Here is a 72,089-nt window from a genome sequence, read left to right as displayed (position 1 = left end):
TTGGAAGGGTGAACGTTGGTTTGGAGATTTTCCGTCGCGGAAATCTCTCTACACACCAGCATTGCCGGCGCGTGTGGCGGCGCGTGGGCAAGGTGGGTGAAGTTGTTTTTCGTTCTGTTGAGATCCTTAGGCTGTCACGAGTGCGTAGGATTTCGCGGATCTCAATTTGGATATCGTTTGACTATCGAACGGATTTCGCATATTGTGCGTTATCCGGGTTCGATAAGTTCTGACCGTTGGATCGTTTCCAAATTGAAGTATGTTGATCTAGGTACTCTTAGAAACCTGTAGGAATTCGCGGATCGTGAATTGGAGCCCCGGATGTTCCGATTCAATAATGTGAAGTTTAGGGAAATCGCGAGCACCGTGCGATCGGGAAGCGAATTCCAATCTGTAACCGGACCTTAGGATGTTCCTTTGGACGTGAGCGCACCGGGAACTTGGGGATTTAAGTATTTCCTTTCGTGAATTTCCGTTTTGGAAGTACGTGATGTTAATTAAGGAATTGTATCTTGGAATAGGTACTTCGGTTGATCACTCGCAGCAGGCGGGACCCTCACGGGGCGGGCAGCTTAGGATTACTGTGAGTGGACTTTGTTTTAAGCATATGCATGGTTTTTATTTATGAAAGTTTTGTGCATATATTTTAAATGATGGTGACTTTGATTTAATAAGCCTTTGGCTGATGGATTTGAATATGTTTATATATCTTGGCTATATATTTTGAGTATAGACATATATATTTGAGTATGATGAATATGTTGATATGGATTTTGGGATGGCTATCTATATTGTCTATGTATAGAGTATGAGAGGTTGTTGTGGTGAGATTGTGGAAAGATGTGAAATTGAGGGATGGTTGTGAGATGTATGAGTATGGTAGGTGAGTACCATTCCCTAGTTACTAGGCTTCCCACACACGTCGTTGGCAGTGCCGGTGGGGTGGGAAGGCCATGAGATTACGGGTCTCACACATGTCGTTGGCATGCTGTGTGTGAGAACACTTTCCATACGTGTCGTTGGCGATGCGCGTATGGGAAGTATGTATATTGTTTGAGTATCATCACACACGTGCGTTGGCGCAGTGCCGGTGGGGTGATGATACTGTCTGCGCATGCGTAGGACTTGATATGAGATTTGTGAGCTACACGTGTCGTTGGCAGTGCCGGCGTGATGTGAGCTATGGAGTTCCGTCCCCCGGTTGGACTACTCATCCCCCGAGGCGCGGGTTAGTGTTCGGAAATCCTGCGTACCAGCTAACAATCCCCCGGTTGGATTGTCTCCCCGGTACATTAGTATGGAGAGAAGTATATATTATATTAGAGTCCTAGCTTTATATATATATATATTTATATGTGGGTATTTACGGGTTGTTGAGAGTTGCATATATTTTGGAAAATGAGTTGTGGGCTTGAGATGTGGAGATGTTTTGGACTTTGGGATTTTGTGGTTGAGTTTTGGTTTCTGAATTGTGAAACTGCATGCTAGAGCATTATTTTTACATGTGGGGTTACTATGTTGATTTAAAGTGAAACTTTATTTCTGTCCACTCACATCTTTCTGTTTTGCGCCCCCCAGACAGGTAGTTGCTCCTGAAGGCATTCGAGCAAGTCACGAGCTCCAAGCTTGTCGTCGAGTTGATAAGTCTGTATAAATTCTTTCTACTCCCCTGTTTGTGTAAACAAATTCATGTAGACGCTCTGTTACTGCCCATGTTAGGCTATTACTTGAGGCGGAGGCCATTTTGTGTTGGATTGTAGTATGTTAAAAGCATCTGTGCAGTTGGGATTTTTATGATGTAAATATTGCAGGGTTGTTTATTGTTAGGTTTGAGCACTTTGAGGAGACTCTGCCAAAATTTTGTAAGATGTCTTGGACTTTTAGTAAGTGGGCCGGCATCGGAGTGTGATGTCGGCATCAAAACAGAGTCCGCCCGGTTTGAGAAATTCAGGCGGTCTGTCAGAATGAGTTGGATCTGAATTTTTGTTGCAAAATATCTTCTTAAGATTGCCTTGCAATTAAGAAAGATGAACTTTTGGTAACCTATATTATTCGTATAGAATACACCATGTAGCAGATATTTCCTCTATAAACCCACATTCTTGATTGGGTGTGGACTTGGACCCAAGTCGATTAGAATTTACTGTGGAAAGCGATTCAATCTGCAAAAACTAGGTAATCTAATTTTAAACCACGGTTTGAGGTCTCTTCTTTGCGACTTGCAGACGTTTGTATTGACATTCGTGACAAAATTAAACATCATTTAGCGGCGATGTTTTCGCCGCTAACCATCGCATAAAATTACCCTTTAGAAGCGCTATGAAAATGCCGCTAAAGATTCTGAGGATAATTTAAACAGCCTCGCCCATGCCTTCTTGATGGACAGACCGCGGAATTTCCCCGAAAGGCAGGCGGACCATCTTGGTGCCGACATCAAGCGATGCGGGCCACTTACTAAAACCAAGACATCCTACTAAAATTTTGTGAGTCTCACCGTAAAATGCCCAAACCAACAATAAACAACTGCAATAATTTACATCAATAACAAATCCATTTGCCCGATTGCCAGCAAAGATGCTTTTAACATACTACAATCCAACACAAAATGGCCTCGGCCTCAAGTAATAGCCTAACATGGGCGTGTGAGCGTCTACAGAATTTGTTTACAACAAGCGGAGGAGTAGAAAGAATTTATACAGACCCTATCAGCAGACGACAAGTTCGGAGCTCGTGACTTGCTCAAAGCGCCTTCAAAAGCAATTCTTGTGCAAGGGGCGCAAAACAGAAAGATGTGAGTGGACAGAAATAAAGTTTCACTTTAAATCAACATAGTAACCCCACCATGTAAAAATAATGCTCTAGCATGCAGTTTCACAATTCAGAAACCAAAACTCAAACACAAAAATCCCAAAGTCCAAAACATCTCCACATCTCAAGCTCACAACTCATTTCCCAAAATATATGCAACTCTCAACAACCCGTAAATACCCATATATATAAATATATATATATATATAGCTAGGACTCTAATATAAAATATACTCCTCTCCATACTAATGTACCGGGGAGACAATCCAACCGGGGGATTGTTAAGCAGTGCAGCAGATTTCGAACACTAACCCGCGTCCGGGGATGAGTAGTCAACGGGGCGGAACTCCATAGCTCACACGCGCCGCATCGCCCAGCGACACGTGTAGCTCACAAATCTCATATCAAGTCCTATGCCCAGAGCGGTATCATCACCCACCGCATCGCCGCGCGCGTGTGTGATGATACTCAAGCAATATACATACTCTCCCATACGCTGCATCTGCCAACGACACGTATGGAAGTGTCTCACACATGCCGGCCTCGCCAGCGCCATGTGAGACCCGTAATCTCATGGCCTTCCACCCCTTTGCCAATGGCGTGTGTGGGAAGCCTAGTAACTAGGGAATGGTACTCACCTACCATACTCATACATCTCACAACCATCCATCAAACTCCTATCTTTCCACAATCTCACCACAACAACCTCTCATACTCTATACATAGACAATATAGATAGTCATCCCAAAATCCATATCAACATAATCATCATACTCAAATATATATGTCTATACTCAAAATATATAGCCAAGATATATAAACATATTCAAATCCATCAACCAAAGGCTTATTAAATCAAAGTCACCATCATTTAAAGTATATGCACAAAACTTTCATAATTAAAAACCATGTATATGCTTAAACAAAGTCCACTCACAAGTAATCCCAAGTGCCCGCCCGTGAGAGTCCCGCCTTCTTTGTGAGTGATCAACCGAAGTACCTATTCAAAGATACAATTCCTTGATTAACATCCGTACTTCAGCGGAAATTCACGAAGAAATACTTAAATCCCAAGTTCGGTGCGCTCCGTCCCCACGGAACATCCTAAGGTCGATTACAGTTGGAAAGCTTCCCAATCGCGCGGTGATCGCGATTCTCAAACTTCAAATTATTGAATCGGAACATCCGGGCTCCAATTCACGATCCGCGAATTCCTACAGTTTCTAAGAGTACCTAGATCAACATACTTCAATTTGAAGCGATTCAGCGGTCGAACTTATCGAACCGGATAACGCACAATATGCGAAATCCGTTCGATGAGTCAAGCGATATCCAAATTGAGATCCGCGAAATCCTACGCGCTTTTCGTGACAACCCAAGAATCTCAACAGGAACGATTAAAACAACTTCACCCACCTTGCCCACGCTGCCGCCACCCACGCGCGGCGGCGTGGCATGGGTGTGTAAGTAGAAGATTTCGGCGACGCGAAAATCTCAAACCAACGTTCACCCTTCAATCTAGATACTACTCGAAGAATGGAGCAACTTTTTCAACTACTGACAACGCGTCAATTGGGGCGGGCGGCAAGTGGCGAATTTCAAATTGAAATCCGCAAAACTTAGATTTCAATTCGATTCCAAACTTCAAATTCGATCAAAACCTAACTTAAAATCAGCTGAGCACGGAAATGGAGAAGAAACCTCACCGGTTCACCGGGATTGGGCCGGCGGAGACGACGGCGCAACGATCGGAAACTTCCAGATTCGAATCGCGATACGTCGGACGATTCTCCGGCTTTTCCGTGCGAGGAAATTGGGTGGGTCTTGATCGACTTCGAGGAGTTGAGCACGGGACCGTGCGGCCCCTTCGCGTCGTTGAAGGCTGAGATTCAAGAAGAGAGAGAAAGAGAGAATCGGGAGAGAGCGGGAGGAGAGAGAGAGAGTGTACGCGGGAGGGAGAGAGAGAGAGTGAGGTGAAAATAGTAAAAGTCTGATTTTTACTAAACCCTTCGGAAAATTTACCGGTTACGCCACCGAACAAGTTTTGATCGCCAAAACTTCGTTAAATCTCCGATTCAGGCCTACCGCCTTGTCTACGGTTTCGTCTCAGTACCACCTACGCAACCACACCACTCACGGTCCCAAAATCTTCCCGGATAAGAAAGTGACCAAAATCACCCTTAACCCAGGAGTAATTTAATATTTTCCCTTAATTAAATTAAATTAGGAAAATAACGGAGTCGGGGTGTTACATTTACGGTGTTTTTCTTTACCCAAAACACATTAATTTGGGTAGTCTTGAGTGGTTTCTTTCCGTACAGATTTTACTCAAGCTAATTTTTTGGTTTTATGAAAAGATTGTGCATATATAAAATACTTAGCTAGGCTTGATTTCTAATGCTGAATTCCCCCGACACCCCTTCTCATTTGGGTAAGTTTCACTACAATACTTTCAAAACTACACGGAATAAACACGTTGTAAATTAAGTGAGAAACAACTAAATTGCCACCCATCCAAAGCTTTAGGAATTAAGTACTGTTAAACACCATAACATTTGCTTTGGTTCAGTCAGTGTCTTGCATAAGCTGCTGATTCGGAGTAGAAAGCCTGATGAAAAACTTCACCATTGAAAAGCAAATGTAAGTTCTATGACATTTTCTATATGAAAATAACTTCAATCACCTTAACCTTTCTTTCAAAATCCACTGGGTAAACCTAGCAAAAGTCCAGAAACAGCTACAAAGGCATTTAAAAAACCTCCCTTCCCCCTTTTGCCAAGGAAAGCCATTAAAACAGGAAAACATTTCAGGAAGCAGTTATGAATGTACAAAATTGGACTGCATTCTCTTGATGAAGAGCTAATTATGACTTACCATTGCCTATATAGCGGCCTGATTAGTATGGTTCACACATCGAAACTCACACGAAACCATTTCCATAGCTAAGCGATTTTCAAGTTCTACAGTTTAGAAATACTGTAGGGACAGGGAAACGGTATTCCAAAAGTAATTTCATGCTTTAGTGCACATGAACAATCAAGACTGAGATAGCACATGCTTTTAGTTTTAATCATGATGCACATAGAATTGAATTTGTGCAATGTGAACTTAAGAATATAAACATGTTGACTTTGATTTGTCCCCCACAATACACAACTAATATCCCTCCCCCTTCTCAGCCAATGACACTTAATGCCATGTTCTTCCCCTTTCATGCAACCAGTGGCAACTCTATCTTGGCATAAACTTTCAGATATACAGGTGACCAAGACATGATTAATTTCATGTTTTCCTAAATGACAAAGGCATGTAGATCGAATAACAAAATAATTGAAATACCAATCATCAAACTAAAAGAGCCAAGAGGTCATCCAAAAACTATATTAGGGAATAAGCTTCTTCGTTTCATCAAACATTCTTAAACTCCATTAACATGAGAACAAAATTGAAATTGGGTAATCCAATCTTGAACCAGGGAACTTCAAAAAAGGGCAGAGTTAAGGGTCTATCACCAAATCTTAATTGTTCATAGGGAGCAACGTTCCTCTTCACAGTACTTCAGTGCTAAGTCGTAACCCCTAGCTTCTGTTATCTCTATTTCCATTCAACCAAGAAGATGGCTTTCAAGAAGGTCATTTTCGAAACGTCCAACTTAACTGAAATTGAAACTAACTTCATTGAATTAAAATGCTAAAGATCGAACCATAGGATTGAAGTTTCCACAAAACCCAATTAGCAACGACACAACACAAGTGGAGGCTGGAGCCCATAGAATCTCATACCCACAATATTCAAAACCAAGTTTAAAATATATCAAAAACATACTGAAACTCTATTCAAATGTGAACAAAATTGACAATGGTACTCCAATGTTTAAATAGGGAACTTCCAAAAAGGGAAAAATTAAGGGCCTCTAAAACAAAACTAAATTCATGAACGATAGCATAAAGTGCAGCACAAATACTATCACCCAAAAAAAATTCTGTTCAAAGGGATCAACTTTCCTCTTCACAGTAGTATTTCAGGGCTAATTTATAACCCCTACCTTCTTGTATCCTAATATTGGTCCAGACACAGATGAAATTCCTCCGTTAACTTATCATCTAATTAGCTAATTAGATGGTGACTTTAGCAATGGGACATATAAATAATTTCAATTTTAATTGAAATTGATATTCAACTTCACTGAATTAAGATGCTCAATATTCAAAATGATATTTTACCTGAGAGATTAACCGCTGAAACTCGCAAGTAAACCTCGTAACAGGATGCTCGCAAATTTTCCCCATAAAAAGTTGAAAACGGTTCGTTTTGAATAGGAAAAGAATATGTGAGAGAGAAATTGGATTTTCTTTGTTTGGGCCCAAATATCTAGTTGGACTCGGTAACGAGCCCATTATTTGTTTGGTTTTGGACTTTAGGCCCAGCTTTTTGAAATACAGACTCTCTCTCTCTTTGTTTATATTTTGGATCTTTTTAATACATACCCAGCAAATGTCACCAAATAATAATGACTATTGCTACTTTTTTCTGTAGTGTGTGTTGCAATGCCAATGTCACACACGTGTCCCAACAACGTGTCAAGTTGTAACAACATATACAAGGGAGGCAATACTAAAATGGGCTGTTAAGGCTCTTTTGGTTCTTAGATTCTGTGATGTCTAGCTATACTCAATCAAATTAGTTAGTCTTATCCAACGGTTAAAATATAAGACCTCACCTAAGTACCATAGATAAAACCCTCACTATAAAATGACTCTTGTTGGCAAACACACATATATGCCACCGAGGCCACGCCACACATATGGCTCAAATGTTTTGTTTTTAATTATCTTTTTCTTTGTCTTTTTTTTAACTTCAGAGTCGTTGGTAGGGTTTGATTTGAAGTCACCATTCCGACTTAATCAAGTCCACGATTTCTAACTTTCTTGATTATTGCATGGACTTGGTCATTTATTTGTTTAATGACTTGGTCATTACACGGTACTAGCATGCAAATCCAGATGTTAATGCCATTTCCAAGGACCATGCATCGTCCAAAAAATAGACACAATCAATGCGTAAATTTTCCACGGCATGTGGCCATGGACTGCAACATTAAATTGGAACCCGCCATATGACTCTCGATGGGCCAATGCCATGCGCACCAGTCTTTATTGCACAAGAATTTGACATGCACATATCCTTTTCAAAGTTCCACTTGGTAAGAAATTGGAAATTATACAGACGACTTCAACATAGAAAACGGGAACTTGAAATTTTCGTGTTTTTAGACCACTGATATTTTCGATACCATCAATATTTTAGACTTTGGTTGGGATATATATGTTACTTTTCAATTCAAGGTGATTTGTATGTTTTATTATTATTATTTTTTAAACTTTAATTGCAAATGTGTAGAATAAGTCGTTGGATCTAGAATTGTTGTTTGTCAAATCCTCGTTTAAAAGTATTTGTCCCTTATATGTACGGAGTTACGGAGTCATTTGTCCATCCGCATATATTATAATTCTAATAAACTAATAAAGAGATAAAATAGATGTTGTTGCAAGAAGCAATCCATGCCTACAGGCTACAACACACACAACTATATATATTATGCTCTCGGTCAACTTACTAAATTAAATTTATTTATGTCAAGGGGACAAGCAGTTACTTATAAATCTACATATATGGGATTAATCAAAGAAAAATTCTACGCCTTAACCAACTGTTTTTTTACTGCCACTATTTCCAATCTTAAAATTTCATTTCATATTAGGATATTTCTCCAAGAAGGTGGTCCATGCTAGTACTTGTTGGAAATAATAAGATGGACGACTTAGATGTCGGCATACAATACAAGTCTTCATTCGTTCCATATCTATAAAAAGGCCAGGCTTGCTTTTCTTCACTTGCAACGTGAACAATACAACTTGTAGTATACGTAGCTACCATAACCATTCAAAAACCAGGGTTGTTGGCTGTTTTCTTCACACTCAAAAACCATCCCAAAACATAAACACAATTTGTAGCATATTCGAGGATGCTACTTATTCTTCAACTCTCTTTGGTAGTGGCGGATTTGGTTGTGATATTGTTATTAGCAACTCCAATTCCAACAGCAGCTCAAGCCCTCCCTGGCTGCCAAGACCATTGTGGCAATCTCTCAATCCCATATCCCTTTGGCATAGGCCCTGGCTGCTACCTCCAACCCCAATTCAACATCACTTGCAACCAATCCTCCCAGCACCCAAAAGTACAGTTGTTGACAAGCAATATCATAATCACCAACTTTTCCATTGAGGAGGGTGAGCTCCAAATACTTCAGTACGTTGCCGAAGACTGTTACGACGCTCAGGGCAACCCGACTGGCCGCAACGTCCCCAGGCTGTGGGTGCCTCCTCCCTACACCATCTCCCATACCAAGAACAAGTTCTACGCCCTTGGCTGCGACACTTACTCGTTTTTCAGCGGCTTCCGAGACGACCAGGAGTTCACGACGGGGTGCATGTCCATATGTGATAGTCTAGACAACGCTGTTGACGGGCAGAACACTTGCTCTGGCGTTGGTTGCTGCCAAACTTCCATCCCTAGCGGGCTAAAGAATCAGACGGTCACGTTGAAAAGCTTTAGAAATCACACGGGTATTTGGGACTTCAACCCCTGCAGCTACTCGTTTATTGTGCAAGATGGCCAGTTCGAATTCAATGGTACAAGTTTTCAACAGCTCAACAACAGAACCTTGCTTCCCGCGGCTCTTAATTGGGAAATTGGGAATCAGTCATGTGATGCAGCTCAAAAGAGCGAAGGTTTTGCATGCAAGGGAAATAGCAAGTGTACTACTGTTGGGTCTGCAGGTTACATTTGCAAGTGCATGCCAGGTTACCATGGGAATCCATACCACCCAGATGGTTGCCAAGGTATGTGATTCAGTGTTTCCATAACCAGCTAAGGTTTTAGAATATCCCATCTAAGAATACCACTTCTGCCAAAAAAGAAGATAAAATGAATTTTTTTTATACCATTTGATGGTTATTATCATGAACATTGTGTTTGTCTTTATATTTGATCATAGTCATGATCCTAAATACTTTATGATCATTCGGTGATATTTGTATGGATGATCCTAAATGATTTATTTAACAAATGGAGATCGATCGGATTGAGGATTTACCCCAAGCAATCCCTTTTGATTCTCATTAGAAAGCATATCTTTTGTTTATTAAGGACCCTGCATAACATTTCCTTATATATTTGTAAATCATATATATGGCTCTATATATATACCCTATATTGTAAATCTGGACCACACACAGTCTCGTGAACATATGTTTGTGGCGTGTGCTAGTTAATTATTGTTGCTCAGAATTGGGGATTCTTCTTAATTGATACGTGATATATATCTATATATGTGTTTTTCCTATTTCTTTCAGATATTGATGAGTGCGCTTTGAATTCGAACCTTTGTAACAATGGAAAGTGCAAAAATCTACCTGGAAATTACTCTTGCTCATGTAATAGTGGCTACAAAAACCAGGACGCAATTACGTGCATCAAATCAATTTCATTGAAAATTACGTTGGGTATGTATAACCAGCTAGCTATTTTAGATATAAGAATGCATCCTATATATTTTATAGCCAATTAATTCAACACGTTGGCCATACAAAACATACAACACACAAACAGTATATGCTATGCATGGTAAATTATTCATGATTCTGAAACAAAATAGTAGGGAAACAAATTTTATTACGAGGAAAAAAAAAAAAAAAAGAGGGGTACCTATGGAGAGTTCATTACAAAATAGTTAGCATTACTTTCAAAGTTAACAAATAGTTGGCTGGTATATTATTAATCTAGTTTATTAAATATGAGTTGATGAATGAAGAGTTATTAGAAGATTTGTTAATACCCTATATATTTCTGTTTTTAATTAGAAATATAGTTTTGACACTTGACCCAGGATACTATAAAAATAGCATAAATAATTAAAGGTCAAAAGTCACTTTTGGTCCTTGTAGTTTGACACTTCAACCATTTTTGACCATATAGTTTCAATTTCGTCAACTTTTGCCATTGTAGTTTCGTAATTGTAGCAATTTAAGAACAATCCTCAAATTTGGCCATTTTGCCATTTTTTACCCTGAATGGATGACAGAAATTAGAATAATTTGATGGAAATTAGAATTGTCCTCAAATTGCTACAATTATGAAACTACAATGGAAAAATTGATGGAATTTAAACTACATGGTCAACAGTGGTTGAAGTGCAAAATTACGGGGACCCAAAGTGACTTTTGGTTATAATTAAATTATGAATATCAGCTTTGACTATGATTTTTAATTTCTGCAGGTATTCCTTTGAGCATCTTGGTTTTAGTGGTTGCGAGTTTTTGTATATATCAGAAAATGAAGAACAGAAAGTTCAACAAACTCAAACAAAAATACTTTGAAGATAATGGTGGCTTATTTTTAAAGCAAGAACTGGCCAGTTATGCTGGATCTGTTCGGACAGCAGCCAGAATTTTTACTGAAGAAGAACTTAAAAAGGCCACAAACAATTATCATGTAAGCGGAAAAATTGGTGAAGGAGGCTATGGAACTGTTTACAGAGGAATACTGTCAAATGAACAAGTGGTTGCCATAAAGAAGTCCAAAGTTAGTGCCCCAATTACCGAGAGTAGGCAATTTGTTAACGAGGTGATTGTTCTTTCTCAAATCCACCATAAAAATGTTGTGAGACTGCTAGGATGTTGTTTGGAGACCCAAACACCAATATTGGTTTACGAGTTCATCGCCCATGGCACTCTTTATGAGCACATTCATAGGAAAAACAACAAAGAAACATCACCCCTTTCATTGCCATTACGATTGAAGATAGCATCAGATACAGCAGAGGCACTAGCTTACTTGCACTACTCCACTTCTACCCCGATCATACACCGAGATGTGAAAGCAACAAATATACTATTAGACGAAAACTACACGGCAAAAGTATCCGATTTTGGAGCTTCACGATTGGTTCCTGATCAAGATGAAGACAAACTATCAACTTTTGTGCAAGGGACAGTCGGATACTTAGACCCTGAATATCTTCAGTCAAACATACTAACAGAAAAGAGTGACGTCTATAGTTTCGGAGTTGTCCTAGTGGAGCTACTCACAAGCCAAAGGGCTCTTTGTTTTGAAAAGCCTGAGGCAGAGAGAAACCTAGCAAAAGTCTTTGTTTCCTTGTTGGACTCGGATCGCTTGGGTCAAATTCTTGATGATGAAATAGTGGAGGGACACTTTGAGAGAGTCACAAAAGTGGCCGATCTGGCAAAAAGATGCTTAAGGCTAAGAGGGGAAGAAAGGCCGTCCATGAAAGAAGTAGCTGCAGAGCTCGATGGATTAGTGCCAACTATGGAACTGTATCCAAGTGGAGGAAAGCCTAGTTTCCCTCGAACTCAGAAAGATACCGACTACTTGCTTGGGTCACCTGTTTCAAGCTCTTCCTTTGTGGATATCAGAGGTGAGGGTGATGCTGGTAGTTATAGTAGTATTTTAATCAGTGCAGATTATGAGAGGAGCATGCAAAATCAAATCCAGATGGTAACGCCTTATGGAGATGGGCGATAATCAGTTGAATTCTTGTTCCTGGTAATGTTCCTCATAAAATAGAACTTCTTGTTCTTGAGCTTGCTGAAATAAGAGAACAAAAAGAAGAAAATAAAATTCATCAATCTTGAACTTTGTTTGTTCCTGGTGTATTGTTGTTCCTCGTTTGTTTCCCACTAATTTTATCATCAATCTTGAATTTACAATTTGATATATCAAGTGCAAGCTTATCATATTAAGCTTTATGATCTCTCCACCAAAAACAAGAAAATAAAATTCATTCTTCTTTACATTTTTCATAAATCCTAAATGGCATTTTCGCACTAAATTTTAAAGTTGAAACAGAGCAATGTTGTTGGCTGGCATTACCCATATGCTTCTTGAATTTGTTCTTCTTTGCGAGTGTTCTAAATATTGTAGCATATTGGTTTTCTAGAGTAAGAGGGTAAGATGAAAATGGAGACAGGGTATCACTGCCACAAAGACTGGAACATTATTGGATCAGACAAATTTGTAGAGGAAGATCATATATTACCCCTAATCCATGACTTAGAGCCATCCCATACCAGTCTTTACTGCGCAAGAACTTACAAATGCCACAAACAATAGATTGACTTGCTGCTACTGATGTATATGTTTAGGAAATCTAAACCAATATTAGTTTGTTTCAGTTCGAGCCAGTGCCTCAGGAAATAAATCTATGTTAATATCTTGTACCGTGGGTTGTAAAGTTATATGGTCCGTCCTTGTATCCATTGTAGATTTTCGTGCATAATACTACATTTGTCATGTTCCAAGTTTGTTGTGCTTTTAAGTGCGAGTAATTATAGTGTACCTAGTATGAGAGTATGTCCAAGTTTTGTGTGCTTTAAGTGCGAGTAATTATAAGTGAATATTTATTGATATTATATCTTAAAAGTGGGAAATATTAACCATATCGCCCATCCATATTATAACACGTGGACGAATTACAGCAACCTTGCTATGCAGTAAAGCGTACATACATGTGGGTTTTTGGCAAGTCATTAGACACAAACAAGTTTAAACACTTAAATCAATCTCAACCACATGATTTCATGGAAATTGATCCAACGACTAAGCACTTCATTCCTCAAATGATGACACTGAATCTCTCAAACGTCCCCATCATCGACTTGACGCTAGCTCTTCAATCACTCATGTAGATTTTATTTATTTTTTTCAAGCGGCCATAGAGATAAGACTTCCATATATAGGGCTCACCTCAATTAAAAATGTGGTTAGTAAAGTGGTACACGATTGTTTTTATATATGCTCAGATATTTAATTTTGCAAAAATAATGCATCCAACTAAAAAAGTTGCACCCAATTAATGATGTTCTTGGAATATTGATACAAAATAAATTAGGTGTTAAAAAGATATTTAATTTTGCAAAAATAATGCTTCCAACTAACTCAACCAAAAAAGTTGCATCCAATTAATGATGTTCTTGAATTATTTATACAAAATAATTTAGGTGTTAAAAAATATTTAATATCTGAATGTGATCTATTACGACAAAGACTTATCGTCACAATCATTGTGATTATTTAAAAGGTGTAACATATCCCTGATCCAATTTAATCGATTTAATCAAATTTAATTCTATTGTGAAATTTCAATTTTGCCCTTAGGAGTAGGGGTACTTTGGTCACTTAAAAAAAAACATTTATTGTATGAAATTTTGTAATGGTGTAAGTTTGTATTAGCTTATGTGAGACCTAGTTTAAAGTTCACATAGGGCCCTAAGTTGTAACAACATATACAAAGTAGGCGATACTAAAATGGGCTGTTAAAGCTCTCTTGGTTCTTAGATTATGTGATGTCCGGCTATGCTCAATTAAATTAGTTAATCTGATTTAACGATTAAGATATAATACCTACTTAAGTACCATAGACAAGGCCCTCACCATAGAATCACTGATTCACTCTTGTTGGGAAACACACATACATGCCATCAAAGCCACGCCACGTATATGGCTCAAATGTTTTGTTTTTAATTATCTTTTTCTTTGTCATTGTTTTGACTTCAGAGTCGTTGGTAGGGTTTGATTTGAAGAAGGGTTAGAGAAATGACTTTTTTTGTTTATCGAAAAGTCACCATTCCAACTGTTGCTGTTGCTGGATTTGATTATTGCGTGGACTTGGTCATTTATTTGTTTAATGACTTGGTCATTACACGGTACCAGCAATCAAGAAAGAAAAAGACCCATGAAGGAAAAATATTATTTATTTATTAATTCCCTCCCTAAAACATTAAACCAATTCTTAGTACAAGGAAAAATCAAGTGGTGCAAGCCATGGCCTTACTTGGGAGCATGCTTATTATTGTGCAACTCTCTATGGTTGTGCTATTAGGGGCGGCCATATTTACACCAATAGCATCAGCAGCTCAAGCCCTGCTGCCTCAAGCCAAGCCTGGGTGCCCAGAGAAATGCGGTAATCTCACAATCCCCTACCCATTTGGCATAGGTGACGGCTGTTACCTCCGACCCGAATTCAACATCACATGCAACCAAGCCAGCACACACCCAACATACTTGACCAGAAACAACTTGAGCATTACTAACTTCTACTTTGATGAGGCTGAGCTGCAAATAGCACATGATGCAGCCGATAGCTGTCATGACGCCTTTGGTAATCCCAGCAACAGCACCAGCAACAACGTATATTACCTGATGCTGCCTCCTCTTTACACCATCTCCGAAACCAAGAACAAATTGTTTGTCATTGGCTGTGAAGCTTTTGCACTTTTGGATTTGCAGATCGCAGACCCTACCTCAGATAAAACAAAATCCACCCAGGGCTACAGTGTGGCGGCATGCGACAATATTTTAACAAGCGACAACAAAGTTCCCGACACTTGCTCCGGCATTGCTTGCACCGAATCTGGCCTCGTTGGTGGATTGGTAGTCTTTGAGATGACCCTGATTTACTATAGCTTTGGGGAGCAGAACAGGAATGTAACGAAATGGTTCTACGAGGAGTACCCGTGCAACTACGCCTTCCTTGTGGAAGACTCCAAGTTTACTTATGCTCCCAATACAAGTTTTCAACAGCTCAGCAACAACAAGCAGCTTCCGGTGGTCATAAACTGGAAAGTTGGGGATGAGCCGTGTGATGTAGTTGAAAAGAGCAATAATTCTTTATGCAAGGGAAATAGCAAGTGTGTGGACTGGTCCATTGTCCATGGTAAGCCTGGTTATATTTGCAATTGCTCGGAGGGCTACCAAGGGAATCCATACCTCACAGATGGTTGCCAAGGTACTGATGATGCTTTCTTCTCTTCTTTTTTTAAAAAATCAAATATTTCATACATCAACATCGCCACAACATATGAAACATCATATTGTGAATCTTGACTATTGATCATTAACTTGATTCTTACCTAATTTTATTGCTTGACATGGGATTATTTTTCTTTCCGTTCAGATATTGATGAGTGCGAGACTTCAAACCCCTGCGACAATGGAACTTGCCATAATCTAGATGGAAGTTACTATTGTAAATGTAATAGTGGGTACAGAAACCACGACTCCAAGACTTGCATACCCGGAACAAAGAACACTGCCCTCAAAATTTCATTGGGTATGCTAGTTAATTTCATATTGCCAGCTGCTATTTACATAGAATATGTATTGTAATTAACAGGCATACATGCATGTTATACACTTGTTCATAAATAGGTCAACACGTTTGTCTAAGAAAATAACAATAAGCTGCTTTTATTTGACCAGTAATAATATAATTTTAAAAAAAATTGAATAATCAATTTCATTGTGATCATAGTCCCACCATGTCATCTATAAAAGTTTGACTTGGATTTTGCAGGTGTCTGTCTGAGCTTCTTAGTTTTACTGGTTTTAGTCTTTTGGATATATTGCGGAGTCAAGAGAAGAAAGTTCAAGAAACAACAAGAAAAGTTCTTTAAACAAAATGGGGGCTTACTTTTACGACAACAACTGACTCGATACAATGGATCCATAGAGACAGCCTCAATCTTTTCTGAAGAAGAACTGAAGAAGATGACAGACCATTACGATGAAAAGAGAAAGATTGGTGAAGGAGGGTATGGACTAGTTTACAAAGGTATATTGCCTGCAGATAAAAGAGAGGTTGCCATAAAAATGTCCAAAGTCAGTGCCCCAATTACTGACAGCTTGGAGTTTGCTAACGAGGTGATTCTTCTATCTCAAATCAACCATAAAAATGTTGTGAAGCTCCTTGGTTGTTGTTTAGAGACCCAAACACCTATTCTCGTTTACGAGTTCATCTCCAATGGCACTCTTTATGATCACCTTCATGGAAAAGACGGAAAAGAAAAACTTTCGTTGGAATCGCGGTTGAAGATAGCATCAGGTACTGCAGAAGCTCTCTCGTACTTGCATCACTCCATTTCAAATCCAATAATACACCGAGATGTGAAAGCAATGAATATACTACTGGACAAGAATTATGTGGCTAAAGTAGCAGACTTTGGGGCTTCACGGTTGGTTCTGGAAGATCAAAATCAACTAGCAACTTTGGTGCAAGGGACGCTTGGTTACTTGGACCCTGAATATCTTCAGTCACACATTCTAACAGATAAGAGTGATGTTTATAGCTTTGGAGTTGTCCTAGCGGAGCTACTCACAGGCAAAAAGGCACTAATCAAGAAAAAAAATGAGGCAGAAAACCTGGCAAACGTCTTTGTTAGCGCAATGAAAGAGGGCCGGCTAGCTGAAATTCTTGATGCTGACTTAGTTAAGGAGGAACATAATTTCGAGACAATCGTAGAAAAAGTTGCCAATCTGGCAAACAAATGTTTAGCGTTAAGAGGTGAAGAAAGGCCTCCCATGAATGAAGTAGCCGTGGAGCTCCTGGGATTAGTGCAAATTATGGGAAAGAATACGGCTGGGGAAAAGGCTGATGATATCCAACGGTCTTCCAAAGATTCCGACCACTTGCTCGGGTCACCTGCTGCTAATTATTATAATTACGTTTTGGATGTTAGAGGTGAAGTTGGTGATAGTGATTCAATTGCAACCGCTACTGCAAGACGACCAAAGCCAAATGGTGAAGCCTTACGATCATGGTCGTTGATTTGAATTTCAGTTTGTTACATTTTGAGTGAGTGCCTCGTAAAATAAAAATGTGCAATGCAAGCAATACTTCTGTAATTGGCTGGTTTGTAATCAAAATGTCCAAGTTATATATAACGTTGATTTCTAACACTTCCCGTAATCATCGTAATTTCTTTATAATTATTATTCTTTTTCTTCTTCCAAAGTTATCATCAATTTAAAAAGTGATATATATGATTTGGGACATGCATTCATGGTGGCCGTGCTTGATGAAAAGGCGATAGAATTTTTTAATTTTTCAACTATTTTTATTAATTTTTTTGGAATAGTTATACTTAAATGTTTTTCTAAACAATAAAAATCTTGCTTCTTACTTGATGCTAGCCAAAAAGGCCGAGAAAGGTATAGAGGTGATTTTGGCCCTGGAAAATGATCAAGACACCCATTCCACCTGATCAGGAAGAAGCAACGACTCTCTTGAGCCAGCTAGCTAGCACATGATATCATATGGATAGCTACACAATCAATGCGTAAATTTTCCACGGCATGTGGCCATAGACTGATTGATTCAAATATGGGCCCAAATATCTAGTTGGACTCTATAACGAGCCCATTATTTGTTTGGGCCTAAATATCTAGTTGGACTCCTTATCACTACAACATTTTAGGCTTTGTGCGACGAAGTAGTCTTCGTCGTGCAAAGAGGATTTTAGTCGCACATAATTATGCGCGACAGAAGTTTCGTCGCGCATAGTCCGTCGCGCAAAGTTCGTGAAGAAAGGTTTTGCGCGACGCATATATAAGAGTCGTCGCGCAAAACAATGCGACGTATAACAACTTCGCTTAAAAACGCTTTGGGAGACTCCAAATGTCCGTCGCACAAATCTGCGCGACGAAAGGTTGGTCGTCCCAACAACAATGCGTGACGGAGGCTTCGTCGCGCGAGATATATGAACTTTGCGCTACGTATTCGTCGCAAGAATTAGTCTTTGCAAGACTAAAGAGTCGTCGATACAAATTTCGCACGACGAGACAATTCGCACAGATACAATTCAGCGTGACCAAATAATTCGTCGCGATACACATTTCGCGAACGAAACTCTTTGTCGCACATGATTAAAATATATTTGTCAACGGGTTTTGTTTAAATGATTTTGCGCGACGATTTACGTTTCGTCGCGCAAAAGTAATATATATTATATATAAAAAATATTATTATTTGTTTTTTAATTTTGTAAAAAAATAATTTTGGTTTTTTTTAATAATTGTTTATGCCTCTAGCCTCTCTGATTGATTCAAATATGGGCCCCGCTCTAAACTGAAGGCTCATTTATTCTTATTTTTATTTACTAAGAACAGCTGTGACTTCAATCCACGATGGATAGAACTCAAAACTAATTTGTTGAGTTGGGCTGGAAAAAATTACATTAAGAGACACAATCTAACCAAATAAAGATTATTTTCTAAATATCATAGCACACAAGGAGACTATAAATACATATAGCCACACAAGACATTCAAGATCATTTTAAAACCCGACAAAAATCCCCTCTTTCTCTCTCTCTCTCTCTCTCTCTCTCTCTCTCTGTGTATTGTCGTCACCCGCCTCTCTCCTCTCTCCCACACGGCTAAGTACCACCACACATGGCTCCAATCATCCGGCTCTCCCCATGAGATAAATTCCATCCATTTTAATTATTTCCACATCTTTTTTCAAAGATTCCTTCCTGGTCAAAAAGTAAACTTTAAACCTAATAAAATATTCTGGGGGCAAAACGGTCTTTTATCATGTTTCATTTATAATTAAACATTTATTTAGGATCGGGTCATTACATGTCAACTCAGTTATTCGTGATCTTGGGGAAGTATTCGAACTCAAGGATATGGGTCAACTCAAATATTTTCGGGGTCTTGAGATTCACTATTAGGCTAATGGCAATATGTTTGTCAATCAGGCTAAGTATGCTAAGGATTTAATCAAGAAGGCTGCCATGGATACGTGTAAACCCTGTAGCACACCCTTCAAACCTCATCAACAAGCTTTGACAACTGATAGTCTCGCTCTTAGTGATCCTACATTGTATCGTAGTATTGTTGGGCCCCTACAATATTTAACCCTCACTTATCCAGACATAGCCTTCGCAGTCAATACCGTCTGTCAATTCATGCATAATCTCATTGATGTTCATTTTGGTTTTGTCAAAAGAATTCTTCGGTATCTGCAAGGCACTCTGCAGCATGGGATCACTTTCTCTCTTGGCACTATGCTTCTCTCCAACTATTGCGATGCCGACTGGGCAGGCGACCCAAACACTCGTCGATCTACCACTGGTTATGCAGTTTTTCTTGGCCACAATCCAATCTCTTGGGCTTCTAAAAAGCAAGCTTCAATTTCCTGAAGCTCCACAGAGGCCGAATATCGAGCTCTTGCTCATTGTGTAGCAGAGATTTCAGGGATTAGACAGCTGTTATGCGATTTACATATGGTTATTCCTGAAGCTCCAGCTTTACATAGTGATAACTTGTTTGCCTTAGTGCTAAGTACTAATCCAGTACTTCATTCTCGTATCAAGCATATGGATATCGATTTCCACTTCATTGGAGAGAAAGTTCAAAACAAAGATCTCATTGTTCAATATGTTTCCACTGATGAGCAAGTGGCTGATATTCTTACCAAGGGTCTTCATAGTCCCCTGTTTGTCAAACACTGTGGCAATCTTAGTCTTGGCTCACCCCCATATGAGATTGAGGGGGGATGATAACAGTATGATGTGTTGTCACGTGTCTGTGCTGAGGTGGAAAGTCTGTTAGCTCTTCACGTGCCTATTAGTCTGATTAGTTATTCTGTGTTAAGCTTAGCTTAGTGAAGAAAGCATTGTTAACACAGCTATATAAGCTTGGGTTTAGTTCATTTCATTAGTATATAAGAAAACACTTCTGAGAAATATACAGAGCTTTATCTTTCATTCGCTAAACCTAGATCTAAAATACTCTCTTTCCGCCATGGTTATCACCAACAAGTTAGAGACGACCTAGACGTATTATATTATTGCAAAGGACAAATTTGTACCACTGGAGGAGGACCGTCATGTGAATTGTGCAATCCCAATGTCATGATCACTCAGAAAATATTGAAGCTGTACAAAACATGTAGTAGGGCATTAAAAAAAGACGACCCCAATTCCGACAAGTTGCTTTCAAATTTATTCCATCTTCATCATCGACGACAGTGCCATGATTCATCACTTATCTGAAGTCTTGGTCAAGCCACGCCACTTTATCCTGTAGGTCCAATCACCATAATATTTTCACCAATTTTAGCAACAACCAAATATTTTCACATACTCAACTTCATTGAATTAAACATGTTGACTTTGATTTGTCCCCCACAATACACAAGTAATGTCCCTCCCCCTTCTCAACCAATTACACTTAATGCCATGTTCTTCCCCTTTCATGCAACCAGTGGCAACTCTTGGCATAAACTTTCAGATATACAGGTGACCAAGACATGATTAATTTCATGTTTTCCTAAATGACAAAGGCATGTAGATCCAATAATAACAAAATAATTGAAATACCAATCATCAAACTAAAAGAGCCAAGAGGTCATCCAAAAACTATATTAGGGAATAAGCTTCTTCGTTTCATCAAACATTCTTAAACTCCATTAACATGTGAACAAAATTGATATTGGGTAATCCAATCTTGATCCAGGGAACTTCAAAAAAGGGCAGAATTAAGGGTCTATAAAACTAAATTCAAGTAAGATAACTTAAAGTGAAGCACAAATACTATCACCAAATTTTAATTGTTCATAGGGAGCAACGTTCCTCTTCACAGTACTTCAGTGCTAAGTCGTAACCCCTAGCTTCTTTTATCTCTATTTCCATTCAACCAAGTAGGTGATTTTCGAAACGTCCAACTTAACTGAAATTGAAACTCAACTTCATTGAATTAAAATGCTAAAGATCGAACCATAGGATTGAAGTTTCCACAAAACCCAATTAGCAACGACACAACACAAGTGGAGGCTGGAGCCCATACAATCTCATACCCACAATATTCAAAACCAAGTTTAAAATATATCAAAAACATACTGAAACTCTATTCAAATGTGAACAAAATTGACAATGGTACTCCAATGTTTAAATAGGGAACTTCCAAAAAGGGAAAAATTAAGGGCCTCTAAAACAAAACTAAATTCATGAACGATAGCATAAAGTGCAGCACAAATACTATCACCCAAAAAAAATTCGGTTCAAAGGGATCAACTTTCCTCTTCACAGTAGTATTTCAGGGCTAATTTATAACCCCTACCTTCTTGTATCCTAATATTGGTCCAGACACAGATGAAATTCCTCCGTTAACTTATCATCTAATTAGCTAATTAGATTGTGACTTTAGCAATGGGACATATAAATAATTTCAATTTTAATTGAAATTGATATTCAACTTCACTGAATTAAGATGCTCAATATTCAAAATGAGATTTTACCTGAGAGATTAACCGCTGAAACTCGCAAGCCAGAAACCCTCGAACGTTTATTTTTGAATGGGAAAAAGAATATGTGATAGACAAATTGGATTTTCTTTGTTTGAGCCCAAATATCTAGTTGGACTCTGTAGTAACGAGCCCAATATTTGTTTGGTTTTGGACTTTGGGCCCAACTTTTTGAAATACAGACTCTCTTTCTCTCTTTGTTTATATTTTGGCACTTTTTAATACATACCCAGCAAATGTAACCAAATAATAGTTTACTTTTTTTCTGTAGTGTGTGTTGCGATGCCAATGTCACACACTTGTCCCAACAACGTGTTAAGTTATAACAACATATACAAGGGATTATGTCCAACTATGCTTAATCAAATTAATTAATATGATCCAACGATTAAAATATAGGACTTCACCTAAAGACTTATAGAATGACTCTTGTTGGCAAACACAAATATATGCCACCAAATCCAAGCCACACATATATGCCACCAAAGCCACGCCACACATATGGCTCAATATCTCCAATCTTTAAATTTCATTTCATAAGTAACTACTGGGACAGATGCAGCCCAAATACAATATACAATTTAGTCAGAGTAAAGAAAATCTTTGGGTTGAAAACAGAAACACTGCAAAATAAGCAACCAATTAAACAGAATCTTCCTTTTCTTGCAATCAGTTCAGTCTACTGACTGCTATAAAGTCAGTGGTTTGAGATATGGTCATAGCCCAACCCAACAACTATTGAAGGTTGGAGCCCCACGTCACTCTTCTCCTGGCCCAAAAAGAAGCGTGTTCATATGATTCTGTCTAGAAACTCGTCATAAGAATCTCCCAAAACGTGCAGGTTGGGGCAGCCAGATGCTTTCAAATTCCATCTCCATGGACCATGCATCGTCCGAAAAATACACAATCAATGCATAAATTTTCCACGGCATGTGGCCATGGACTGCAACATTTTTGGAACCCGCCATAGACTCTCGATGGGCCAATGCCATGCGCACCAGTCTTTACTGCACAAGAATTTGATATGCACACATCCTTTTCAAAGCTCCACTTTCAAGTAATTGGAAAGGGTAATGCTAGGCTTACCGTATTTTTATATCAGTATTCATCTCTCTAATAGAGTTGAAACCCACCAATACAATGGAGTCCACTTCTATTAGAGATGTGGTACATAATGTGGTATGAAAAATGCGGTAAGCCTAGCATTTTCCAATTGAAAGGGTAATGCTAAGCTTACCACATTTTTACACCACATTGTGTACTATCTCTAATAGAGGAAGCCCATCAATACAATGGGGTCTACTACTTCTATTAGAGAGGTGGTACATAATGTGGTATGAAAAATGTGGTAAGCCTAGCATTTGCTTCAACGAACAAATTACTAAAAATGAGAAGGAAATTTCCTCTAGGCTACACCCCTGAGCCACGGCATGACCCTACCAGTCCTTATTCCTTATGTGGATAATATGCCTACAAAACGCCAGGCTTGTTAGCGGTTTCTTCACTCATAATTCAACAAACATATAGTTTGTAGAATATAGACCATACTATAATATATAATTCCTGCTAATTTCTCAGGGAATTAAGTGGTGCATATATACAGTATATGCCATGCCATGACATTCTTACATGAGAGGATGCTTATTATGCAAGTCTCGTTGGTAATGGTGGCGGTGGCGACTACAGCAGTTCAATTAGCCCTGCCAAACTGCCCAGACAAGTGCGGAGGTGTCACAATTCCATACCCATTTGGCGTTACTGAAAAGTGTTCAATGGGACCTAAGTTTTTCATCAGTTGCACAGCTAACGGAACAACACTCTTGGGGACAACCAACATTCCTGTTACCAACATATCCGTGGATCTCGGTGAGATCCAAGTACATCAGTATGTCCAATGACTGCTACAACCAGCTGGGTATTAAAAAGTAATGCACACTTGTACCTTGAATACTAAAGAAAAATCTTGAATAATATAGAATAATTTAGAAAAATTAAGAGAAGTTAATAATTAAAAGTCGCTAGAAACATCCTACTAATTATATAATGTATTACAACTAGAGAAATCTAGAATTAGGAGACAACTTGCAGTTGAAAATAACTTTGGAAAAGTCAGTTACTATCCGACTTTTCCAAACAAAGCTGCTGACTTAAGCAACTCTATAAATATGCTAGCAAGCCCACTTATGTAATTAAGCAAGAAAAGCTAAAACTACAAACGTCCAATTCATACAATCATCCAACTCAAGTCTCTAAAGCTTTGTAACTTTCCTCCTTTATTCAAATAAAATTACTTTGTTACTCTTTTCAAAAGTTTTTCTTTCCAAGTTAAGCTAATATCCTAAACACTACCAACCATTCTCTAAACCTCTTCTCCCTTAAATTAACACTGGGATGTTGGAGAAAGATGGATATGAGAGAATATGGAAGAGACTTTTAAACAGAAAATTGAAGCTTTTATTTCTCCGAAATTGATTACAACACTAGGCCATCTTATTGGCTATTTATAATAACATTCAGACCTTTTCATAGTAGACATAACTCTTGGATTAGTTCCAAGAGTTCCAGACACAACTCTAGATTTCTAATGAGATACAACTCTGCCTAAACATAGCTCTTCTCAAGAGACACAATTCTACTTAACAACTGATACATCTTACAAGGAGAAAATGCATTACATTTAACACTCCCTCTTAATGTATTTGTCCTGTGACATTTAGCTTTTCTCTGAAATAGTAAAACTTCTCTCTTGGAAGTGTTTTTGTAAAAACATCTACAATCTACTTATCAGTACCATATAATTTCAATTCAATCTCTCCATCTTCAACCAATTTTTTGATAAAATGATGACAAAATTCTATATTGTGACTTGCTATGAAAAGTGGTTCTTTGTCATGAGTGAGGACATGTTATCACACTACAAATTTATTGGAAGTTTTTATTTGTGAGATACTAATATTCTTCTAATCCAAAGTGGCTACATCTTTGTATTCAAATTTCATGAAATTCCACAAACAAGTAAACAAGTTCATGCACGTTGGCTTTCAAGAAGAAAGACAGAACCAATCTTTCTTGTAGTCTTTGAGACTCTTGAGTAGATAGAGCTCTACTCTAGCTAGCAATCAATAAATGAACAATAAGTGATGAAGTCACTCATCAATAAGAGGCTTGTATTGAGGTACGTATTCTTTGAAATTTAATCACGAACCAGTTAATTAATTTTTAGGAACTTAATGGAACAGATGGAGCCCAATACAATATACAATTTAAAGTGGAGTTAAGAAATATCTTTGGGTTGAAAGTAAACACGGCCATAAGCAACCAATTAAGCAGAATCTGTCCCTTTTCTTTTGTCGCTTCAGTCTCACTTCTATTGAGTGGTTTGAGATATGGTGTAGCCTTACTATTGAAGGTTGGAGCCCCACCATCTTCTTACGGCCCAAAAGAGCGTGTTCATATGATTACATCTAGAGACTCGTCATAGAATCTCCCAAATGTGGGTTGAGCGACGATGCTTTCAAATTCCATCTCCATGGACCATGCATGTCCAAAAATTGTTGAAAATAAGTGGTAGTTGATGAGAGTGTGATTAAGTCTAGTCCCAAATAAATGGTGTATTCACTTAGTCTCTAAATAGGCAAGTGTAGGCGCCGCTGAAGTAGTGTTAGTGGCTATAGCACGCAAAAAAGATCTTAGAAGAGCGTTTGGATGTAAGCTTGTGATTCTCAAGTGATGTGAAGAATCCATTCTTCTCTACAGCATAGCACACCTGCCGAAATTTTTAAAGCATACAATACAAAAATACGAAGTTTTGTTTTAGCTAAGCTCTGCTTTTCTCTTGCATATTGTTTCTCTTCTTCTTCAAAACCTACCAAACAACATGGCCTCAAGCCAGAGTGCTTGATTATCTTAATCAGGCGTAAAGCGTGAAGGTCAGCGAGCTAAAATCGGGCTCGGTGAGCATCGAAGAGAACAAGTCCTGAGATTCAACGATGGCTGGATCTAGAAGTTACGAATAGAACTCGATCTTCGTGAGAACTGAGTTGAGGATCAAGATGGTGACAATCTTCAAATCTCTTGGTACAGCTGTGTGCACAGGTCTGGTAGAAAGGGATTCGCTCTGATTCGAAGATGAAGACCGAAGAAGAATCGCCGGAGGAAGAAGCGAACACAGATGTATCCGTGCTCATGAAAGGATGCAAAGCCTTTGGGCATCATACAAAGCAGCACATCTCGATCGGATCTTCCCTCGGATTGCAAATGCGATTCCAAAAATAATGGCTGGACTCTTATCTCTACAAAGAATATCATGGGGTGATCGGGTTAGATACTCATAGCTTAATCTTAGACAGAATTTGAGTATATGAGGATCGTGAAGTGAACAACTTCTTGCATATCTTTTCGATTAAATGAATTGATAAATCAATAGAAACATTTGGAAGAGTGTTATCAAGCGAGGTCAGGTGGTTCAAAGGTGTTAATCGGTCTTTAGTAGAGATTATGATCCCATCATTTGGTGATTGAAAATACAAAGAGTTTGGAGACCATTGAATTGCAGGAGGTTATTGCAATATTGAAGAGTCAAGAGCAACGTTGACATGCATAATGTGGACATAGCTGAGAAAGCATTTGGTTCTCTCAATCGATCAAAAGGCAGCGTAACAAGAATAATGCTCAGTCGTTCTGCCAAGTCTCAGTAAGAGTTGGAAGCCTAACAACAAACCATGGAGTCTAGACACAGCCAGAAGTCGCCGCTTGTTCAAATGGATCACATTCTGCGCAAGATGGGGTGAAGCCTTAATGCAAAGTCTGCTCTAAATTTCACTATGGAGAATGCAGATATAAGGGTCAATCCAAGTGCTATAAGTGTGATAGATTTGGACATTGGGCCAGACCCTTACACTGCAAACAAAGGCGAGAAAGCAAATAATGCAAGCCAAGTAGAAGTAAGAGGGAATCTGCTTTTTATAGCAAACTGTGCAATTGAGTAAAAGGGTGAAATGGAGAATGGTATGTAGACACAATGTTAGCATTAACCACATGACTAGGAAGAAGGAGCTGCTAATTGACATAAACTCAAAAGTCACAGGCAAGGTGCAAATGCCAACAGGGGAGCTTGTAAGTATAGCCGGCATGGGCACTTTGGTGCTTGACACAAACTCTGGTGCAAAGTATATCAGAGAGGTCATGTATCTGCCTGGTTTGAGAGAAAATCTCTTGAGTGTGGGCCAAATGGATGAACATGGTTATCATTTGGTATTTGGAAGCAGCATGTGCAGCATCTATGATAGTTCTTCTCTTGAGAACCTTGTTATGAAGGTGGAAATGAGAAAGAATAGATGTTATCCATTATCATTACCCTCAAATGATTTTGTTGCACTAAGAGTGGTGCAGTCCAACTCTACTTGGGTTTGGCATAAAAGAATGGGGCATTTACACTTGAAAGGCCTAAACCAACTCAAGGAAAAAGAGATGGTACATGGGCTGCCACATTTGGAAACTGTAAATGAAGTGTGTGAAGGCTGCCAATTAGGAAAACAACACAGAGAGTGGTTTCCTAAAGATCAAGCATGGAGAGCTAGTACACCTCTTGAACTTATACACATGGACTTGTGTGGACCAATGCAAAATGAATCTCTAGGAGGTAACAAATATTTCATGTTACTCATAGATGATTTTACAAGGATGATTTGGGTCTACTTCTTGAGATACAAGTCGGATGCACTAAATTGTTTTCGAAAATTCAAGTCTATGGTGGAGTTGCAAAGTGGTTACAAAGTGAAATGTGTTCAAGTGATAGAGGGGGTGAGTTCACTTCTAGTGAATTCAATAAACTATGTGAAGATGCAGGGATTCAAAGACAATTCTCCATGGCTTACACACCCCAGCAAAATGGAGTGGTAGAGAGAAAAAATAGGACTGTGGTAGAGATGGCTAAGGTTATGTTGCATGAGAAGGAGCTGCCCTATTATCTATGGGCAGAAGCTGTCCACACAGCAGTGTACATCTTGAATAGATGTCCTACTAAGGCTCTTAGGGATAAGACTCCTTTTGAGGCTTATAGCACCAGAAAACCAGGTGTTGCTCATTTAAAAGTGTTTAGCAGTGTGTGTTTCGTGCATAAACCAGAGGAGAATAGACAGAAATTGGATGCCAAAAGCACAAGGGGAGTTTTTGTCGGATATGCAACATGTGAGAAGGGTTATAGAGTGTTTGATCCTATCACTAGAAAACTACTCTTATCAAGGGATGTTGTATTTGATGAAGGAACAAGCTGGAATTGGAAAGAAGTGTCCAATTCTGTGGTTATGATGAACTTTGAGGAGCAGCCTAGAAATTCTCAAGTGAATTCGTTTGAGACACCTATAGGGCCTCAAAATTCTGGTTTCACTGCTGGAAACTCAGCAGCTTCCTATGGAGAATCAAGCAAGGAAAGCAGTAGGTTGGAAGATACTCAGACCTTCGATCATACACCATTGAAATGGAGGAAGTTGGATGACATTTTGGCACAATGCAACCTGTGCACAATGTAGCCTGAGAAGTTTGAAGAAGCTGTGAAGGAGGAATCATAGTTGAAGGCAATGAAAGATGAGTTGAATATGATAGAAAAGAATAAGACATGGGAACTTGTTGACAGACTATGGAAAAACCAGTTATTGGAGTTAAATGGGCGTTTAAAACTAAGCTAAATTTGGATGGCTCAAAGGCGAAGAATAAAGCAAGACTGGTGGCCAAGGGATACTCACAAAAACCAGGGGTGGACTACAATGAAACGTTTGCACCAGTGGCTAGATTAGACATTATTCGAACCTTGATTGCCCTTGCAGCTGAGAAGGGTTGGCAGTACCAATTGATGTCAAGTCAGCTTTTCTAAATGGTATTTTAGAGGAAGAAGTGTATGTAGACCAGCCGGAAGGATTTGTGGTAAAAGGAAGTGAAAGCAAGGTTTACAAACTACACAAAGCTCTATATGGCTTGAAACAGCAAGAGCTTGGTATAGTGAAATTGATGGTTATTTTGTGAGTGTGGATTTACAAAGAGTCAAAGTGAAGCTACACTTTATGTCAAAGCAAGAGGTGCAGAAAATATCCTGATAGTTTCCATTTATGTAGATGATATAGTCTACACTGGAAATGATCATGAAATGCTAGAAGATTTTAAGAAGGACATGAAGGAGAAGTATGAAATGACGATCTGGGACTCTTACATCACTTCTTGGGAATGGGAGTCATTCAAACACCAACAAGCATATTCATTCATCGGAAGAAATATGCAACAACTCAGTTAACAGATTTGGTTTGAGTGAGTGTAAACCGGTGTCTATTCCACTAGTTACCTCGAGAAACTAAGTAAGGATGATGGGAGTGGTTTGGCAAGTGAAGAGCAATATAGAAGGATTGTTGGGAGTCCTCATCTCACAGCTACTAGACACGACATTATGTTTGCAGGCTAGTCCGCTTGGGTTTATGCATTGTCCACTAGCAAACACCTTGGAACAGCAAAACGTGTCCTTAGATATGTAAAAGGAACCTTGGATTGTGGTCTGGAGTATGAAAGGAAAAGGAGCAGTTCTAATTGGCTATTGTGACAGATTGGAGTGGGCTTAGTGGATGATAGCAAGAGCACATCTGATACGCTTTTTCTTTTGGGAGTGGAGTGTTTGCTTGGGCCTCAATCAAGCAAAATTGTGTTGCACTCTCTACTGCAGAAGCTGAATACATCAGTGCCTCTGAAGCAACAACACAAGCTATTTGGTTGAGATTTGTCCTAGAAGACTTTGGAGAACTTCAAATGTAAGCTACCCTCTCCACTGTGACAACATTTCAGCTATTGCCATTACAAGGAATCCTGTTTTCCATCAGAAAACCAAGCATATTGATCGGAGGTATCATTTTATTAAAGATGCTTTGCAAGAAGGAACTCGTGGATTTGATCTATTGCCCCACAAATGAGCAACTAGCAGATTTTTACTAAGGCATTGGCTAAGGATCGTTTATGCTATCTCGAGAGAAACTTGGTGAAATCAGCTCACAACTTAAAGGGGAGTGTTGAAATATAAGTGGTGAGTGATGAGAGTGTGATTAAAGTCCCTAAGTGAAATGGTGTATTCACTTAGTCTCTAAAATAGGCAAGTGTGAGGCGTCAAGTTAGTGTTAAGTGGCTATAGCCACGTGTAAAGATCTTAGAAGGCAGTTTTGGATGTAAGGCTGTGATTCTCAAGTGATGTAAGAGAATCCAGCTATTTTTCTAACAGTCATACATAGCACACACTGCTGCTTGCCCGAAAGTTTTTAGAGCATACAATACAAAAATACAGAAGTTTTGTTTTAGCTAAGCTCTCGGTTTTCTCTTGCATATTGTTTTTCTCTTCTTCTTCAAAACCTATACAAAACTCTAACAAAAATAGACACAATCAATGCGTACATTTTCCACGGCATGTGGCCATGGACTGCAACATTATTGGAACCCGCCATATGACTCTCGATGGGCCAATGCCATGCGCACCAGTCTTTACTGCACAAGAATTTGACATGCATATATCCTTTTCAAAGTTCCACTTGGTAAGAAATTGGAAATTATACAGACGACTTCAACGTAGAAAAAGGGGAATGGGACATTTGCATCAACCGACAAATTAGTAAAGATGAGGACATCCTCTAGGCTAGCCCACTTGGCCACGGCGTGACCCTACCAGTCCTCATTCCTTACATGGATAATATGCCTACAAAACGCCAGGCTTGTTAGCAGTTTATTGACTCATAATTCAACATATAGTTTTGTAGAATATATAGACCATACTACACGGAATTAAGTTGTGCATATAGTATGCAATGCCATTCTTACATGAGAGGATGCTTATGATGCAAGTCTCCTTGGTAATGGTATGGCGGCCGCGGCTACAGCAGCTTAGTTAGCTCTACAATTACATTCAAAACTATTTTGGGGGTTTATCATTTTATGACTACTATTCATAATACACTTATTCTACACGTAGAGATAATGAAGATAGTGAAAAATTTTAACCTAATGAGAACTCTGTGTGATACTAAATCACTCATGTATCTTATACCATACAATGTATAAAGTGTAAAATATTGTAGTAAATCATTATATATAAATGATTATGATGTATTTAATATTCTTTCATTAATTACTACATATTTTCTACACTCGCATTGTTTGTCAGTTCACTATATAATTAACTTAAATCACTTAACCCATCATGCAATGCATTTCCTTCCAATTTTTTGTGATAAACTAATAGATAATTGAATGAATAAACATCCTCCAAAGTTTCAATAAAAAATTTCAAGTTTTTATTACAATTTCCATGATTTTTATTCAATTTTTACCAAATTTCCATAGAAATTTTTGTATTTTTAGACCACCGATATTCCCAATACCATCGATATTTTAGACCTTGGTTGGGATATATATGTTACTTTTCAATTCAAAGTGATTTGTAAAAACCTTTAATTGCAAAAAAAAAAAAAAAAAAACCTTTAATTGCAAATGCGTAGAATATGTCGTTGGATCTATAATTATTGTTTGTCACATCCTCGTTTAAAAGTATTTGTCCTTTATATGTACGGAGTTACAGAGTCATTTCTCCATCCACATATATTATAATCCTAATAAACTAATAAGAGATGAAATAGATGTTGTTGCAAGAAGCAATCCATGCCTACAGGCTACCACATTTCCCTATATATAATGCTCTCGGTCAACTTAATTCAATAAATGAAGAGGATTAAATAATACAAGTTACTAAATTAAATTTATTTATATAAAGTATCTAATCTACATGTAGGATTAATGAAAGAAAAATTCTACGTCTTAAGCAACTTTTTTTGAACTGCCACTGTATATGTAAATTCGTTTATTTTTCTTTAAAAACTTCCCACCGCCAATCATATCTCAAACATATTTCACGTTAGGCATTAATCACACATTTTGGAGACATTACATTTTGCATTCCATTGGTACGCAATGCATCGACGTTGTTGAGATGCTTTAAAATTCTATCTCCATCATGGGACATGGATGCATGCATCGATCATCATCATGTGGGAGATGGAGCCAGCCATGGCAATCCAACAAGAAATAATAGTCTGCAACATTATTGCAGTTAACGCACTAATTTGTAATAATGATGTACGAGGCGGACCATGTGTTCCCTCGAACCTAATCATATGAGTGACTCGTGAATCACGATGAGCACCCTCGTGAAAGGTAAGTTGCAACTTGCAAGTTGTAATTACGACAAATATACTGATGCCGAAGTCGAACCCCAATCATGTGAAATTTCAGTTTATAACTATAACTACAAAGCCATGTGAGTGAAGCAGCTGGAAAGGAGGAAAACGCGGGCTGCTGATTTCTCCTCCTTCACGGTAAGCAAGAGAGAGCACGGGTCCTTTTCCCCAAGTCTTTCAACAGACTTTGAGAGCTTTCCACACGGAGAGAAACATTAGAGAGCATCAATTTTTTTATTATTTTAATTGGCTGCTAATGTCATAATAATGACATCAGCATTATGTCACTTGCCTAGACAGCAGCACATGCTGTAATTGCCTGTGGGCTTGCCCGGGTTGGTGGGCCACACGTCTTGCCCTTGCATGCTGGAGCCGTCACGCAAGCCTAGGCCCTCTTTTGCCCGGGAGTTGATCTGACGATTATATCCCTCATAAATGGGCGCGTGATCTCACGTCACGAGATTAAATTATTTTTTTGACGGAAAGTCATGGCAGGGACTATTTAAGAGCACCCATATTGATGTCAGGCTTTAAGGACGCAACTGATAGTTTCGCAAATGTGAAAGATGTTTTGTGATAAAAAGCTTTTTTTTTTTCTCTCTCACTCAACAACCTTATTTTCCCAATCAAAAATACTTTTTTTTTTTTTAATTCCCTCCAAAAGACTAGGTGATGTGTGTCATGGGTGCTTCATGATCATGACTAATATATGAAAAAGCTGAAAAAGGATTAACCATGCATGCATGTATGCAGGTATACGCATCGACGTCCAAATAATTGGAATTTTAGGTGGGACTAACCATGCATCATGCATGCATGTATGTATATGTATATGCATCGACGTTCAATATGGGATGCTTATGCAACTTTCAATGTTGCTAGTACTTTCACTAGCGGTAACAATTGCTGTAGCTGTAGCAGCAGCAACAACAAGAACTCGCGCAAGAGAAGGACTTAGTTCAAAATTTTAAATTAATTTCAAAAAGGTTTTTCAAAAAATTAATGTTATTTAACGGTAAATTAGAGGTGTCAAACAAGCCTTGTCGAGCCGACCTTGCCCGTTTAGAATAAGACCATTTAATAAACATGTCGTGTCAGACTCACCCATTCTGAAAAATTATCAATCTCGGTTCGAGTCCACGGGCAGTGCTCGTGCCAGGCCACTAAATGGGTCGATATGAGCCTACGCCAAATTTAACTTATTTATTGTAATTTTTTTTATAACTTCATTTAATTCTTTTTGCAATTATGTATAGACTAATAAGATTTATTTTTTGTTAAAAAATTAGTCAATAATTTTATTTAAAGTACATTTAAATAAAAAATGACTAGATTATTGTTTGGGTTTTTAAAATTTGAAATTGGAAAGACTAAATCATTATTTTATATATAAAGAAAACATTAATTTCAATTTTTTTAATTAATTTCAAAAAGGTCTTTAAAAAATATATTTATAACGTTATTTAACGGTAAATCTAACAGATTGGATCACATTGGCTAACGATACTAAACACATGGACTAAGTTGACTAACATGGTAAAACCCAGAGATTATTTTGACATTTGAACTTTTATTTTTGTTAACTTTTTAAAATTAATTTTTGTTTGTGTTCCAAAAATGAACCCAAGCGGGGCTCGCCAATGGATGGATTTTTAAAAATTAGTCGTCAATGCGCTGGCGTGTTACAGGTGCACTCAGCCAAAAAGAGAAGCTAAAATTCCAGGAAGCAACAGCAGGGACGACCTCAGCATGGACTTGGGCCGGAAAAAAATTACATTCACAGACAAATAAGTAGTATATAAACAGTACAACGAGAGTAGAAGGAAGGAAGGCACGGCCTTACAAGGGAAGAGTAGGCTTACTATGCAAAACTCTTTGCTAATGGTGGGAGTACTGGTTGCATTATTAGTAGCCGCGGTTACAACAGCAGCACCTCAAGCCCACCCGCCTCGGCGGTGCCTGAACCAGAAGTGTGGTAATGTGAGCGTTCCATATCCATTTGGCATAGATTCAGGTTGTTACAGGGAAGAAAAGTTTTTTATCAATTGTTCCCAATCTACCAATCCCCAATTGCATATTTGGGGGAAGGTAATCTCCCTGTGACTAACATATCACTTGAGGAAGGTGAGTTGCAAATACAGATGCTTATTACCAAAGATTGTTATGACCAACAGGGCGAGCAAACCAATGACAGCCAAGCCTTCTCTTCGATCAAGATGGCTGAATTCACCATATCCGCTACCAAAAACAGGTTCATGGCTGTTGGTTGCGACACTAATGCAATTTTTGGAGGCTACCGAGAAACAGAACAGTACATGAGTGGGTGCACATCTTTTTGTCAGAGCATTCCCAGCGTTAACGACTCTTGCTCCGGCATCGGGTGTTGCCAGACTTACATCCCTAGCGGACTCACAAATCAGAATATAACATTGGAGAGCTTTTACAATCACAAATATAGCTGGAACTTCAACCCCTGCAGCTTCGCCTTCGTTGTGGAAAATGGCCAATTCACATTCTCCGGGGAGACAAGTTTTCAAGTACTTAGCAACACTAAAAGACTTCCAATGATTCTCAATTGGGAAATTGGTAATGAGTCATGTAGTGCAGCTAAAAAGAGAGTGGATTATCCATGCCATAACAAAACTACCAAGTGTGTCGACCGGATCATCCATAACAAGCCTGCATCGTCTGGTTACTTTTGCCAGTGCTTGCCTGGATACCAAGGGAACCCTTACCTCCCAGATGGTTGCCAAGGTATATTATATGTACCATCTTTATATACATACCCATATAATATAATACATATATATAGCTATATATATATATATATATATATATATACACAGAGAGCTTCCATTGAGGGATCCCTCAAATAATCTTATTTGAGGGACACCCTTATAAGGCCCACTCTGGATTGTATTTCACTAATTCAAACCGTCTATTTTGTAGATACACATTCAAAGATTATTTCTACAAAAAATCACTTAAATCCGATATCATTTGACCATTCAATTGAGTTATTGAAATTTTAGTACTTTCTTGAAGCACCGTGTTCATTGATTTTGTATGACACAATTGGATGTCGAAACAGTTTCCGATTTGTCTAATTTTTTTGTAAGGATGATCTATGAATGAAGACCTAAAAAATAGATAATTTGGATCATTGGAAAAAAAACTGTAGGGTACCCTTAAAAGGTGTCCCTCAAATAAAATTATTTGAGGATCCTCAATAGAAAGGGACTGCATATATATATATATATATATATATCCTAGATTGTAAATCTTGACCACACACAGTCTGAGTTTGACAATATCCTAGTCTCACAACACGAGAAAATTAGTGTACTGCAATAAACATATGTTTGTGCGTGTGCTAGTTAATTATTGTTGCTCAGAATTGGGGATTCTTCTTAATTGATATGTGATATATATATCTATATATGTATTTTTCTTATTTCTTTCAGATATTGATGAGTGCGCTTTGGATAACAATATCAAATCCAATGGATCATTAACTTGATTCTTACCCAATTTTATTGCTTGACATGGGATTATTTTTCTTTCCGTTTCAGATATTGATGAGTGCGAGACTTCAAACCCCTGCGACAATGGAACTTGCCATAATCTAGATGGAAGTTACTATTGTAAATGTAATAGTGGGTACAGAAACCACGACCCCAAGACTTGCATACCCGGAACAAAGAACACTGCCCTCAAAATTTCATTGGGTATGCTAGTTAATTTCATATTGCCAGCTGCTATTTACATAGAATATGTATTGTAATTAACAGGCATACATGCATGTTATACACTTGTTCATAAATAGGTCAACACGTTTGTCTAAGAAAATAACAATAAGCTGCTTTTATTTGACCAGTAATAATATAATTTTAAAAAAAATTGAATAATCAATTTCATTGTGATCATAGTCCCACCATGTCATCTATAAAAGCAAGTTTGACTTGGATTTTGCAGGTGTCTGTCTGAGCTTCTTAGTTTTACTGGTTTTAGTCTTTTGGATATATTGCGGAGTCAAGAGAAGAAAGTTCAAGAAACAACAAGAAAAGTTCTTTAAACAAAATGGGGGCTTACTTTTACGACAACAACTGACTCGATACAATGGATCCATAGAGACAGCCTCAATCTTTTCTGAAGAAGATCTGAAGAAGATGACAGACCATTACGATGAAAAGAGAAAGATTGGTGAAGGAGGGTCTGGACTAGTTTACAAAGGTATATTGCCTGCAGATAAAAGAGAGGTTGCCATAAAAATGTCCAAAGTCAGTGCCCCAATTACTGACAGCTTGGAGTTTGCTAACGAGGTGATTCTTCTATCTCAAATCAACCATAAAAATGTTGTGAAGCTCCTTGGTTGTTGTTTAGAGACCCAAACACCTATTCTCGTTTATGAGTTCATCTCCAATGGCACTCTTTATGATCACCTTCATGGAAAAGATGGAAAAGAAAAACTTTCGTTGGAATCGCGGTTGAAGATAGCATCAGGTACTGCAGAAGCTCTCTCGTACTTGCACCACTCCATTTCTAAATCCAATAATACACCGAGATGTGAAAGCAATGAATATACTATTGGACAAGAATTATGTGGCTAAAGTAGCAGACTTTGGGGCTTCACGGTTGGTTCTGGAAGATCAAAATCAACTAGCAACTTTGGTGCAAGGGACGCTTGGTTACTTGGACCCTGAATATCTTCAGTCACACATTCTAACAGATAAGAGTGATGTTTATAGCTTTGGAGTTGTCCTAGCGGAGCTACTCACAGGCAAAAAGGCACTAATCAAGAGAAAAAATGAGGCAGAAAACCTAGCAAACGTCTTTGTTTGCGCAATGAAAGAGGGCCGGCTAGCTGAAATTCTTGATGCAGATGTAGTTAAGGAGGAACATAATTTCGAGACAATCGTAGAAAAAGTTGCCAATCTGGCAAAAAAATGTATAGCGTTAAGAGGTGAAGAAAGGCCTCCCATGAATGAAGTAGCCGTGGAGCTCCTGGGATTAGTGCAAATTATGGGAAAGAATACGGCTGGGGAAAAGGCTGATGATATCCAACGGTCTTCCGAAGATACGGACCACTTGCTCGGGTCACCTGCTGCTAATTATTATGATTACGTTTTGGATGTTAGAGGTGAAGTTGGTGATAGTGCTTCAATTGCAGTAGAGCCTTACGATCATGGTCGTTGATTTGAATTTCAGTTTGTTACAGTTTGAGTGAGTGCCTCGTAAAATAAAAGCGTGCAATGCAAGCAATGCTTCTGTAATTGGCTGGCTTGTATTCAAAATGTCCAAGTTATATACAACGTTGATTTCTAACACTTTCCGTAATCATCGTAATTCCTTTATAATATGGTCTCCCCTCAAAGAAAAAAAAAGGAAAAGAATCATTAATCTTTTTCTTTTTCCAAAGTTATCATCAATTTAAAAAGTGATATACATGATTTGGGACATGCATTCATGTTTGCCGTGCTTGATGAAAAGGCGATAGAATTTTTTAATTTTTCAACTCTTTTTATTAATTTTTTTGGAATAGTTATACTAAAATGTTTTTTTAAACAATAAAAAATCGACTAAGCCATGATCAAGACCACCATTCCACCTGATCAGGAAGAAGCAACGACTCTCTTGAGCCAGCTAGCTAGCACATGATATCATATGGATAGCTACAGAAAAAATATGCCTCTAATAATTACTTGTTTTTGTGCTAAAATGAATGCCACATTAAGTATCTCCACCAATTAATATGCCTCTAGCCTCTCCGATTGATTCAAATATGGGCCCCGCTCTGAACCGAAGGTCATTTATTCTTATTTTTATTTACTAATTAAGAACAATTGTGACTTCAATCCACGATGATAGAGCTCAAAACTAATTTGTTTGAGTTGGGCTGGAAAAAATTACATTAAGAGACATAATCCTAATCAAGTCAAGATTATTCTCCTAAAATTCCAGCTCACAAGGAGATTATAAATACATAGTCACACATGACATTCAAAGTAATTCCAAAACCTGACAAAAATCCCCTCTCTCTTTCTTTGCCATTGCCACTCCTTCTTTCCTCTCTCCCACATGGCTAAGTGCCACCACACACAGCTCCTGTCACCCAACTCTCCCCGTAAGAGAAAACCTCATCTATTTTAGCTATTGCCGTATCTTTTTTCAAAGATCCAATTGAATTAACTTAGGTACCGGAGGGTTTTTGACCAACACCTCCTGAGTGTGGTCTATTTACTCATATTTATATATTTATATATATATATATACATATTTAGTGTATTTAGTTAATTTTAGAGTTTATTTAGCAGCACTCTATATCAATTGGGATATATATGTCACTTTTCAATTCAAATGTGTAGAATAAGTCGTTGGATCTAGAATTGTCGTTTGTCACATCCTCGTTTAAAAGTATTTGGTCCCTGGTCCCGTATATGTTAGGAGTCATTTCTCCATCCACATATATTATAATCCTAAAAAACTAATAAAGAGATGAAATTGATGTTGTCGCAAGAAGCAGTCCATACCTACAACACACAACTATATATATATATAATGCTCTCGGTCAACTTACTAAATTAAATTTAGGTCCAATATAGATCCCTATATTTTCTATTTCCTAGACATATACCCATCACTCTATAAATCTATGTGTAAAACCCAATTTCAAATTTTAATGACTAGTAGGATATAAGAGGTCGTAGTATTTCTATGTTTTTACATCATTGCCACTAAACTTCATATTTTATTTATAATTTATTTCAAGCATTTCATTAACTGCCATAATTGTAATTAATATACTCCCTATTAATAGCATATCAATCACCCCATTTCTTTTAGTTGTCATTCCCTCTCACATCTCGCCCCCTAAAATTACAAACAAACAAAAAATCTGTAAATTACATATCCAATAATGTACCTATGAAAAATATAATATAAATATATACATATAAAATATAGGTATATTATTTACAAAAAACAAAAACAAAGTCAGTTACTTTGTAATTGCGTATATTTTTCATAATTAAAAATAGGTACACAATAATTTATATAAAATATAGGTACATTATTTACCCACAGGTAAATTGTTTTACAATATACCTAAATGTGTATAGGTACACTATTTGGAATAGATAATTATGTACACTTTTCATACTAGGTAAATTATGTTTTTCATAAAACAAACAAGTAATAGGTACATTATTTTTTCAACATAATTAGTATGTACAGTTTTATTCATAAACAATTATAAAGTGGATTATTAGTCATGTATAATTCATAAAAAGAAAATAACATAAACATTTTATTAAACAAACCAATTACCTAAATTTGAATTTATTGTTAAATTTTTTTAAAATGTTTCAAAATTAATTCCTACATCCATTACAACCATTTGGAGATATTTCCAAATTCAACATCTGTCATTATATACAATCCAATTAAAAACTGTTTCCATATTGATTTCTACATTAATATACAAAATGCAATAATGGCTTAGTTGAGGGTATTTTTGGAATCTGAAAAGTACAATAAATCATGTTTTATGCTTAATTAGGTAACTTGCTGAGTTGGATCCTAGTCATGGATTTTTACTTATACAAATTGGGTATTATTTATAGGAACAAAAAGTGAAGGGTTTTAGGTACAGCAAATTGAATTTGAAGGGTATAAGTCAAATTTACTATTAAATTTATTTATGTCAAGGGGACAAGTAGTTACTTATAAATCTACATATATAGGATTAATCAAAGAAAAATTCTACGCCTTAACCAACTGTTTTTTTACTGCCACTATCTCCAATCTTAAAATTTCATTTCATATTCGGAATGCGGCTGCAATTACAGCTGAAGCAGCAGCTCAACCCCGGCCAGGATGCCTAACCCAGTGTGGTAATCTGACCGTGCCATTTCCATTTGGCATGGAGGTAGGTTGTTACAAAGACGATAAGTTTTTTATCAATTGTTCCAGCTCTACCAATCCCCCAACTGCATATTTGATGAAAGGTAATCTCCCTGTTACTAACATATACCTTGAGGAAGGTGAGCTGCAAATAGAGCTGTCAGCTGCCCGAGATTGTTATGACGAGCAGGGCGTGCCAACGAATGACAGCGTAGGCTTTCGGCTCAGTTTGTCTAATTACACCATATCCAGTACCAAAAACAAGTTCATCGCCATTGGTTGCGAACTTGCGACACTTATGCACTATTTACAGGCTACCGAGCAGATGAGGAAAGGTTCATCACCGGTTGCATGTCGCTGTGTTACAGCCTCAACAGCGCTGAGAAGGACTCTTGCTCTGGCATCGGGTGTTGCCAAACTTCCATCCCTAGTGGACTCAAAAATCAGACTCTGAAATTGAGTAGCTATTACAATCATATACTTATTACGGGCTTTAACCCTTGCAGCTACGCCTTTGTTGTGCAAGAGGGCCAGTTCAATTTCTCCGGGGAGACAAGTTTTCAACAACTGAAATCCAATAATAGGCTTCCAATGATTCTCAATTGGGAAATTGGGAATCAGTCATGTAGTGCAGCTCAAAAGAGAGTGGATTATCCATGTCATAACAAAACTACCAAGTGTGTCGACCGGATCATCAATAAGACGTCTGCATCGTCTGGTTACTTTTGCCAGTGCTTGCCTGGATACCAAGGGAACCCTTACCTCCCACAAGGTTGCCAAGGTATATTATATGTACCATCTTTCTATACATACCCATATAATATATACAAATTTATAAATAAACTCAATCCTAGACATGTATTTATAAAAAAACCCAAGCACTATTTAAACATAAAAACACACCCAAAATCAACCGCAAAGTCAACTTTTTGGGAGTGTTTATAAATGGGTTTTGAGTGTGTGTAATGATGAGTTTTGGGTGTGTTTATAAAGTGTTTTGGGTGTTGGGTTTTTTTTTTATAATTTCAACCTCCATTTTGGGTGTTTTAGTGAAACTCCCTATAATATAATACCCTAGGTTGTAAATCTGGACCTCACACAGTCTGAGTTTGACAATATCCTACCTAGTCTCACAACACGAGAAAAATTAGTATACTGCAATAAACATATGTTTGTGCGTGTGGTAGTTAATTATTGTTGCTCAGAATTCGGGATTCTTCTTAATTGATACGTGATATATATCTATATGTGTTTTTCTTATTTCTTTCAGATATTGATGAGTGCGCTTTGAATTCGAACCGTTGTAACAATGGAAAGTGCAAAAATCTAGCTGGAAATTACTCTTGCTCATGTAATAGTGGCTACAAAAACCAGGACGCAATTACGTGCATCAAATCTGCCTCTGTAATTTCATTTAAAATTACGTTGGGTATGTAACCAGCTAGCTATTTTAGATATAAGCATGCATCCTATATATTTTATAGCCAATTAATTCAACACGTTGGCCATACAACACACAAACAGTATATGCTATGAATGGTAAATTATTCATGATTCTGAAACAAAATAGTAGGGAAACAAATTTTAAAAAAGAATTTATCCGAATGCATATCAAAGGCAAGATATATTACTTTGTCTAACTTTTGAAGCTAAAAAAGACACCAGATTTTTTAATACACTATATATTTCTGTTTTTAATTAGAAATATAGTTTTCACATCCGACCCCAGGATATATAACATAAATAATTAAAGACCAAAAGTCACTTTTGGTCCTTATAGTTTGACACTTCAACTATTTTTGATTCTACAGTTTCAATTTCGTCAATTTTGCCATTTTAGTTTCATAACTGTAGCAATTTAAGAACAATCCTCAAATTTTGCCATTTTTGACCTGGAATAGATGACAGAAATTAGAATAACTTGATGGAAATTAGAATTGTCCTAAATACAATTATGAAACTACAATGGAAAATTTGACAGAATTGAAACTACATGGTCAAAAGTGGTTCAAGTGCCAAACTATAGGGACCAAAACTGACTTTTGGTGATAATTAAATTACGAATATCAGCTATGACTATGATTTTTAATTTCTGCAGGTATCCCTTTGAGCATCTTGGTTTTAGTGGTTGCGAGTTTTTGTATATATCAGGAAATGAAGAACAGAAAGTTCAACAAACTCAAACAAAAATACTTTGAAGACAATGGTGGCTTATTTTTAAAGCAAGAACTGGCTAGTTATGCTGGATCTGTTCGGACAGCAGCCAGAATTTTTACTGAAGAAGAACTTAAAAAGGCCACAAACAATTATCATGTGAGCGGAAAAATTGGTGAAGGAGGCTATGGAACTGTTTACAAAGGAATACTGTCAAATGAACAAGTGGTTGCCATAAAGAAGTCCAAAGTAAGTGCCCCAATTACCGAGAGTAGGCAATTTGTTAACGAGGTGATTGTTCTTTCTCAAATCCACCATAAAAATGTTGTGAGACTCCTAGGTTGTTGTTTGGAGACCCAAACACCAATATTGGTTTACGAGTTCATCGCCCATGGCACTCTTTATGAGCACATTCATAGGAAAAACAACAAAGGAACGTCACCCATTTCATTGCCATTACGATTGAAGATAGCATCAGATACAGCAGGGGCACTAGCTTACTGGGACTACACTTCTACCCCAATCATACACCGAGATGTGAAAGCAACAAATATAATATTAGACGAAAACTACACAGCAAAAGTATCCGATTTTGGAGCTTCACGATTGGTTCCTGATCAAGATGAAAACAAACTATCAACTTTTGTGCAAGGGACAGTCGGATACTAAGACCCTGAATATCTTCAGTCAAACATACTAACAGAAAAGAGTGACGTCTATAGTTTCAGTGTTGTCCTAGTGGAGCTACTCACAAGCCAAAGGGCTCTTTGTTTTGAAAAGCCTGAGGCAGAGAGAAACCTAGCAAATGTCTTTGTTTCCTTGTTGGACTCGGATCGCTTGGGTCAAATTCTTGATGATGAAATAGTGGAGGGACACTTTGAGAGAGTCACAAAAGTGGCCCATCTGGCATAAAGATGCTTAAGGCTAAGAGGGGAAGAAAGGCCCTCCATGAAAGAAGTAGCTGCAGAGCTCGATGGATTAGTGCCAACTATGGAACTGTATCCAAGTGGAGGAAAGCCTAATTTCCCTCGAACTCAGAAAGATACCGACTACTTGCTTGGGTCACCTGTTTCAAGCTCTTCCTTTGTGGATATCAGAGGTGAGGGTGATGCTGCTAGTTATAGTAGTATTTTAATCAGTGCAGATTATGAAAGGAGCATGCAAAATCAAATCCAGATGGTAAAGCCTCGTGGAGATGGGCGATAATCAGTTGACTACTTGTTCCTGGTAATATTCCTCTTAAAATAGAACTATGTCATCAGCATATATCTATTGCAACTTTGTTGTGTGCTTGCAGAAATAAGAGAACAAAAAGGTCCCTCGTTTGTTTCCCACTAATTTTATCACCAATCTTGAATTTATAATTTGATATATCAAGTACAAGCTTATCATATATGGTCTCTCCACCAAAAAGAAGAAAACAAAAATTCATCCTAAATGGCATTTGCGCACTCATTTTAAATTTGAAACAGAGCAAAGTTGTTGGCTAGCATTACCCATAAGCTTCTTGAATTCGTTCTTCTTTGCGAGTGTTCTAAAAATTGTAGCATATTGGTTTTCTAGAGTAAGAGGGTAAGATGAAAATGGAGACAGGGTAATAGCTAAGAGAACAAAAACATGTATCACAGCCACAAAGACTGGAACATTATGGGATCAGACAAATTTGTAGAGGAAGATCATATATTACCCCTAATCCATGACTTAGAGCCACCCCATACCAGTCTTTACTGCGCAAGAACTTACAAATGCCACAAACAATAGATTGACTTGCTGCTACTGCTACTGATGTATCCATTTGTCATGTTCCAAGTTGGTCTTCTATATTTATGGATGTTATGAATTGAAGATTTTCAGATTGAAAAGCATGTAATCGTTTAAGAAGTTAACATGATTAAATGAGGTTTAGGGAAATGAACTACGGAGAAAGGTTGATTTATGTGCAGAAGAGACTTGATTTATGCGTGCTTTGGCGCAGTATTGCCAGTGATTTATCAGTTGGGAATTTGTCACTTTTCAGTCCGAGATGTCTTTGGGTGGTTTTAAAATGTCTAGCTAGGATGAGTTTGGATCTGCATTTGTTTGCAAAAATATCTAAAACTTGCAACAAAGAGAACAAAGGAACTATTTTAGCAGCCCTAGACGTCACACCCTTGTCCAAATAAAGTGTGGTAACAACATATATAAGGTAATGCTAAATGGAGTCTTAAGAATATATAAGACCCTTTCTTCAGCAATAGAGTTAAATTTTAATCACCCTTTCTTCAATAATCAACATTGTTAATCATTCTCTCTCGCCATAGCAAGGACTTGCAGATTCCAACCCACTGACCAAAGCATTAATATATCATTCTCTCTCACATTGTTAATCAGATTTCGCTTTCTTTTCCTTTTCTACTCAATTTCTCAGCAGCTAAACAGAGAAAAAGAAAACCCCTCAAAGCATTAGTATATCAACAATACACAGAGCGAATAGAAAAACGAAACATTTCTCCTTAACGCCACATAAAGTCTCTGTCTTTGTTTTGTGTGTACAGAGTCAGTCTACTGGATCATTGATGCTTCCCTCTTGTTTCGTCAGAAGATTTCGTCCATCGTAAGAAAATTGAACAAAAATTATATATAAATAAGGGTTTTTTTTTTTGTAGGAATGGTCCTTGAACTATACCCGTAGTTACATTTTGATTATTCAACTCCAAAAATAGCTGCAAAGGTCCCCCAATTATGTATGGTGTTGCATTACTAGTCCCTTTCGTCAAGTCTGTCTATTTTTTCGTTAAATCCATGGGTAAACTTAGAAATTCATAAAAACAAAATAACAAATAATAAATAAATAAAGGTTATTTGTACCAATGGTCCCTCAACTATACTCAAAGTTACATTTTGGTCATTCAACTCCAAAAATAGTTACAGAGGTCACTCAATTAGGTGTTGTGTTCTTGACCGTATGGACTAATGGTGCAACACAATACCTAATTGAGTGATCTTTGTAACTATTTTTTGGAGTTGAGTGACCACCAAAATGTAACTCCGAGTATAGTTGAGGAACCATTGTTACAAAAAAAAAAAAAAAAAAAACCCTATAAATAAAGAAATGATTGGGCCTAAAAGCTATTCGAGTCGAGTTATGGATCCGCCGGTGGCCCAATCTTATGGGAAGAATTAGCGAGGCAAAAAAAGATGACGGGTTGTGTCCATGATGTCCATGGAGGAATATTATATACCCTACACATTAGGAGATTTCTTTTTATGTTTTTCCTTTTATTCATACCATTGAGAGATTAGTATTAGTATTCAAAGTTGTACATAAAAAGTCATCTCTCCTAATACGCATGCACATTAGACGGGGCCACGTAGGATCCAGTGGATGACAACAACATTGACTTCATGCAATAACATCGCACTACATGTTGCTTGATAGCAACGTGTTTGGAACAGCCACGTAGACGCTCATCTATCCGTAGACTGCATGTCAATGCATGCATTCCTTATATAGTAGGGTCAATTATTGGAGAGATTATAGAATATTATTGTAGTACGGTTATGTGATACATATTGTATATGTGTTATAATAGTGGATATTTATAGGGGTCTTTATTAATATACTCAAAATAAGAGCTGAAATTATATATATATATATATTTTTTAAACTCCATATGGAATGCACTTTAGAAACATACCTAAAATCCATTTATTACATAAGAAATTGGTGTTTAAGTTTTTATAAATTACATGACTGCCACTGAAAAAAGCCCAACACAAAAAACTCAAAAAACACCCAAAACAAGCCCAGCACAATTTTATAATAAAAACTCAAACAATTCATTACAAGGAAAACGTCTCGAAAACCATAGTCGCTTTATTATTATTTTTTCAAAGAACACCACCACACCTATCACTAACGACCATTTACAAAATCACGAAAAATAAAGAAAAGCAACCATTCAACACAAAAAAGATGAAGAATTTCAAGTAGAAAATGATTCAAAGGTAAGACATTTAAAAACCACACATTTACTGTCACGTTGATTAATAGTTGTATTGTTCCAATCTAGGATAATAATACTGCTAGTTTACTGTCAAGTTGATTAATGGATGTAATAATGTTTCAGCCTATGGCATTAACACTGCTATTTACTATCACGTTGATTAATGGTTGTAATGTTCCAGTCTAGAGTAATAACACTGCTAGTTTATTGTCATATTGATTAATGGATGTAATGTTCCAGTCCAGGGTATTAACACTGCTATTTATTGTCATTTTGATTAATGACAGTAATGTTTTAATATAAGGTATTAACACTTCTATTTACTGTCACATTGATTAAAGGTTGTAATGTTTCAATATAGGGTAATAACACTGCTAATTTATTGTCACGTTGATTAATGTTTGTAATGTTCGAGTCTATGGTATTAACACTGCTATTTACTGTAATGTTGATTAATGGCTGTAATGTTCCAATCTAAGGTAATAACACTAGTAGTTTACTATCACGTTGATTAATAGATGTAATGTTCCAATCTAGGGTAATAACACTGCAAATTTACTATCACGTTGATTAATGGCTGTCATGTTGCTATTTTTAATGCATGTCTACCATAGAAAGGATGAAGAAAGAACAAAACAAACCAACATCCAAAAAGAAAACCAACGATCTAAGTATAAGAAAGATTTCATAACAAGAATTCGAAGCAAAAAATTTGAAAATCGAAGCTCAAAGATGAGGAGTAGAGCTAAGAGCATATGACCGAGGTTCATTCAAAGTTCCGAACAATCCGAAAAAAAAAATTGAATAGAAGCACGATTTTAGAATAAGAAATCGAAAGTGAAATATTGAAAATTGTAGATCAGAGATGAAGAATATAGTTCTACTTGAGACTGAGCTTCAATGGAAGCTCCTCTTGCTCAAACACCGAGAAAGCACCAGCGAGAGGTAATGAATCTAATTTGATTTTTTTGGCAATTAATATTAATATCAAAATCTACAGTTGGCAGATCTAATTTTTCTCTCAAATCCATAGTACAAAGGGCAATATAGATATTTTGCACACACAAATAAACTAAAATATAGCTATTAAATTGAAAAAATTGACAGTTATCAATTTTTGGGTTTTTTTTTTTTTTGTGTTTATAGTTTTTAAATGGTGTTGGGTTTCTTTATAAGACTATGTCTAATATTGGATATAACTAAATTTGTAATATTTATAAATACTATTCCATAAAAAGAGGAAAAATAAACTCTATTGTCCACCCATATAAGAAGCAAAGGACTTACACATATAGGAAGGACAGTAGAGCCTCAGTGGCTTTCACCATATTGACTGTTTATTTCACAATTAAATATATCTTTTTTGGTCATTTTATATTAGAATAAATTAATCATTCAATAAATAATTTGGTAGTATGACATACTCAGTTAATTTTAGAATTAGCAGCACTCTTGATATATCTGAGTGAAAGACATTTTGAATTCACAGCATATGCATGAACCAATAAGACCACAATCCGCTCTAACATCGACAACACAAGCATCTGAAAAGATTGTTGTAGGCCTGTAGCATACTAGTATAATTTGAAAGAAGATTTTTCATTAACTATCCGAAATAAATAAACCCAAAACCCATATGATTAATAATAATTTATGGGTCATCTAAAATTAAATATTTACCAAAACGTAGAAAATTTGCTCCTATGACCTTTGAAAGGGACATATAAAACCCTCATGTTTTTATGGTAAACACAAAACCCATCATCATTATGGACATCATCTTGCAGCGTCACTCAGACTTGGGCTCACTAATTCATCATTTTTTTTAAGTCTACTCAATTAATTTTAAAGTTTGTCTATATCAGTTGGGATAAATATGTCACTTTTCAATTCAAGGTGATTTGTATGTTTTTTATTTTTTTTTATTTTTTTATAACTTTAATCACAAATGTGTAGAATAAATTGTTGGATCCTCATGTGTAGAAATGTTGTTTGTCACATCCTGAATTTGCCTGCTTTACCCTTTTACCAACCCATCAGCATTAATAAGAGAAATAAAAAAGATACATTACTTTTCTCTCTTCCTTTCCTCGACTTGTCTTTTTTTTTTTTTTTTTGTGGTTACATTATCTTCTTCTTCTTCTTCTTCTTTTTTTTTTCTTTGCGTTGAGATATTCTAGTGAGCAGCTTTGGCCCGTGATTGTGACTATCTATTTGCCATATTACAAAAGCTGGTCACTCCCAAAAACTGGACAATGCAATTGGAGGAAAAGAAAGTGAGAACATTAAGGAGGAAAAATCATGTTCACACTAAGCTTTAGTAGTGAGCAGCTTAGTGCTTCATGATCATGACTAATCTGAAAAAGTTGTGCATGAATTGGACCATGCATGCATGTATCGACGTCCAAATTATTGGAATTTTGGTGGGACTAAATTATATTGGATGTAGGTCATGGACTTCCAACGAGTTAGAGACGACCCAGACGTAAACTGCGCAATTTATTATATTATTGCAACAGACAAATTTGTACCGCTGGAGGAGGACAATCATGTTGAATTGTGCAATGCCAATGTCATGATCACTGAGAAAGTATGAAGCTGTACAAAACATGTAGAGCATTAAATAAAGTCGACCCCAATTCAGACAAGATGCTTACTAGTCTTAAGAGCATCCAGATGCTTTCAATTTTTTTCCATCTTGATTTTCATCATGGACGACAATGCCGGCATTCTTTCTAGTGGGTTAATTATTATTCACACTTTTTAGTAGTGAGCAGCCTTGCCTTTGGCCCATGATTGTGACTCGAATCTTCATCACTTATCTTATCTGAAGTCTTTGTAAAGCTACGCCACTTTATCTTGTAGGTTCAATCACTATATGTAATATTTCGACTTCTTATATCTATGTTCAAAATGATTAATTGCTATTGGGTTTAGTCCACACGTTTTTTGTTTTAGATGTAGGTCCTTTGATATTTATTACTTTTTTGTTGTGTTGATTTTACTATTTGAGGTGAATAAAGAAAACACATTGAAAATCTAAATTTAATGCATTATTATACCAATCGATCAAACAAGCACCCATATGAAATTATATACCTGACATATAAGTAAATAGTGTTATTATTAGCAACGAAAAAGACTTAGTGATAAATTGTGTTACCTATAAGTTAGGAACATAAATTAGAAGACTACCTATAAGTCAGATACAAAAATAGACAAATAAAATTGTATGTTACCTATATATTTTTTTTTAAAGTACATAAAATACTATTACACATTGTCGAAAATATGAAAAAACACATATATACCTATGCAATGGGCAATATTATGAAATTTATTAATCTATGTATAACCTTATATTAAAATCATAATAAAATCTCGTAATTATGGTCCTATAAATTAATTAATACACAACTTATACTTCAGGGACATAATAAAGCAACTATATAATTTACAAATAATAATAATAATAGATCTACATACGAAAATACTTTTAAAAGAATGTAATCCTATTTTGCAGAAAAGTTAAAGGACTTATATTGATGGCAACAAATAAGTCCAGTGGATTAAAGCCAATTTATGTTCTAAATTTTGGACTTATTCCAAATTTTCTATTAATTCACGTCATGTAGACCCCAAAATAATTTCATATCAATCATGATTATATTTTTTTTGCCAATTAATTCAAATAGTTATGGAAAATTATATTAGAACATCTCAGTTTGTTTCTCCATTCAACGGCTATCAATTTTTTGTAATAAAAATTTTATAAAAAAACATGAAAGAATTTGGAAAAAAATTCAGAAGAGGGAATTCTATCTCAACATCACTTTGATCGCGTCCCTTTAGATAAGCATGAGGGAAATCTTTCTCCAGCATTTCATCAATTATCAACAAAGATTCTATGGAGATATGATTGGCGTTATGCACGAGGTCGTGTGTCGCGAATTTCTTCATTTATGCAGGAAAACTTTTGTAGGTACATTGGAAAGAATCTGGTGCACAAAGAGGTCTTGGTCACTAATTAGTGCAAAAAAGAAAAGTTGTTCCTGATAATGTTCCTCTTAAAATAACGCTATATATAACTAGCGTGATGCACGAGGTCATCATGTATTGCAAGTTGTTTTTGTAAACATATATGTGCAACTTAGGGCGATGCACCATCCATAATTTGCTTATTAATTCCTTTTACTTATATGTTGTGAATGGTTCAATCCATGAATAAAAGTAAAAACAATCATTTCGTGAAACAATTTGATGTCTCTAGTCTTATTGTTATGCTAATTAATTACCGCAAAAAAGGGCTCTGATTTTGGTCGTTTTGACTATGCATTCCATAAATAATAAATAAAGATTACCTCAATTCAGACTTGACTCATGAAAAGCTTGCCTTGGAGGAAGTAACAATGGCAGGAAATTGGACTGGAAAATATTACATTAACGGAACTACCAGTCTAAACAGCAGCCATATACAGCTTCCAAATTCCATCTTCATCATCAACGACAATGCATACATTCTTTCTAGTGGGTTAAGTATTATTATTCACACTTTTTAGGAGTGAGCAACTTTGGCCTGTGATCGTGACTTGAGTCTTCATCACCATTACTGTAACATCCCACATCAACCAACGGAGAAAGGGTGATGTGCCTTATATGTACATGTCCGTCTCCATCTAGCAACGAGGTCTTTTGGGAGCTCACTGGCTTCAGAGTCATAGTAACTCCGAAGTTAAGCGAGTTGGGGCTAGAGCAATTCCGGAATTGGTGACTCATTGGGAAGTTGCTCGTGAGTAAACCTTGAGGGCAGATAGGGGGGCCTAAAGCGGACAATATCGTGCTACGGCGGAGCCGATCTCAGGATGTGACAATTTAGTATCAAAGCTACTCTACTGTGTGGTGCGAGTGTTCTGACGAGGACGTTGGGCCCTTAAAGGGGGTGGATTGTAACATCCCACATCAACCAACGGAGAATGGGTGATGTGCCTTATATGTACATGTCCGCCTCCATCTAGCAACGAAGTCTTTTGGGAGCTCACTGGCTTCAGAGTCATGAGAACTCCATAGTTAAGCAAGTTAGGGCTAGAGCAATCTCAGGATGAGTGACCCACTGGGAAGTTGCTCGTGAGTTTTCAGAAACAAAACCGTGAGGGCGAAAGGGGGCCCAGCGGACAATATCATGCTACGGCGGAGCCGATCCACTGGATGTGACAATTACTATTCTGAAAAAGCTGTATCTATCAAGGAAGTCTTGGTCAAGCGAAGCCATTTTATCTTGTGGTCCAATCACCATAATATTTTCCATTTTAACAACCACTGCCAAATATTTCAACAGACTCACATATTTGGGAAATGTTACATTTTGTGGTTCTATGTGATCATATCAAAAGACATGTACAAAATTAATTGATTGATCAATTATACTTCATAGCCAGTGGATCAACTAGGCTTCGGGACATATACTTGATTTTGCACTGTCTCGAGGTCTTAAAATATTACGCATCCGTTTGATAACCATTTCAGTTTCTATTTTTCATTTTTTTTAAATTGAAAATTGAAAACTTTGTTTTACAACTAATTTCAGTTTAACATAAAATGAAAACTGAAAATAAAAGTGTTTTTGGTAACTGAGTTTAGTTTTATTTGGAACTCGAAAATGGAATTGTTTGGAGTCAATTTGTGAATTTGAGATTATAAAATGAAAGTGCATGTTACGAAGAGTTTGTAGTATTTTTCGGTGATTTTTTTGGAAGTGGGACGATGTTTTGTTGAATTTTGGATATGAAGGTCTCAAGGCCTTGGACTGGGTTTGTGGGCGAAGCCAAGAATTGAGAGGTCGGGTCTAAGTCAGGAGGTAGTAAATACTAATTTTTTAATAGAAAACAACATAAAACGTGATTATTGCTCTTTTTTTTTTTAGTAATATAAAATTAAAATAATTATCAAATAGAGCATATTAGAGCATCTTCGAAAGAATATAAAACGCGAAAAAGGCATATGAAGTATACAAAAAAAGTAGAGAACATAACGTTTTTAATGCATGATCTGTGGCCTATTTGCCTCATGATCATAACTATAATTAATCTGAAAAATCTGTGAAAGAATTAAATTGGACCATAAATCGAAGTCCAACAATTTAGAGGTAGACTGCATGCAACAACATTATTGTGAAGGACAAATTTGAATACAAGGACAGGAGGAGCTTCATATTATTCCAACCAACCAATTCAGTGCTTCATGGAGGAATATTATATACCCTACACATTAGGATTAGGAGATTTCGTTTTTTTCCCTTTTAGTACTCAAAGTTGCACATAAAAAGTCCTCTCCAAACATGCATGCACATGAGACGGGCCACGTAGGATCTGGTGGATGACGACACCAAAGTGACTTGACGCGATGACATCGGACTACATGTCGTTCGATAGCAATATGTTCAGAACAACCACGTGGATGCTAATCTATGCGTAGACTGCATATCATGCATGCATTCTTTATACAGTGGGGTCAATTACTGTGACTCGAGAGTCTTCATCACTAACATGAATAAGCTATCTATTAAGAAAGTCTTAGTGAAGCCAGGCCCCTTCGTCACCAATTTTAACAACCAAATATTTTCACGTAGTCTCATATTATCGTAAAAAGATTTCAAGTTTTTATTTTTTATTAAATAAATAAAAAAGATGGATGAGTGTTAACAGACAAAAAATAATCATTATAGGATAGTAAAGGCATTTCCTATCTATATAATAGGCCAGGCTGTGCCTCAGTTTCCTCAGGAAAACGATTAACACATAACATACAGTGCATGCGTATACACATATGGCCTTTCAATATGGGATGCTTATGCAACTTTCAATGTTGCTTGTACTTTTACTAGCGGCTACAAATGCTGTAGCAGCAGCAACAACAAGAACAAGCGCAAGAGAAGGAGGAGCAGACGATGGAAAAGCCGGCGGGTTGATGGCCAAGCCTAACTGCATAGCCAAATGTGGTAATATCGAAATTCCATACCCATTTGGCATTGGTCAAGGTTGTTACTTCGGACCACGATTCGAAATCAATTGGAGGAAAAGAAAGTGAGAACATTAAGGAGGTCACTCCAAAAAAGCTTTGGCCCGTGATTGTGACTCTATTTATTTGCCGTATTACAAAAGCTGGTCACTCCAAAAAACTGGACAACGCAATTGGAGGAAAAGAAAGTGAGAACATTAAGGAGGAAAAATCATGTTCACACTAAGCTTTAGTAGTGAGCAGCTTAGTGCTTCATGATCATGACTAATCTGAAAAAGTTGTGCATGAATTGGACCATGCATGCATGTATCGACGTCCAAATTATTGGAATTTTGGTGGGACTAAATTATATTGGATGTAGGTCATGGACTTCCAACGAGTTAGAGACAACCCAGACGTAAACTGCGCAATTTATTATATTATTGCAACAGACAAATTTGTACCGCTGGAGGAGGACAATCATGTTGAATTGTGCAATGCCAATGTCATGATCACTGAGAAAGTATGAAGCTGTACAAAACATGTAGAGCATTAAATAAAGTCGACCCCAATTCAGACAAGATGCTTACTAGTCTTAAGAGCATCCAGATGCTTTCAATTTTTTCCATCTTGATTTTCATCATGGACGACAATGCCGGCATTCTTTCTAGTGGGTTAATTATTATTCACACTTTTTAGTAGTGAGCAGCCTTGCCTTTGGCCCATGATTGTGACTCGAATCTTCATCACTTATCTTATCTGAAGTCTTTGTAAAGCTACGCCACTTTATCTTGTAGGTTCAATCACTATATGTAATATTTCGACTTCTTATATCTATGTTCAAAATGATTAATTGCTATTGGGTTTAGTCCACACGTTTTTTGTCTTAGATGTAGGTCCTTTGATATTTATTACTTTTTTGTTGTGTTGATTTTACTATTTGAGGTGAATAAAAAAAACACATTGAAAATCTAAATTTAATGCATTATTTCTTTTTAATTGAATTTCAGAATTTAAATTTTGAATTCTTTCCTTGAAAATATTTACCTAATATATGGAAAAAAAATACAATTTAATCAATCAAAAATAAATATCCACATATTATACCAATCGATCAAACAAGCACCCACATGAAATTATATACCTGACATATAAGTAAACAGTGTTATTATTAGCAACGAAAAAGACTTAGTGATAAATCATGTTACCTATAAGTTAGGAACATAAATTAGAAGACTACCTATAAGTCAGATACAAAAATAGACAAATAAAATTGTATGTTACCTATATATATTTTTTTTAAGTACATAAAATACTATTACACATTGTCGAAAATATGAAAAAACACATATATACCTATGCAATGGGCAATATAGGCTATAGGACAATATACCTACACCATAGGATAATATATATATATATAAGAGTATATAATGTACATCTACCATAGGATGAACAAAAATAAAAAAATTTATTTTATTGTATCTCCAAATTAATAAATTGTCCTAAAATTATGGGATTTATTAACCTATGTATAACCTTATATTAAAATCATAATAAAATCTCGTAATTATGGTCCTATAAATAAATTTATACATGACTTATACTTCAAGGACATAATAAGAGCAACTATATAATTTACAAATAATAATAATAATAATAGATCTACATACAAAAATACTTTAAAAAAGAATGTAATCCTATTTTATAGAAAAGTTAAAGGACTTATATCAATAGCAACAAAAGCTAGGAAGCCAATTTATGTTCTAAATTTTGGATTTATTCCAAATTTTCTATTAATTCACGTCATGTAGAACCCGAAATAATTTCATATCAATCATGATTTTTTTTTTTTTTTTTGCCAATTAACTCAAATAGTTATGGAAAATTATATTAGAACATCTCGGTTTTTCGTGACACATTATTTGGTGAATATGCTTTATGAAAAAAGTTGATGCCTCTATTACTATTGTTTTGATAAAAATAAAGGTACACTACTTACCCCATACATGTTTCCACAAATGATGCCTCTAGTCAAGCTTCTCATTTATTCAAATTATGTGATGCACGAGGTCATCAGGTATTGCAAGTTGTTTTGTAAACATATACGTGCAACTTAGGTGCGATGCACCATCCATAATTTGCTTATTAATTCCTTTTACTTATATACTGTGAATGGTTCAGTCCATGAATAGAAGTAAAAACAATCATTTCGTGAAATAATTTGATGTCTCTAGTCTTATTGTTATGCTAATTAATTACCCTAAAAAAGATCTCTGATTTTGGTCATTTTGACTATGCATTCCATAAATAATAAATAAAGACGACCTCAATTCAAACTTGACTCGTGAAAAGCCTGCCTTGGAGGAAGTAACAGCAGGAAATTGGAGCGGAAAATATTACATTAACGGAACTACCAGTCTAAACAGCAGCCAAATGCAGCTTTCAAATTCCATCTTCATCATCAACGACAATGCATGCATTCTTTCTAGTGGGTTAAGTATTATTATTCACACTTTTTAGTAGTGAGCAGCTTTGGCCCGTGATTGTGACTCGAGTCTTCATCACTATTACTAATATGAAAAAGCTGTATCTATCAAGGAAGTCTTGGTAAAGCGAAGCCACTTTATCTTGTGGTCCAATCACCATAATATTTTCACTATCTTAACAACCACCACCAAATATTTTCACACTCACATATTTGGGAAATGTTACATTTTGTGGTTCTGTGATCATATCAAAAGACATGTACAAAATGAATTGATTGATCAATTATACTTAATAGCCAGTGCATCAACTAGGCTTTGGGACATTACTTGATTTTGCACTGTCTCAAGGTCTTAAATTATTACGCATACGTAAAATAACATTTCAGTTTCTATTTTTCATTTTTTAAAAATTGAAAATTGAAAACTTTTGTTTTATAACTAATTTCAGTTTAAAATAAAAATGAAAACTGAAAATAAAAGTTTTTTGGTAACTGAGTTCAGTTTTATGTGGACCTCGAAAATGGAATTGTTTGGGGTCAAATTGTGAATTTGAGATCATAGAATGAAAATACATGTTACAAAGAGTTCGTAGTATTTTCGGTGATATTTTTGGAAGTAGGACGATATTTTGGTGAATTTTGGATATGAAGGTCTCAAGGCCTTGGACTGGGTTTGTGGGCGAAGCCAAGAATTGAGAGGTCGAGTCCAAGTTAGGAGGTAGTAAATACTGATTTTTTAATAGAAAACAACATAAAACGTGACTAAAATGTGATTATTGCTTCTTTTTTTTCTTTTTTTTTTTAAAATTTAAAATTAAAATATTATCAAATAAAGTATATTAGAGCATCTTCAAAGGAATATATTACGCGAAAAAGGCATGAATTATTAAAAAATCATCGTAATTAATATGCACGTGAGACGGGGCCACGTAGGATCCAGTGGATGTTGACACCACTTGTCGTTTGATGTTTAGAACAGCCACGTGGACGCTCATCTAGCTGTAGACTACATGTCAATTCATTCTTTTAGTCAAGCCGCGCCACTTGGTCATCAATTTTAATAACCAACCAAGCCAACCAAATGTTTTCACATACTTTCATATTGTCGAAAAAGGGTTTGAAGTTGGAATCTTTTCTCACTCGTTAATTAAATAAATAAAAAAAACGGATGGGTGTTAACAGACAAAAAATAATAATTATAGGTTAGTAAAGGTATTTCCTATCTATATAATAGGCCAGGCTTTGCCTCAGTTTCCTTAGGAAAACAATTAACACATAACATACAGTGCATGCGTATACACATATGGCCTTTCAATATGGGATGCTTATGCAACTTTCAATGTTGCTAGTACTTTTACTAGCGGCTACAAATGCTGTAGCAGCAGCAACAACAAAAATAAGCGCAAGAGAAGGAGGAGCAGACGATGGAAAAGCCGGCGGCTTGATGGCCAAGCCTAACTGCACAGCCAAATGTGGTAATATCGACATTCCATACCCATTTGGGATTGGTCACGGTTGTTACTTCGGACCACGATTCGAAATCACCTGCAATCAATCCAATGATGAGCCCACAGAACCCCGATTGATGAAATTCCGTATGCTTGTCAGCAACATATCCCTTGAAGAAGGTGAGCTGCAAACAATGCAGTTAGTAAACCGAGTTTGTTTTGACAGCCAAGGCAACCAAACCGGCACCGAAGACCAAAGTAACGGCGGGCTCCGTGTGATTCCTCCTTACACCATCTCTGGTGCCAAAAACATGTTGGTTGCGGTTGGTTGTGACACGTACGTGCGCTTTGTTGGTAGCCGGGATGATCAAAACTACACAACCGGCTGCCTCTCCCAATGTCAATATAATATTAGTAGCAACGTCATTGATAAGAGCGACTCTTGCTCTGGCATGGGGTGTTGCGAAACGAAGATCCCCCCTTTAATGCACAACATGTCTCTGACGGTGTTTAGCTTTAGACAACATGAGCCTGTATGGAACTTTAACCCCTGCGGCTACGCCTTCGTTGTGCAAAGGACCAACTTCACATTCAGCAATACAAGTTTTCAACGACTCCGCAATACAACCCGGCTTCCCCTGGTTCTTAATTGGCAAATTGGGGACGAGTCGTGTGAGAAGGCAACGAAAAACAAAGAAACTTTTGCATGCAAGGGAAACAGTGACTGCCATAACACGACTTCTTCAGGTTACATTTGCCGGTGTAAGGACGGCTACAAAGGGAACCCATACCTCGAAGATAGTTGCCAAGGTATAATATGTTTTTATTTTAATTTCTTAATTACCTAGTAGAATTGAAAATTGTTTAACCATACAATTATTATATATCATGGACAAACACGCACACACACATATATATATATGCTTATTTGTTTGTGTGTATGATAATTATTATTGCAGCTATGATATTCTTCTTGATGGATCTATGATATTTGAGTTTTACTATTTCTTTCAGATATTGATGAGTGTGCTTTGAATAAGACCATCTGTGAGAATGGGAAGTGCATAAATAAAGATGGAAATTACACTTGTGAATGTGATAGTGGCTACCATAACCTGAACAGTACTACGTGCATCAAAGTTCCCAATGCAAAACGCTTGAAAATTTCGCTCGGTATGTATTTATTTTACATATAGTCAATCAATGAAACGTATATTCAACACACAAGCAGTTAATATTATTCATGATTCTCAAACAAAATAGTAGGTAGACAAAAAGAAAAAAGAAAAAAAAAACATGAGTTAATAAAAAAGAAAGAAATGAAATAGCTAGCTGATACTTGCCTAAATGATAATTAAATTACCAAAATCAGCTTTGACTATATATATATATATATATTATTGCAGGTGTGTCATTGAGCTTCTCTGTTTTAGTGGTTGCAATTCTTTGGATATATAGGGAACAGAGGAAAAGCCATTTAAAGAAGCTCGAACAAAAATACTTTGACGCTAATGGTGGCGCACTTTTAGAGAAAAAAATGGCTCGTTCGGGGAAAACAGCCACATACTTTACTGAAAAGCAAGTTAAGGACACCACGAACAATTATGATGAAGGAAAAAAAATTGGTGAGGGAAGATATGGAATTGTTTACAAAGGAATACTAGATAATCAAGTGGTTGCCATAAAAAAGTCAACAGTTAGTGCCCCAATTGACCCAAACCAAAATACCGACCCAGTTGACCAAAAACAAATTACCCCCCATAACCGATTTGTTAACGAGATGACTGCTCTTTATCAAATCAACCATACATATGTTGTGAGACTCCTAGGTTGTTGTTTACAGACCCCAACACCAATATTGGTTTATGAGTTCATGCACAAGGGCACTCTTTATGAGAATATTCACGGAAAAAATGGCGAAAAACCATCACCACCCCTTACATTTTCACAGCGGTTGAAGATAGCAGCCGAGACGGCAGAAGCCCTAACATACTTGCACCACTCCGCTGTCCAGCGTTTCATACACCGTGATGTGAAAACCGCTAATATACTATTAGATAAGAATTTAACGGCAAAACTGTCCGGCTTTGGAGCTTCAACACTGGTTCTTGGAGATGAGAATGAAACATCAACTTTAGCCTATGAAAAGGAAAGAAGAGACGACGTCTATAGCTTTGGACTTGTGCTAGTGGAGCTGTTAACAGGCCTAAAGGCAGAGGAAAAACAGGTAAAACTCTTTGTTCGCTCAGTTAAAGGGAGTACGTTGCGTCAAACTCTTGATGAAGAAATATTGGAGAAATGTTCTGATGAAGTCATCAAAAAAGCTGCTGAGCTGACAATAAAATGCTTGAACTCAAAAGGGGAGGAAAGGCCTTCTATGAAAGATGTACTCGGAGAGCTCGGAGAGCTCCAAAAATTACTTGGAACCATGCCACAACATCCAACTTAGTTGGTTCTAGTAGTGCAGAGAGTGCGGAAGCAGCATGCATATAACGACTCTTCGAGATGGGCGATAATTAGTTGACTTGTTCTTCCTGGTAATTAATGTTCCGTGTAAAATAGAATAGACTGTAGAATGGAGTTGGGTGGTGTGCTATTGTAAATTTGTTGTGTGCTTTCGGAAATAAAATAATAAATAAAGATTAAGATGGCTTCTGAATGAGAGGAATGCTAACAATCTTCTTTTTTGGATATTTTTCCTTTTTCTCATGACATATGTCATTGTTTTTTTTTTTGGTTGAGAAAAAGCAATGCCAATTATTGATGAAAATATCAAAGTACAAAGCCACAAAAGAGCCAAAACGGGTACGACAGTGACCAAACACAACAACAAGTTGATTTGATTTGGAGAGAATTACGACTATACCAACAAATACTCAACCCTTGATTTAGCATCTCGAAGGACTCTTACTCAGACTAACAATACATCTCCACCGCGTAACGGCAAATCTGTATTGCAGTAGAAAACTAGAATACAAAACACAATAAACTCTTAAAGAGTTCCTAAGAATTAAAATAAAAAATGCAGCAAACTTCTAAATAGTAATAGACTTAAAACAAGAAACAAGAACATCATTCCACATCCTCTACGGCAATCGAAGAAATCCATAACGCCATACTGGCTAATCCTTAGTGCGGCACCAACTAAACCCTAACCCACACAAGCCTGTAACCTTCATTATTGTAACTCCAAACATTGAACTGGAGCCAAAACCCTGGATATGTGGGCCAAAAGTGGCAACTAAATCATGGCAACAATGGTGTTTCACGGTGTCTGTTTCCACATCACATACTAACCAACATAACAACCATTACTACCTCTACCGATGTCAATGCCTCCACTTCTGCCGGGATAGATAGCACCGCCGACAACTCTTATTACAACCAAGCAAAAAACACCCAAACCAAAAAAACCTGCATCCAAAAACAACAAAAACAAAACCAAGATCCATGGAAAAGGAAAATGAAGGAAAGAGGATAATGAAATTGGTATTTAGGTGAAGGGACTAAATTAAAACCACAATGGATAAATCTAAGACAACAATGATTAAATGTTCCTAGTAACAATATGACTACTAGTCATAGACCTATGAACAAGCAAGAGATATGCATATCCAAATCCCTAATCAAATAGATCTGACAATAACAATAATCTACTGAACCTAGCAGAAATATGACTAGTCAATAAACTAGTCATAAATCTATAAAAAAAAACAATCAATTCACAGATACAAAGTAAATCAATTAGCCAAAACTAGTATGAAGCTAAGCAATAGTATGACTAGACTTTATTAATAGGCCTATGAATATGTAATGAATGCAAAACAACAACTAGTCAACAACTAGATTCACAACAAACCAATTATCAACACCTGCAATTCTAGAATTAGAGAAAGGGGGAGGAGAAAGCTTGATTTATATGCCCAATAGACTTTATTAATTTATTTTTATAGCTAGTTGCATCCTGATGTCTTATATGATGATTGATGATGGGTGCTTTCCCTTGCTAGTGATAAATCAGTTGGGAATCTCTCTTTTTAGTTCAAGATGACTGCATTTTTTTTTTGTAAAATATTTCAAATGTAGCTTACTCATTGAAAATTCATGATTCCGTTTCATTTGGTTTGCAGAAAGGATTTGATGGGAAATAATTTTCCATATCTTTCCCAAGGGATGGGAAATGGAAGATTCTTTTCCTATAATTGGTAATGCTGGAAAAGTAAAGAGGAAATACCACTTTATTTCCTTTCACAAGTTTGGTTTGTATAAAAATGTAAAACAAAGTTTGTTTAATTTTTCAATTATACCCATATGAAATCAAATAAAAAAAGAATGCACTTAATGCTATAATGTAATTATAAATTATTAATAGGGACAAAATGGTCATGAAAAATATGCATTTGATGTTGGCTCATTTTCCCAAACTTTTCCATGAGAAGGGAAAACAAAACCCAAGCGGGGAGGAATGCTTCACTTTCCCCCTACTTTCCCATGTGTCAGGTAACCATTTCTCATGCATGAACTTATCAAATATAAGAAATCAATTGATTTACCATCCCCAACCATTATTTCGTAATTACCAAACGGAGAGCGCAGGTCAGCTAACCATGGATGGAGATGCATGCATTCATGTCCATGTTCCATGTCACGAAGCCATTCATGGACGTTCAACGAATAATAGAGGTGACCTTGAGGTATTGCAAGCCAATCATATGACACGTAACGTGAATCATGATGATGAGCAGAGCACCCTCGTGAATTTGCCTGTTTATTTCCTCAAGCAACCTGTCTATTTCTTTTATTTTATTACATTATCTTCTTGTTCTTATTCCTTTCTTTTTTCTTGCGTTGAGAGAGATATTCACACTTTTTTCAGTGGCATGCAGCTTTGGCCCGGGATTGTGACTCGAGTCTTCATCACTAATAAAAACAAGATCGTTCATGATCATGATGATGCTTTGTTTGATAGACAGATTAATTTGGCACTGTTTTAGATAAGCATGAGTGAATTCTATCTCCAAGCATTGGTCCAGTCAAGATCAATGGTCAACAAAGATACGAGCTCGTCTGTCGCAACTATTTTGTTGTGTTTTCTCCATTTATGGAGGAAAACGTTTTAAAGTACACATGTGCAGGCAAACTTAGGGCCATGCATCATAAGAAAATTATGGGGAAATGAGAAAAAAAAAACAATTAGGGGGCTTAGAAGATACAAGATAGTGGTGAGAGAAAGGGGGAGATGATGATGATGATGATATATATATATATATATATATATATATATGAAATGAGCTAGCTATGGACCCCAAAAAATAAAAAATAAAAAAATTACTAAAATAGGTTTTAGTTTTTAGTTTCATTTACTATATCCATTAATTTAGAGGTATTTTTATTGAAACCGCTTATGAGAAGTACTTCTTGCATAAACATTTCCGCACATATCCGAATATTTTTTTTAGGGCATAATGGGATATGAAGTAATCTAAAAGGGGAGTTTGACCTTATTGTTTTCTTATTTAAGTGGTCTTTTTACTAAGATGAAGCATGAATGATGACTTAGAATAGTAGATAGTTCAAATTATTGAAGTACGATTCTAATCACTCGTTCGGGTCTATTCCTCTATATTTTGGAGGAGGCATTATTATTGTAAAGCACTAATCTGTACCGATGGAGGAGGAGAACCATGTGTTTCCTTTATCTCCAACTCAATCATATGACTGGGGAATCATGATTCATGATGATGAGCAGCACTCTTGTGAATTTGCCTGTTTTACACCTCTATCCACCCAGCATAAAAAGACACATTACTTTGTCCCATCTTTCTTCCTTTCCTCAACCTGTACCTTCTGATGCCTTTTTTTCATTGAAATAATGAATTTTTCTACTAGTGAAGTCACCATCCTCATAGAATTAGCCTCGACTTGGCATGCTAGCACTTCCTTTAGTAAAGATATACATCAACATCGGCATACTACTTTGTGTCACTAAACCCCACGTTTTTTTCTTTTTGGTGACAAAGATTCGATGGAGATATGACTGGCATATGACGCACCAGGTCATGTGTTGTCGCGATTCGCAAGTTTCTTCATTTATGTGGGAAACCTTTTGTAGGTACATTATACATTATACATATAGGGCAATGCACCATGGTTTATTAAGCAAGGTGGTTTCCTTTAACTTTCAGGAATTATATGAGATTTCAAGGATATTGAAAGCCTTGAAATTATAAAATAACTTGTTTGATACACTCACATGGATCAAAATTGTCATTTTTCCCTTCTGGTTATAAATAATCCAGTTTTATTTCTGAAAATAAGGAAGAAAAAAGTAGAAGAAATAGGGCTAAAGTTTGAGTTCCTTGTAAATTGGAAAGAATCAAGTGAACGAAGAGGTCTTGGTCAGTAATCAGTCCAAAAAGAAGGGGTGGTAAAAGAGGTCTTGGTCAGTCCAAGAGCAAAGTCTATATTTATATATATATATTTTTTTTTTTTCTTTTGAATTTTCAGCCATTTTATTCCATGAATTATGATCCCTGTAGAAATTAACCCCTGAATAAAAAATCAGCCATTTTACTGTTAATTTTTTCGATTTTCATTCATTTTTCTGTCTAAAAAGTCAGATTACTATTTGATTTTTTTAATTATTATAAAAAACTTAAATAGTTAGAAAATATAAAAATGAAAAGAAAAAAAAAAAACTCTTTCTCCCCATCCCTTCCTCACTTCCCATCTCTAATTATGCATAGTTCAGGTTCCTCCTTCTTCTTCCTCCTTCCTCTTTGGTATTATTGGTTACAAATTAAAAAGCTTGTTCCTTTTGAATGGACCTTGAAGTTGTTGATACAGAAAAGAACCCACCTCTGCTGTACATTGGGGAAAAATGGATGAAATTTACAAATTACAAATTTACTCTTATTATTAAGGGAAATGGATGAAATTTCGAAAAACTTAACTGCAAGGGCTAAATTGGTCAATTTAATTAATTCAAGTGTTAAATTAACTGACTTTTTAATCCAGGAATTAAGTTGAATTGGATCCTAGTTTGGGGGATGTACATCAATTTACTCTTTTGTTTTTTGTCAGAAAGCAAAGTCTTGGTCAGTGAACGACAGAAGTCATTGCCATTGTTTATAAATTTCACCAACTTGCCAAGTAAGCCCACAGCTGTTTTTGAATAGCAAAAGAACTCTTTCTCAGGACCCTTTCAGAAAATTGAGGGATCTATAATAGTTTAAACTATCCTATCGACCGTATAAGAAGGATTAAGTTATGTCTTCACAGCGCCGTGAAGACGATGATCATCAGACCAATATGGCAAGGTTGGTTTTTGCAAAATGTAGCCGCTTAATAAGATAAGATGATTATTTCTCTTTATCTTCTTTTTTTCTTCCTTACTTGTGCCTGTATGATATCACTTTTTTTCTTCACAAGGCCACAATAGAAAAGCAATTAGCAAATAATTAAATTATATGCCTTAAAGTTAAGTGTTAAGTAGTTAGTTAGTTAATACAGTGCTAATAGCTGGTTTGGCACCACTAGAAAAGGGAGTAAATTTTGTATGGGTTGGTGTACAATCTAACATACATAGGACATGTGGAATATTTCCAATGCATCCAACCACATGTCATAAAAAAACAGTACAGCAAGTTGAAGAATATTTTCACATGTATTGGATGGTAACATACAAAAATTTCAAAAATTTCCCCTGAAGAAGTCAATCTGGGATACATCAGGTAAACTTAAGTCCTAGACTTACATCAATTTTTTGATTTTTGGTTAGATATACTGTAATTTCTATATTTGTTAAGTCCTAGCTTTATATCTCAATTTTCTGATTGCATTTTTCTTTTAATCAGCGACACACAAGGTAAACCTTACAATTTGGAAAATGTTGAGGGGCAAGCACGACGTTCCGCGGTATCCAACAAAAATGGGGAACTTTCAACAAAGAAGAAATGGGAAAGCAAACTTCTTTCAGCTTCGTGCTGGAACAAGATGATTGTAATTTCATGTGTTATTGCAATTTCCCTAGATCCCTTGTTCTTATACATTCCATTCATCGATGAGGATAACAAATGCCTTGGAATGGACAAAAAGTTGAGGAATGTGGCTCTGATTTCGCGATCTCTCACGGATATCACTTTCTTGGTGGATATTGGATATCAAATCATTCCAGGTATTAATAAAGCCTACGAGGTTATCAACCAAGGGAAGGAGCAATGGGAATTGGATTGGCAATCAACGTTAATAAGAAGAGAGGAGATCATTCCATTTGCTGTGATATTAGCTCGGGAGTTGAACTGGTGTTCTTTGGTGACTGACCTTCTCTCTGTTTTTCCCATGCCACAAGTAATAAAGAGAAATTCAATTTTTTGGTGTAAATTATGAGCTAGGAAGCTTTATTTTATTATATGGACTTCTAACCCATTACTATTATTATTTTGCCCAGCTTCTAGTAGGGTACCTTTTTTTCGAAATGAGAAGGTCGGGATATTTAGAACGGAGAAAAGTTGTCAATTTTTTTCTTCTGAGCCAGTATTTGCCAAGAATTTATCGAATTGTCTTATCATCTAAGGAACTTACAAGAACTGCCGGAATACGGGTTAAAGCTCTATTCAATTTGTTTTTATACATTCTTGCTAGTCATGTAAGTTTCACTTCCATATCATTTTATTTTAGTACGTACCTATTTTTGTTCATCGATAAATGCTTGAGGAATCTTAGTTTCATTTACAATAACTCCATGATTGGAAAGTGACTACTGATGACGTAGAGTGAATGTAGCAATTTCTCTCTCAATTAATAATCATATTGATCGTTAGATCTATGAATTAATTATGTTGTTTTTCAGGTTATTGGAGCTTTTTGGTACTTCTTTTCCGTTCAACGAGAGACTTCATGTTGGCATCGGACTTGTGGAAAACAAACGAAATGCATGAGTACCTTTTATTGTGATGATGATCACAAAACCACTACAACAATGATCAAATTGTTAAACACATCATGCGGTATTCCGGACGATAATCCGCAGTTTGATTATGGAATATTTCTTGATTCCATTAAAATTGGTAACACGGGGCATATACAATTTCCAACCAAGTTATGCTACTCTTTCTGGTGGGGTTTGAGAAATTTAAGGTTTGCATGTGCAAATTTATTTTAAAATTTCACTGTTTTATTTATTTATTTATTTTACGAAAGAGTTTCACCATTTTATTTGATATCCCATATTAATCGCATTAGTATTTTTTTTTATACTACAAGATAAAAAAACTAGCAAAAGAAGTCTTCAATAAAATATGAATATCCTATATTTTTCTCTTTTAAAATTAATAGATATCATATTCCAAAGTACTTTTCTTTGTTAGTCTTATTTTTATGCCACTTGATACGGCATGTTGTGCACATTGCGGTTGTACACAACATGTATATGATATATATGCTGTGATATTTTTATTCCAAAGTAAATAAAGTAACGGTTTTAATTTATTACGGTTGTAAATTTTCTTAATTACTCCTATTGTATATGATATATATATATTAAATATGACTACTTTCTTCTTTTATGTGGTAACTGAACTTACAAGGAGGATACTTCTAGGAACCCTAAATTCTTCTGATCAACCAAAAGATTAACAGAAACAGTAGAAGAAAGAAAGAAAGAGAACCAAACAAGTGTTGCTTTATTACTACTTTCTTCGGCCATTCATTAGTATCTCACATTTTGCTTGGTCCTTTACTTATTTTTTGCAGCAACTTTGGCACGAGTCTCACAACAAGTAGTTATGTGTGGGAAAACTTGTTTGCAATTCTAATTTCTGTCACTGGCTTGCTATTATTTATATATCTCATTGGAAATGTTCAGGTTAGCAATAAATCTCTCTCTTAGATATCTATTTAGTTTGCTTTCAATTATTTCCCTTCAACTTCAGGTCCAACCTCTATCTTATGTCAATATATATCCCCTTTTATTGATGGATCCCATAAATAATTTTTTTTGAGATAACCAAAACTATCTATTTTTCAAGCCTTCATCCATAGATCATCATTCCAAAAAATAAAAAAATAAAAAAATCGACATTGAAGACCATTAAGGCATCAAGTTTTGACTAACAAAATAGACGAACACAATGCTTCAAGAAAACACTAAAATGATAACCATTAATGAGTGGTCAAATGGTTTTGGATTCAAGTGATTTTTTGTATAAATGATCTTTGAATGAGTACTTAAAAGTTAGATGTTCAGATCATTGAAATACACTTCTAATTTACTATTTGTGGTGAAATGTACCTTCAGACATTTATTCAGATGAGAACCACAAAATCGGAAGAAATAAGACAGAAGATTGATTTAAAAAAGGACGTGATAGAAACGTGGATGAATAAAAATGATATTCCTGATGGTATGAAGAAGGAAATCATGAAAAACATAAATAAAAAATGGGAAGAGGATAAAGATGGTGTTCTGGAGAATATATTCAATGTTCTTCCCGATTATACGAAAAAATCTCTGAAGTATGAACTCTGCCTGAAAATTCTATCACAGGTATGTTTCTCTCTCTCTCTCTCTCTCTCTCTCTCTGAAAATAATTTGTATCTATACTATTTATTTAAAAAGAAAAATTTACCTAAGAAGTACATGAGTTGCCTTGGCCTTCGATCACTTATATCAGGACTGGATTGAGTCCAAGCTAGTTTTTATAAGTCCAGGACATTAGTCCAATTTACAAGGAATTAATTTGTATCATTGAAGTTATATAGGCTTATTAGGAGTTATGGTCCTTGAATTTTGTATCAACTTGAGCCTTAGTCTCTCAACACTCAAAATGACTTTCACAGTCCCTCAATTCCACTTTCGTTTGTAACAAAAGTCCTGAAGTAACTTCAGTTACTTTTTTCAATCAAAATGAGGTGTAAATTGGTCTTTTTGAGTGTTCAGGGAAAAAAAAAAGGGTTAATGACAGATGCCTCCACCACCTCTCCCTCGCAGCCCCCACCCTCCCTACAGCACAGCCCAGCCCAGCCCAGCCCAGCTCACTCTCTCTCTCAACCACCCAATCCACCTGATATAGGTTCTCCACCCACTAGCTCTTTCCTCCTTATGTCTCCCCCTCTCTCTTCCCCTTCTATTCGACAGAACCCCACACCACCGTACCCTGTCCAACCTCTTTGCCATCACTACCCCACCTGACGACCAAAAAAAAACCCAATTAATTACTCTAAACCAGAATCCGAATCCCACCCCAAAATTCCAGCAAAACTCCTCCCTCACACCATGCCCACTTTAAAAACGCATGAAAAAACCCCATGACTACATTACAAACAAACATACACAACCAACCCTAAATCACACAGCTACAATGTAGTTTCAACAATCACATATAAGAACAAGAAACTAGAAACCAAAAACATTGATGACCCAGATAACTATTTTTCAATCGAATTAAGCCCATATAAATGTTTTGAGTTTTTCTATTTAAACCCCACACTTTTCTTTGTTCATCCCAATACTTAAATCATTAAACTTTTAAATTTTATTATTGTGTAAAAAAACAAAAAAAGGTCATCCAACTTAATACTTATTCCTAGTACATCTATACAAACACTCCACACGCCCCACCGCTCTTCATATTAAGTTAAAGAAAAATCACACTCCTCCACACCATATTGCCAAATTACTCTTCTCTTTCAATTCAAGAAACCTATTATACTCTCATCTTCTCTTGATAAACCCTAATCTCAGCTTTCAATATCTTGATCTAATAGAGCCACAATATGGTTCACATGCACAAAGAAAAAGAAATTTGAGTAAAGGACGATGAGCAGGATAAGCAACCTAAACAAAGAATAAATAAATATGTCAATGAAGTGGTGTCCATTAGCAGAATTTAATAACCTTTTAAAACATTTATGCTGCTAGAATTTTTTTTATGTCTCTGCAGTGTTCATTACCATTAAGACAATTACAGCCATGTGAAGAGATGCCATAACAACAAACTTGATTATTAAAATAAAATTTAAAAAAAAAAAAAAAAAAAGCATTCCATACTAAAATTGCGAAGTTTCCTGCTGGGAAAAGCAAAGTAATCTAACCTGAAATTGAGTATAAGATATAAGAGTAAATTCCCTTCTCTGTAGAAATTACAAAATTCTTTAATTAAGTTTTTTTTGTTTTGTTTTTTTTGTTTTTTTTGTTTTTTTGTTTTTATGCTTGGTGTGCATTTAGGGTTAGTTTGGGAAGATAGTGGGGTTTTCTTAAAAATTGGGAAAATTTGAATTAGAAATTAGGATAAACTTAGAATATAAAGTGAATAAAGAGAAGTGTGGGATTAAATAGAAAAACTCAATATTTTTCAATAGCAAAAACCTTCACATCCGTTGGTATATTGTGGGTGTTGGGCTGGGGGAGGGGAGGGAGAGAGAGAGAGAGAGAGAGAGAGTGGGGGTAAGGGAATAATGGTACTTGGTGGTGGGGCATTGGGTTTACTTTTGGTTTTTTTAATTGTTTAATTTTTAAATTTAAATTAATTTAGAAAACAAAAAAATTACTACACTTAAAGAATCAATTTGCCCCTCATTTTGACGGAAAAAGTTAACGGAAGTTACTCTATAATTTTTGTTACAAACGAAAGTGGAGTTAAAGGACTGTGAAAGCTATTTTGAGAATTAAGGTATTAAAGCTCAAGTTGATACAAAATTCAGGAATATAGCACTTAAAAAGCCAAGTTATATATATAGATGAATGAATCTTGCTTTGTGTTTAAATATCGATAAATTTTAAATGCAGGAACCACTTCTTCAACTTATGGATGACAAAGTGCGGAAAATGATGTGCGACTATCTGAAGCCAGTGACTTACAAAGCAGAGGACATCATATTTCAAATGGATCACCCAATTAATCGCATGCTTCTAATTATAGAAGGCACTGTATCAACCTACAAACATACACGTGGTGAAGAAACAACAAAAGATTCTGGTGCTGCCCCAATCCCATCTCCATCAATGATCACCAGGCACCTTGGGAAAGGTGATGTTTATGGACAAGAGCTTCTGACGTGGTCGTCCAACCAATCTGGGAGTCACAGCCGTCCTATCTGCTCCGAAAATGTGCAATGTCGAACAAACGTAGAAGGATTTGTTCTTTTGGCGGAGGATTTGGTAGAAGTCTCCAAATGCAAACGGTGGAAGTTAAACGATGACCCTTGATTTCCCTTCCACCTTCTACTGCGGCTGGTCATGTATGTATGTATGGATGGTAATTTAGTGCACCAAATATATTGCAACATTCCAAGTAACTTGGATATCCAGCTTTTTTTTACGTGTGTTTTTGAGTGCTTGTATCGTACTTATGTCTAGAATTATCTCGTTTTTTAGTGCTTTGTATCATATATTTGTGGTTTTTTTTTTTTGGGTGTCTAAATGTCATTATAGATGACCAAGAATTTTTAGTAATCATATGGTTTTTGGGTTAATTAATTTCAGATAGTTTTTGAAAATCTTCTACCAAGAGATTCCATTTCATGATTATGCTGCAGGCCTACAACAATATTTTAGTTGTTTTTTTTTTACTCTACATTCCATAAAGAAGAAAAACATCAACTTCAAATTAAATCTTGTATGTCGTAAACAGCATGAAGTATATTGCAACTTGCAAGGTTTCCATATACTGTTAAACAATATGAGGTCGATTGTGTTTTTTTTCTTGTGATTGTGTTTGCGCTCTCCTTGCAACTTAAATGCTCTCCTTCCTTCCTCTTCAAGGGGGGTAGGAGGAGTGAAAATGATATGGTTTCTCTTTCTCATGAAGATATTGTCTATTTCTTGACCCCGACGATTCCTTCTTTTCCGGGGAACGGGGGAGTGAAGAGAAGCCGTGTCTGCATGAACTAGCTAAAATTGATATGGAAGAATTTGTTGTTGCCATTTTCGGCTGCTATTCTTGATGTCATTGTCGTTGCTTTGCTCCCGCCGTTGACCTTGCCTTTTCTCTTGCCTTCCTTTGCCATTGTCTTTGTTGCGTCCTAACCTATTTTTAGGGTAGGGTTTGCCTTGTTTTTGCTGTGTTCATAGTGTTTCTGTGTTCTTTACCTTGCCTCTATCGTGTACACATGATTTCTCTGTTCTTGTGAGAACTATTTAAAATATATATATAATTATTATTTTAAAGAAATATTTATACTACATATTATAGCTTTTCCTTATTTAATATTTATTATGAAGACCTAAATGTTATAAAATCTTAAGCCCAATATCATATTATTCCTTTAAGTGAAAGATAACACCATTCTTGTTTTCCACGTGTAGAGACTTGGAATTGGTTTCAATCAAATCATCATTGGCAGGCCACCTTGCATGTTAGCAACAATTGGTATTGTGATATCATTGGCCAAAGAGGGATGAGTCACATTTACTTTTCTATCTTATGTTTTGATGGTTTAAAATATTATATATATAAATATTATTTGGTTGAATCCGTAGCCCCTCCTATACGTATCATCCTTTCTTACTTCAATTATTCATGCCAATTCTTTAGAATAGATTTCTACCATGTGTTTGCCTTCCAATATTTCATACTTATCATAGTGAGTGGGTTATGTAATGTGTTCTAAAAATTCTTGTTTTGTGATAAATGTGAAAATCATGGATTTATTTTATTTACAAATCTCTGTATATTTTCAAGTCAAGCATGTCTAATTTGTGCAATATTTTACACAATATTTATTATTTAGAGTTTTTGTGAAGTAGGTACTATTCATGAAACATGAAAACTTTAATGACGGGGTATCTGAAGGATAAATCACTATAACAAATAAGCTCTTTTGCGAGGAAACTTTTCTTCGCTACAAGTTAGCATTTCCTCATTGTACGTAGTATTACATGTCGTTTGC

General features: G+C 36.4%; 5 protein-coding genes and 1 pseudogene across 7 annotated transcripts; all 6 read left to right on the top strand.

Moving 5' to 3' along the window:
- The first annotated feature begins 8,722 nt into the window (after positions 1-8,722).
- Positions 8,723-12,623, top strand: LOC148918517 (wall-associated receptor kinase 2-like). The gene is made up of 3 exons (XM_089049478.1): positions 8,723-9,710; positions 10,224-10,373; positions 11,147-12,623. The coding sequence occupies exons 1-3, from the start codon at positions 8,834-8,836 to the stop codon at positions 12,409-12,411; spliced, it is 2,292 nt and encodes a 763-aa protein (XP_088905604.1). The 5' UTR covers positions 8,723-8,833; the 3' UTR covers positions 12,412-12,623.
- A 2,046-nt stretch (positions 12,624-14,669) lies between these two features.
- Positions 14,670-17,629, top strand: LOC103325248 (wall-associated receptor kinase 1-like). The gene is made up of 3 exons (XM_008227402.3): positions 14,670-15,673; positions 15,842-15,997; positions 16,241-17,629. Exons 1-3 carry the CDS (start codon positions 14,710-14,712, stop codon positions 17,494-17,496), a joined length of 2,376 nt encoding a protein of 791 aa, XP_008225624.2. The 5' UTR covers positions 14,670-14,709; the 3' UTR covers positions 17,497-17,629.
- Positions 17,630-33,870: 16,241 nt separating this feature from the next.
- LOC103325255 (wall-associated receptor kinase 2-like) lies at positions 33,871-37,558 on the top strand. The gene is given in 5 exon segments (XM_008227408.2): positions 33,871-34,291; positions 34,294-34,983; positions 35,802-35,957; positions 36,205-36,773; positions 36,775-37,558. Coding segments are annotated over 5 exon segments (2,265 nt in total). The 5' UTR covers positions 33,871-34,092; the 3' UTR covers positions 37,426-37,558.
- Positions 37,559-39,928: 2,370 nt separating this feature from the next.
- LOC103325254 (wall-associated receptor kinase 2 pseudogene) lies at positions 39,929-43,624 on the top strand (annotated as a pseudogene).
- A 13,383-nt stretch (positions 43,625-57,007) lies between these two features.
- On the top strand, positions 57,008-59,862 carry LOC148918516 (wall-associated receptor kinase 2-like). Its single transcript, XM_089049267.1, has 3 exons — positions 57,008-58,010; positions 58,215-58,373; positions 58,607-59,862. The coding sequence occupies exons 1-3, from the start codon at positions 57,056-57,058 to the stop codon at positions 59,647-59,649; spliced, it is 2,157 nt and encodes a 718-aa protein (XP_088905393.1). The 5' UTR covers positions 57,008-57,055; the 3' UTR covers positions 59,650-59,862.
- Positions 59,863-64,349: 4,487 nt separating this feature from the next.
- Positions 64,350-71,863, top strand: LOC148918515 (cyclic nucleotide-gated ion channel 1-like). Of its 3 annotated transcripts, XM_089049026.1 has the most exons (8): positions 64,354-64,519; positions 65,057-65,549; positions 65,650-65,847; positions 66,052-66,338; positions 66,954-67,065; positions 67,498-67,746; positions 69,988-70,439; positions 71,506-71,863. In XM_089049026.1, exons 1-7 carry the CDS (start codon positions 64,470-64,472, stop codon positions 70,405-70,407), a joined length of 1,809 nt encoding a protein of 602 aa, XP_088905152.1. In that variant the 5' UTR covers positions 64,354-64,469; the 3' UTR covers positions 70,408-70,439; positions 71,506-71,863. The 3 variants fall into 3 exon arrangements, with proteins under 3 accessions (XP_088905153.1, XP_088905152.1, XP_088905151.1); XM_089049025.1 differs by lacking the exon at positions 71,506-71,863 and having other exon boundaries at positions 64,355-64,519; positions 69,988-70,677; XM_089049027.1 differs by lacking the exons at positions 67,498-67,746; positions 71,506-71,863 and having other exon boundaries at positions 64,350-64,519; positions 69,988-70,677.
- Positions 71,864-72,089: the final 226 nt, after the last annotated feature.

The sequence above is a fragment of the Prunus mume genome, linkage group LG3 (assembly GCF_029339155.1).
Source record: "Prunus mume cultivar Tortuosa linkage group LG3, ASM2933915v1, whole genome shotgun sequence".
Taxonomy (NCBI): Eukaryota; Viridiplantae; Streptophyta; class Magnoliopsida; order Rosales; family Rosaceae; genus Prunus; species Prunus mume.
The sequence above is the reverse complement of the archived record's forward strand: the minus strand, read 5'-3'. Positions and strand labels throughout refer to the sequence as shown.

Excerpts from the sequence above, each read along its gene's own strand:
- LOC148918516 (XM_089049267.1), top strand. The coding sequence starts at position 57,056 with ATGGCCTTTCAATATGGGATGCTTATGCAACTTTCAATGTTGCTAGTA. Across the intron at positions 58,011-58,214 it reads CCTCGAAGATAGTTGCCAAG|ATATTGATGAGTGTGCTTTG; the intron begins GTATAATATGTT and ends TATTTCTTTCAG. Across the intron at positions 58,374-58,606 it reads ACGCTTGAAAATTTCGCTCG|GTGTGTCATTGAGCTTCTCT; the intron begins GTATGTATTTAT and ends ATATTATTGCAG.
- LOC148918517 (XM_089049478.1), top strand. The coding sequence starts at position 8,834 with ATGCTACTTATTCTTCAACTCTCTTTGGTAGTGGCGGATTTGGTTGTG. Across the intron at positions 9,711-10,223 it reads CCACCCAGATGGTTGCCAAG|ATATTGATGAGTGCGCTTTG; the intron begins GTATGTGATTCA and ends TATTTCTTTCAG. Across the intron at positions 10,374-11,146 it reads TTCATTGAAAATTACGTTGG|GTATTCCTTTGAGCATCTTG; the intron begins GTATGTATAACC and ends TAATTTCTGCAG.
- LOC148918515 (XM_089049026.1), top strand. The coding sequence starts at position 64,470 with ATGTCTTCACAGCGCCGTGAAGACGATGATCATCAGACCAATATGGCA. Across the intron at positions 64,520-65,056 it reads CATCAGACCAATATGGCAAG|CGACACACAAGGTAAACCTT; the intron begins GTTGGTTTTTGC and ends TCTTTTAATCAG. Across the intron at positions 65,550-65,649 it reads CTGTTTTTCCCATGCCACAA|CTTCTAGTAGGGTACCTTTT; the intron begins GTAATAAAGAGA and ends TATTTTGCCCAG.
- LOC103325248 (XM_008227402.3), top strand. The coding sequence starts at position 14,710 with ATGGCCTTACTTGGGAGCATGCTTATTATTGTGCAACTCTCTATGGTT. Across the intron at positions 15,674-15,841 it reads CCTCACAGATGGTTGCCAAG|ATATTGATGAGTGCGAGACT; the intron begins GTACTGATGATG and ends CTTTCCGTTCAG. Across the intron at positions 15,998-16,240 it reads TGCCCTCAAAATTTCATTGG|GTGTCTGTCTGAGCTTCTTA; the intron begins GTATGCTAGTTA and ends TGGATTTTGCAG.